Source organism: Ambystoma mexicanum, chromosome 8 (assembly GCF_040938575.1).
Source record: "Ambystoma mexicanum isolate Mex_15411 chromosome 8, UKY_AmexF1_1, whole genome shotgun sequence".
Lineage (NCBI taxonomy): Eukaryota > Metazoa > Chordata > Amphibia > Caudata > Ambystomatidae > Ambystoma > Ambystoma mexicanum.
Genome location: NC_090929.1, coordinates 1,714,534,073 through 1,714,606,161, shown reverse-complemented (window position 1 = coordinate 1,714,606,161; position 72,089 = coordinate 1,714,534,073).

Sequence of the window (72,089 nt, the reverse complement as noted above, 5' to 3'; positions counted from 1 at the left end):
CAGGGGGGTTCCACGCCCACCGTGGCTTGCCTGCCCTATCTTACAACTCCAGCAGCTTTGTGCACATGTTCCAAAAGAACAAATCTATGCCTGCTGGTGACGAATGCAAGCCGTCCCTCTTGTAGTACTCGGGTGACTTTACGTTGATCAGACCATGCCTGACCTGCGTGAAACTCTGCCCCTGCAAAACTTGGCCATTGCCCCATTTAACTTTCTCTTTGACTTTTCCACCGCCGAATGACTTTCTGCTCCCCTCCATTCCTGTCTTGGGATGATCTGGGACCAGATTATCTTGGCATCACTAAACCGAGAGGCCAATTCCTGCAAGGTGCACATGATTTCCCTCATTAATGACCCTCTGCCCAGGCTTGCCAGGTCATTGCCTCCTAGATGGATGATCAATACATTGGGCCTGTGGTGCCTGTGCCCTTGTAACTGCGCCCATCTCAGCCCGGGCACCCTGTACCACCGGATCCGATACTCGCCAGCAGTCATCCTCTCTCTTTCCATTGTCCGATTGGCCCTGGCCCTTGTCACAAAAGAATGACCCACCACCCAAACGGACTGACTCCTCCTTCGAGCTGCTGTGAATTGGAGGCAGATGAGAAAGTGGTACATTCATATTACATTTTGTCCGGCCTTATATACCCCTTAAAACAACCAGACTTCCAACCCCCGATTCTCATAATTGATTCAGGCTCCATGCCCAGCTCAACCGCTGATATAGCCACCCAATTCTAAATGCATGTGTTCCGAACACCCCTCCTGTTACTCCCATGACTTTCAAGGCCATGTCCATCATGCTCTTGAAGTGGAACCTGCTCAAAGCCGACCGTCCCTGTGCAAAAATAGCAGTGACCCAGCCCCCGCCGGCTGCCTCTGTTGAAGGTAAGCTGCCAGTCCGCTGCCAGTCCTGTGACCGGATAAACCGCGCTTCCTTGGATGCTGTAGAGGGTGATCACCCTCCCTTTTCCCTTTTGATCCATTTTAGATCTCCTTATGTAAATATGCACTCTATCTCCAGTCAAGATCTGGTTTTCCCAGACCACCATCCCCATCCAACAAAAGCACGTACTGGAGATCCCTTCTGATACTCCATCAAAGACTGCTCCTTAAAAATCAGGAATCGCTCCCAACACACTTTGTACTTCCTTCCCGTGCCTGGTGCCAAGGCTGTGTCGATCAGTGAGCTCAGATTTTTGCAATCATGTCATGCCCCACCAATGGCCCTTGAATGGGGTCATCCTCTCGCTTGCCTCTGGTCTGCTCCCCCGAAACCTTTACCACTGCAAACAAGAGTGAGAGAGTCAGCTGCCACGTTCTTCACCCCTGGAATGTGCCGTGCTCTTACTTCTGATTTTAATTTGAGCAGGCTTGTTCTCAGCACCCTCAGGTACCTCAGTACCCTCAAACTGCTGGACGTCCCCTGATTTATGATTTGTACAACTGCAGGGTTGTCTGACCAAAGAATCACCCTTCTATTCGCCAATGGCTCCTCCCATAGCCTAAAAGCCACTACAATAGGGAAAAGTTCCATCAAAGTGATGTCTCTGGTAATGCCCTCCTGATGCCATGCCACCGGCCAGGCCTGCCCGCACCACTCGTTCCCTAGAATTGCCCCAAATCCATGGGCGCTTGAAGCGTCTGTGAAAAGTCTACGTTTCTCGCTACTGGCCCACTGCTCCCGCCAAAGTAGTACCGCATTGAAAGCATCCAGGAAGCCATGCCACATCCTCCAGAACAAGGCAGCAGTCCTCTCTCCCAGCCAAAGCTCCGCTCCTGCCGAGGCACTTCAGGTCCTGCCAGCGGCCTCTTGGCAACATCCGTGGCTCTTCTACCTCAGCCGCCGATCCCCTTCCAACGAGCCAACGCAGATCCTAGAGGCGGTCTCCTGACACACGCACCGCACTCCGGCCCCAAAATGGCTCCTGCCTCCTCAGGAAGTGGATCACTGCACGCCGCTCTGCGCCTGGAGTTCCTGGTACGACAGACAAAAACTGAAACACTGCTTGCTACTTCTTTCTGTCAGGCGTCGTCAGGCTGCAAAGATAATGGTTCCAGGCCACCGGCTACATATATGCCCCCAGGCACGCCCCCTCCTGTGTTAATTTTGCATGCATTCCAGCCCGTTTGGCGGGCTTCCAGCCCCTCTTGCTCTTGCCTGGGCCCCCTTTCCTGCTTCCCAGTCTTTGCCCAAAGCTCCTCCCTGGGAGGGGAGGATTGGGGGGGGGACAGAAGAGCTCTGTCCTGTTATCTGGGTGCCTCCCCGAGGTTTAACCCCGTCGACACCTCCACATCACAATGTGGGTTCATCGTTTCAGGTTTTCTTTTTATTTCTGGGGTGTTTTTCCAATGTTCTTAACATTTCTGAATTAAAGTGTATCCCTTTCTTTTCTTTTTTTCATTACAAAGAAGTCACAGACGTCTGTGTTTTTCCAGTGTAAACAAAACATGTTGCAGTTTACGCTGCATGCATAAATGAAAAGCCACACATGCTAGCAAACATGCTAGCAATGCTGAGAATCCCTTGCTCATCACAATCTCTATTAGACTGAAATCAGCACAAAAGGGTCGCTTCTTTCAGAATATAGGCACCATTCTAACCTAAACCGAGGTACAAGGCTTATCCCGGGAGGATAGCTCAGCGGCAATGTGCTCGCCTTGGAAGCAAGACGACAGGAAGCAACACAGGTTCAATCCGCGCTTAGAAACTTCTGGGTACTTAAGCGCATTATAAATGCGCAACTAAAACACACAAAAAAACTATTCCGCAAATAAAAAACAAACAATTCCTGGCTGTGTGAGCGCTTTAAAAATGCAAAAAAAAAAAAAAAAAAAAAACAAGGCAAAATGTGTAACGCATGTTTCTCTCTGTACCAGTTATCAGTGTGGCAAGTGCTTCCATGGGCTGCTGCTGTCATCTAGTGGACATTTGGGGGGATTACATCATTTTGTGTCGAAATCCAGAAAGGCAGTTGCCAATCACCACTGATTAAGTTAAGTTATGTTCAGCCAATTTCAAAAGCGCACGATCGCCCTAATGTATCTTGGTGCTATTAAGCACTTGTGGGAGCAGGGTGTCAATCCTGCCTCTGCCTGTGTATCTTGGTGCTATTAAGCACTTGTGGGAGCAGGGTGTCAATCCTGCCTCTGCCCGTGTATCTTGGTGCTATTAAGTACTTGTGGGAGCAGGGTGTCAATCCTGCCTCTGCCCGTGTATCTTGGTGCTATTAAGCACTTGTGGGAGCAGGGTGTCAATCCTGCCTCTGCCCGTGTATCTTGGTGCTATTAAGCACTTGTGGGAGCAGGGTGTCAATCCTGCCTCTGCCCGTGTATCTTGGTGCTATTAAGCACTTGTGGGAGCAGGGTGTCAATCCTGCCTCTGCCCGTGTATCTTGGTGCTATTAAGCACTTGTGGGAGCAGGGTGTCAATCCTGCCTCTGCCTGCCTCTGCCTGTGTATCTTTGGAATAATTTTTGGTAGAGAACTACAACATTACACTTAACAGACAATGAAAAGACTTTGGGCCTCATCACAAGTTGGGTGGTTTCCCGGTGCTATTTGAGCCGGGATACCGCCCCATGCGATTTGTGCTACCGATACTCGGTCGGGCACATTTTGCGCCCAATCCCAAGCTGTTGGAGGGTGGGGGTGGGGGGCGGTTGGTAAATCCCCATTGCCCTTGGGCCCACTGGAAGAAATGGGGTTGTGGTGACCCTGTGCGTGCCGGTGCAAATTGCGCTGCGCTAATAGCGCCAAAAAAGGGCAGACATTTTTCATTTTTACCTCCAGCAAAATGCTGGAGGTAAAAATCCCATTTCCTGCTCATCTCTTGATTGGGCAGAGTGGTAAATGCGGCGTTAATAGCGTTACTTGTGCATTTTACCGCTGCGCCCAACTTGTGATGACGCCATTTATCTTCAGAATGCGCAACTTTCTCATGCCTTGCTTGGCCGAGGGGAAAAGTACGGCAGGTGTTAATAGTTCACAGTCAACAGAGATAGTCACGGCTTCTAACGAGTTCACTATCCAAACGCCATTTTAGTTTCCTTTTTGAAATACTGTCCTTTTATGAAGGCGAAGCTTCATCCACGAGCAATAGAAATGGGAGCAGAAAAGCGCTGTATTTCTTGCTATTGTAATTGTGTCATTGGCAATAAAGGCGGTGAAGGGGCTGGACGGCGCTATGGGCATCAGGGCCATTAGTAGGGGTAGGAGTGGTGTTACAAGCCCTGGGCAATCCCAGCAGAGTGTGCACGGCGGGTGCAAAGCCTTCTTAAAGGTCTTTTCTCGGTGCTCAAGGAATATTCCGAAGCCGGGAAGAGCAGTGAGGTTGTAGGTCAGGAAATCACCTCGCCCTTTTCAAAGCTCTCCAGACCTTTTTGAACCTGCAGACACGTGTATATGCAAATGCCACCCCCCTCCCACAGGTGGGCAAAGCTGACAATGAGGTGTGTACAGGTGGGGGGTCAAATCGAGGCAGGCCTGTACGGGAAGGCGCCTTGTTCTTTTTCTTTGATTGAGGGGGAATTCTTACAGCGCCTCTTGTGCTCTCTGTTCTCTCCAATGGGGGGGGGGGCAGTGCATTGTGCGCCTTTTCTTTTGATCTGGACATATCTTTTCTGTTTTTTGATGTTATTATAATACTCTGGTCCAGAGGCTAGAGTTACCCTGCTCTTTTCAGTGTTTGTGCTATTTGCGCCATGACTGCCACCAATAACGTGTCCGGCACCAGTCTCGTTCAATGGGGACTTACTGGTGTAGTCCGACCTTTGCAGGACCGGTAAGGCCCCATTGAAAAAGCCATTCCCCATTCTCATTTGAGCCCCCATAGGGCTCAATGGGAAGGCGCTAATAACAGTACCGCAAATTGCGGTACCGTTATTGGCTCTGATTTCCCTTAACGGGTCCTGTCCATAACGCCTGGTCAGACCAGGTGTTAAAGGAGGGACCCGCTAAGGGAACTCATAGTACGGCAGTAAGGGATTACCGGCACCGGTCTCCTTACCGGTGCCCGGTATCCCTTAACGCCCTACTCGTAATGAGGCCCTTGTCTTCCAACTTCTTTCGTATGTTGGTACCAGATGTTGTTTCCCAAATGTGCTGTGCTGTCCACGTAATCGTTTAGTTCACTGTCATCTCCATGTATGCTTCTCTTGATTCTTAAGGTTTTCATGTAGTTTGCTACAACTGCATCCTTGAATGCATCCGTATGGATCCTTCTTGCTGGAGCATTCTCAGGTACCCTGATCCATGATGCAGGTACCTTCATCTGTGCCAGTCGAGTGGAGGAAAGTCTGGCAATTCCTTCTATTTCCTCTTCTTCCTGGCTCTGGCTACTGCCGGCCATATTGATTCTGCTATCAGCTGTGCTCGTGAGATTTTCTTTGAGCTTGTCTTTGTCTCCATCAGTGTAGTATCAGAGGTGTTCATTAATGTTATTTCTGTTGGTTTCCTCTCCAACTCCTTTTGTTTCTTCATGAGATCCGCTTCCTTCCTGTGGCTCTTAACTTTGCCAATCATAGAGCTTCTCATTGTTGGTTGTCCAACCTTCCTTTCTTCTTTGGCCTGTGGTTCTGTAGTTATTGACACTGGGCCTGGCGTGTGTGCATTCCGTGTTTGCATGTGTGTGGTTGTCAGTATCCCTTTTACATTCATACTCTGCCAACCCTGTCTCCGGCTTTTTAATTGGCTTGCTACCATAAGTACATGTGTATTATTGCTGATCACATCCATCTCAAGTTCATTCATTCCACCATCAGATCTCCTAGGGACTGGAATGACTATGTAAGGTCTGGGTACCTTTGTAGGCTCCATGCGTGCATTATTAGGTGGGTGCACTGGAATTGGAACGCTTTGTGCACCAATAAAAAATGCAGTTCTGATCGTCAGCGACAGTAAATCAATGATGAATATAATACATAAGTACATAATACCCTTATAGGTCAATCTACACCATTTACTTCCAGAAAAGTACGAGCGGCTCTCCTCCTGAGGGAGGACTAGGCTGCTGCTTTGGATCCCCGTCTCGATCATCCGTTGAAATATGCTAACTTTTAATACACTCTTAAACAATATTATTTCTGGATTCTGCTGGTTCTGCTTGTGGGTTGCAGGTACAAAAACAATTGTCCCTCCTTGCCCGAACAATGGATTGTCTATTGTCTCTGGATACATTTTCTTTTCTACGTATGAGGAAATGTCAAAATCGAGTAATACTTCAGCAAGTCTCTTTACTGTGCATGTTCAAAGTACAAGAGTTCCCAATCGGTGCCTCTTATTTGCCGCACTCCAGAAGACATACCGTTCTTGACAGTATAACAACCGTGAAGTCTCTGGCAGTAACTTCTCGATCTGTCCCTCGGCAGAAAGTTTAAAATCTTCTCAGATAGTTCTGTTGATGGTTAGAAAGTTTGACTTGCATCACGATACCATGCAAGAGCATGCTTATCTGCGTAGAATTAGCTGGGACTCTGATGAATGTGAGGACATCAACACTGGCAGGCCTCCCCCCAAGTTCTCGGACATCTTTGATTAGGCGAAAAAAGATGTTGCTTGCCAGTCTGCTATCTTCTGATGACAGGGACATTTGTCCTGCCTTTGCTGAAGTTTAGGACTGTTTGGCCCTCACCCAATGTGAACAGTTTCTACAATTTCAATGTGCATGAAGAGCAACTTGGATAACTATTCTATTCCGGATTATGCTTAAACGTTCTGTATTTGCTGGATTTCAAAGAAATGCCAAACGTCTGTAGTTCCGCTGACAAGATCTGGGCAGTCTTCAATGAAACGAAAGAACAGTACGTTGATAAGATTATTAGCTTATTCCTCTGCTTGGGACATTTGGTTTTTCCTCGTTGTATCCCGGAAGCAGGAGGAACTGCTTGGTAATTACAGTAAGCAGCCTCCTTATAGTCTTTTCGTTTTCAGGATCTTGAAGAAAGTCAGTGATACTGGTGAGCCTCCCCACCAGTGACGGGTATGATCTTAGCACTAGATCAAAATATGTTAACACGTCCTTGGTGATGTCGCTACTGTGGGATGCCATAAGTGATTCTGAACAAAGTCTCTGTGTTGAAAGAATCTGGATACTGTATTTTCTTCCAATTTGTGTGTCCTCGATCAAAATTTGGCATATTATTTTCTAATCAAGACTTCAGTGTGCGTCAGTCCAAAGTTCAAAGTCGACAGACTATGTTGTGGCTTATAAGTGCACTTTTCTTCTTCACCCTGCAACTGGAATGCACAGAGTGTCTGTTTTTTATGTCCTTAACCTCTTTTTTGCTCAGAGGAATGTTCAAAATAAGGCCACAACTTTGCACAAAAGTTCTTTGTCTTTGCTTTGCTGCTGGTCATGCGTCCTTCTTCCTCGTCATGGATCGCGTCCGCACATCCTGTGGTTCTTCCCGTCGTCCGTAGTCGCTTTGCGGTGGATTGCAGGCAGGAGGCCTTCTCTAATGTATGGCTTGATGTCACCCAAAAAGATCCAAGCTCTTCTTCATTGTAACTTCACTGCAGAGGGAGTGCAGTCTTCCACTGTAAAGGGACCGTTAACCCTTGGCTCGTCCCACTTTTTTCTCATGTGGTTTTTTACCAGGACGGTGTCTCCAGGGAAGATTGATGGAATACGTAGGCTCTGATTTGTGCCTGCAGTAGTATCTCCTTCTGTGTTCCGTGCTGCCCTGCACCCTTTTCGTCGTCGCTGCAGCTGGCCTGAAATTACAGTAAGACAGGATGTCATGCAATTCAAGTAATTTTGCATTTCAGACCCTAAGATTTCTATTGTCGGTTGGGCATCACATCTAGCTCTGTCTTAGGGTGTCAGGGGAGTGTGCATCCTTCTTCCTGTTGCTATTTTGTGCGGCATAAGATGGTGGCCAGAACCAGGCTGTTGTCTGAGTGCATACAGTGCCAAAGGAAGGCAGTGTAACCATCCCTTTCTTAGAGTAAGCTTCAACTTGGCTATCCCTTCCTTTAACAAGCCATTGAGCTTCTCACATATTCCGTTACCTTGGGGGTGATACGCCGACGAGAACTTGTGCTTTATACCAAGCAACAAGCTAATCTGTTCAAAAACTTCATTGACAAAGTGAGTTCCATTATCTGATCTCATGACTTCACATACTCCCCACCTGGGAAATACCTCTCTCACTAAAAATGTGGCTGCACAGGTAGAGTCTGGGTGTGTACATGGACCTGCTTTTATCCATCTAGAGAATCGTTACATACTTGAATCATATCGCCGTAATCAGCATGCAAGTGCTGAAAAGGTCCTTTGGGCCTTGGGATGACTCATCTAATTTCTTTTAGTGTGTGCCCAGCCGTGAACTGTTGACAAATTATACAGTTCACCATGAAGAATGCAACGTGCACTGCTAAGTTCAGTATGAACCAGTCTTCAGCGAGTGTTGCAGCAAGATTCTCTTTTGTCATTTGCGCTGGATAGTGTAACTGTTCCAAGGCTATTTTTAACAGGGCTATAGGCATTACTGGTCTACTAGTGCTGTCTTGTTGCCACAAGCTTTTGGAGGGGTTTAAACAACACCCTCGCCGCTTCCAAAGATTTTTCTCCTCCTCTGGTGAGTCTCCTTGGAGTTCCATTAACTGCATTTGTCCCATGTTATTGTAGCTTTCAGGTTCACTTCATGTGACAATCATTTTTTCATTTACATTAATGACTTTCAATCCATGATCGTCTCGCTCTTGGATGCCATACGCTTGGCTTCTGTGTCTGCTGCTTGATTTCCACGTAAGATAAAATCTGTTCCCTTTGTGTGGGTGGCGCATTTCACGACTGCTATGCCCACTGGGAGCTGTAGTGCCTTAATCAGCCTATCCAATAGGGCTGTGTGCTGTACTGGTATGCCATCCGATCGGAGGGAGCCCCTCCTTTTCCAGCGCGCTAAGACTGCATGCACTGTTGATGTCACATAGGTGAAGTCACTGTACACCGTTACTTCCTGGTCTGCGTGATTCTCAATCGCAAGTATAAATGTCAATAATTCTGCAGCTTCTGTTGAATAATGAGATGGTAATCATGCACTAAGAAGCACTTGAAGCTCTCCATTTGCTGTGTGCTTCATTACAGCAGCGCCTGTATATCTTTGTCCATTGTTTTGATCAATTCTCGAGGAACCGCCAACAAAGACAGTTTCTCCTTCTGCCAATGCATTTTCTTTTACTCTGGGAATTTCATCATATAATTCTTCATAATTTGCACAGTCATGTATTGGCTCTCCTTCAGTGACAGGTTCTGCTATGAACATGGCTGGGTTCACTATCTTGCAGCTAAACTTTGTTCGCATGGGAAATGACCTCTCATCACTGGGTCAAAATGTCCACTATAATATGCCAGGGGCTTATACCCCAATGTGGTTATCTGTGTGAGCACTGATGTCATAATGCTGCCATTCGTGTGTGAAAACAGGTAGAATTCCTCTGCATAATTGGGAATCCCTAAAACTGGTGCCGTGCAAATGGCTCTCTTGAGTTCAACAAACCCTTCCTCCATGGTCTCAGACCATTCAATCTTTTCTTTCATCACCTGTGCCTTCTTTAGGGCCTGTAGCAAGGGCTTGGTATATGAGCTGTAGTTGAAGACCCATGCCCTGACATAATTGCCAAGACCTAAAAAGCTCTGCATGTGTTTTATCATGTGTGGCTTAGCCGTGTTCAGTATGGCTTCAGCCCTTTCTGGGGTAACCCTTTTCCCCTGATGTGAGATCAGCTGACCTATGTATCGCACTTCTTGTTGACAATATTGTAACTTTTCTTTGTCAACCTTATATCCTCTTTCAGCCAATATAGTCAATAGCTGAACGAATCGTGTCTGCATCTCTCCTCTGTCATACTGAAAATTAAGATGTCATCCACATATTGTAAGACAACACTTTCTAATGCAATATTGTTTAGGTCCATCTGTAGGACTCTGTTAAAAATAGAAGGAGACTCACAGTACCTCTGGTGTAGCCTCATGCTTTTCAGACGCATTTGTCTGAACGTAAATGACGTCAAATCTTGTGAGTCTCGGTGCAATGGGATTGAGGAAAATTCATTTTTTAAGTCAATCACCATGAAATATTTTGTCTCAGCAGGTATATTACATAGGATTGTAGCCAGGTTAGGGACTAAAGGGAACTCAGCCTCAACAATATCATTTATTGGGCGTAAATCCTGAATTAAATGCCAAGACTTCCCTTTGATTTTTTTATCAGGTAAACCGCAGTGTTGCATGACGATTCTGACGTCACTAAGTTGCCCTGCTCCATCATAGCCGAAATTGTCTTAAAAATTCCTTCAACTTCCTCCCTGGACATGGTGTATTGTCATGCTTTTGGGAGAATTGTTCCTGGCTTGAGTTTAATTTTTACTTCTCCGACTCCTTTCAATAAGCCTACGTCATAGGGGCCTGTGGTCCACACTGAGACAGGCAACTGGGCCATGCCGTTCTCGAAATATTCAGGATGGTTCTGTGCCAACATCATTCTCTGAGGCACTTCTCTTTTGATCATTTTCACCCAAAAAGTGAGGTTTACCTCAACTGATGTTTCTCCCCTATCTGCTTGCTCGTCAAACAGATCATCAGCAGTGATGTCAGTCAATCTGTACCCTTCTTCAATGGCGATTACTGTGCAACCATCGATCAAAGCCATTTTCCCTTGTATCGCAGCTGTGTGTATCATCAAGGGAAATACTTGTCCTTTTTCCTCGTGCATAGGTATTCTTGGCCTAAATAGGAATTTGTCTGGGGTGCTCATGGTTTTCTTAGCAAGGCCTGGCAGCCCTGCCATTAGTACGCATACTCCATGCGCAAATATTTCTGGCTCTAATGGTACAGCTCTCATAGCTGTGTGTCCTACGTATGCTCTTATCATTTTGTATACATTCAAATAGTGCCTTCCTGGGGTTGTACACACTATGCCCTCCTCCATGAACGAGATTGTCATGTTTAACTTCGTCATTAGATCTCGACCCAAGATGTTTACTGGGATTTGTTGCGAATATAATAGTGGTACATTCATATCACATTCTCCTATAGAGACTGGAAGTGCGTCTGTAAAAGGAACAGGACTTGTAGCTACTGTGAAACTCTCAGTATTTATAGCATCGCTGGACAAGGAAAACTTGCCTTCACCTATACACGAGTGTGTTGCACCCGTGTCAACTAAGAAGTGTTTGTACCCACCCTGACTCACATGTGTAAAATTAATAAAACAGACACTCCCTGGGCAGGGAATAAGGCACAAAAGCGCAGGCTGCGAGAGTTCAAGGAAAAGTTTATCTGGATCTCTGAGAGCGCTCTGACCACATCAAGGTTACAACACATTTATATAGTACATCTACACTTTTAACATATGATGCTACGTTGGACCAGGATTGGTCAGCCGTGGTGGTGACTTAGGTGTGGGCATCATCTCTTCCTCCGGGTTGGTTGCTTGGTTGGCGGGATGTTTGACGTCAGACATTTGTGCTCCGGATGGGTGAAGGTCAGGTCGCCGTGAAACACGGTGGTCACTATCAAAGCTAAGACATGTATGCACTAAATAACAGTTGATCAAAAGACTCCCAGTAGTGTATCATGTCGTTATACAAATCACTCAAGAGTTTATATTATCTACGCACTTGGGTTATACAGGTCACAGGTTTAGGGCCTTGACCACTATAATACTGTCATTGGACTATAGGGTTAGTCTCACAAGAATCTCAGGTATGTGGCACTTGTTAGTATTGGGCACGATATACTGCACAGGGGTCTAATGTTAGTTGGGGGGTCTGTTGGGTGGGCTTCATAGGGAGGTTGGCAGTCTGGAACATGAAAGGGATGCCTTGCAAGGACACAGGGTTAGAAAGGCATTAAGTTTCAACTGGCGAGGGTAAGAGGGAAGGACACTTTTGTGGAGATGGACAAGCCCTGTGCTTGGCTCATGTTGGTTCACATGCAGGACAGTGATCTCAGAGGAAAAGGGATGTGTTACATTTATTATTTGTTGCAATCAGCTCCGGCCTCAGCGTGAGAATGGAGCTGCAGAGTTTTCCAGTTGAAGTGGGGATGAGGGTGGGGGCCATGTGCTCCTAGCTACAGTGGCGGGCAAAAGGGAGAGATACGTTTTGTACTATCGCAGTGAGGCCTGGCTACCAAGATGGAGATGAAAGGGGGTACAAAAGATGGATGCCCTGTGTCCTGCTCGGTGGTCCCATCTACGCGAATATAACCAAAAGTTAGTATTGCATAAGGGCGAGTGGTGTACCCACCACTAGAGGCACTTTGTCCAAGTTTTGTACTGAGAAGTGATGGTAGAGAGGGGCCCATTCTCCCTTCGGTAGTACTCAACCTCTGCCACCGCCTCGTCCCATGCGGGGGTACCTTTTATGGGCATCCAAGCTCTGGAAACGCTTCTAAGGCTGTTTCCTCTTCTAGCATATTCATCTGGGGTACACATTAAGTAAATACCTCCATCCCCATCTAGATCTACCCATACTTCTTGGTACCATTGCAACTCTCTTGGTTCCTTTATCGTTGTGTAATGCAAATTATCCACTATATCCCCATATTGCCTGTAAATTGCTCTCATTCTGTATTGTGGTGTAGTGTATTCCCCTGTTTGCATTTGTGCATCTATCATAGTAGCTACCGTTGTCAGTTGGCCCATTGTCACCATCATCATAGCTGTGATTGGCATGCTTTTCTCACAACACCGTAGTCCCAGTTGGCACACACTAAAGAACAGGAGCACAAAATGAATGATGGGGATCAGTATTTTCATTACCACATTTACCCATGATGGTATCCAGCTGAACAAATTGTCGAACCATGTGCTTTCTTCTGCTCCTCCTTCCGCTCTCATTCTTTCCCCTAATTTGTGCACTGCGTTTATCACATGGGAGAGCGTCCCGTTATCAGCATCTTCAGTTGGCACGAATGTGCAACATGCCCCCCCAATTTTTCAGCAAACACCACCGTCCATCGCCGTGAGGAGATCGAGGACATATCTGTTTTGCATTGTCATTAGGCGCAACGCGCGGAGCTCTATCTTTATCACATTGAACCCCTCTTCAGTGTCATTGGCCAAATGAATGAGCTCCCAGCGCACTATCTGCAACCATTTGGCGTTTGCTCGTGCTTGCAGCCCAGGGGCAAGAGGTGAGGCAAAGAATGTCTCTGCTGATGAAAAGAGCTTGTATTTCTGCGGGATCTCAGCAAGGAGTTTCGATGATTCGGATGAGATGTAATTGGAGGATCTTTTACTTCGTGTCAATCTTTTCTTTAGTTCATATTCTGACAATAGTTCATATGCTGGACCTTCTGTTAGCGTTAGTTGGGGCGCTGTCGATGGTTCAGCCGATTGCCCTGCTGCCGATATGCCAGCCGATTGCTCTGCTGCCGATATGCCAGCCAATTGCTCTGCTGCCCCTTGGATGTGGCTCTCCGGTATTACCATCAGGGCTGTGTGGAGGGTGGCTAAGGCACAAGTTACTTTCCATAATGCGGGGAGGTGCAGGTAAGCTTGTTTGCCGCAAACCCAGTACATGTCCATTAGTGCAGCTGTGCCTTTCTTCATGTCGGGTATGATTACCGTCTTGTTACATCTCCTTGCTTCCCCCATGTTCACTTTCCCTTCCCCATGGAAACACAGTTCATGTGGCACTTCTTTTTGTATTTTGATAGGTTTTTCTAATGCTGTGACCCATGTTAGCTTTGCGACATGTTGCGACCAGATCGGGTCACATGCCCCTTTTATCCATTGGAAAGTGTCATTTGGTAGGCCTCGAAGTGCTTCCGCTTTGCATTGGATTGTTTCTTCGTGCCATTTATTTTCTGCAAATCGTGTCCCCTTGATGACAAGAAATGGTTCCTCGAGGCAAATTACTCCTTGGCGCCGGCTTGTGCATGTATTCTCATTCTCCAGCTTGACCAATGTGACAGTGTGCACCTGGAATGTGCTCTTTATTCTGCATAAAACCAGATAAATTAAACATTGGGCCTCCAACAAGGGCACATCCTGTGGTACTAACATTTTTGGTGTTCCTGATGCATGCGGGATGAGTGAACAGACGTAGCAGCTCTCATTTGTTGCTTGCTTCGCCGTGGCACTCATGTCAGAATACCATTTATTTGATTGATCGGGGTGGCGGGGATCTTCTATTTCATCTAACCCCAGGTTGTGATAGATGTTTGTTTGTTTGTTTGTTTGTTTTTATTACTTATATTGCCCACCAGAACCAGGGGTAACCGGGCGCATTTTATAAGACAACTCAAAGCTTGGTTACAGGATCACATGGCAGATAAAGCAAACAGGAAACATATAAAGTAATAATATACAGCAAAATATACAGGAATATACAACAGGCGAAAATGCGGATGCATGTATTTACAGTCCTAATCAGAGACTCCTAGGGATTGAATAAGTCCAGGCAGTGGATGTGTGTCTGCATTTTTGATCCACGTTATGAGGTTGTGTCCGAAAGTGAGGTAAGGTTGGTCAGTCTTCAAGGTGGATGGTAGGGAGTTCCAGAGTTGAGCTGCTTTCACCTGAAAGCTGCAGCCCGCAACTTTAGTCAATTTAACTCTAGGTATAGATATGTTGTTGGAGTTAGCAGATTTGGTGAGTCTTGTTGGTTTTAATCTCGTGAATCTCGCAGAGAGGTACTGCAGTGCGGCGCTGTTAAGGCATTTGTAGACCAAAGAGGCGACTTTTAGTTGGATTTTCTCCTGAGTAAAGAGCCAGTTATTGGCTCGTCTGAATTCGGTGATTTGGGCTCACCTGGGAATACTAAGTGCTGCTCTAAGTGCGTTGGTCTGCAAAATTTGAATTCTTTTGATAACTTCCTTATTAGCCCAATATAGAGCGAATTGCAGTAGTCCGGCTTTGATAACACGAGCACTCTCGCGAGTGTGATGCAGCTATTGTTTGATAGGAAGGGTTTGCCTGCTCTTATCAGTTTACAGGTGTAGGCAGTTTCAGAAGCCATCGCATTGACCTGCTTGTTGAAAGAGAGGGTGGAGTCCAGGTAGAAACCCAGAGTTTTTATCGCGTGGGCAGTTGTAATTTGGTTTTTGTCAATATTAAAAGAGGAGTAGTTGGGGCCCAGTTTTTTGAGGGTGGGGGGTGTGCCCAGGATGATGATTTCAGTTTTGTCATCATTCAGGCATAGACCGTGTGTGGCCATCCATGCCTGGAAGATGAGATACACTCTGTTCACCAAGGCCAAATCCTTGTCGTAATCACCAGTAAGTGGTAGGAGAATCTGAGTATCATCTGCATAATTAGTGTAGGTGATACCAAGAAGGTCCAGATCATCGAAAAGGGGCTTAGTGAAGATGTTATAGAGTGTAGGAGAAACACAAGATCCCTGGGGCACACCACATGTGATGGGGATGGAGTCTGCTGACGCAGTGGTGGAGGAGACTCTCATGGTCCTGTTATTGAGGAAGGATTGGATCCAATTTGTGGCTTCTTCTGAGAAATGCGCGGCTATATCCAGGTGCCTACAAAGGACCTTGTGGTCAACAAGGTCAAATGCAGCTGATAAGTCCAGGAGGAGGAGTAAGGCTGGTTTGCCTTGATCCCTTAGCTCATCAATTTGCACCTTTAGGTCTAAGAGGGCAGTTTCGATCCCATGCTGGGGACGGAAGCCAGACTGCCGTACTCCTAGTAAGTTCTTGGTTTCAAGGTGTTTCTGTATTTGTGAGTACGCCACTTTATATATAATTTTTAAAAGGAATGGCACAGTAGTGATTGGGCGGTAGTTCGTGGGTATGGCAGGGTCTAGCGTCTGTTTTTTAAGCAATAGGAGTACCCAAGATTCTTTTAAGTTACTAGTGCGAATGAGGCGTTAATAAGTTTTGAGGGAGCCAGGTCTCTAGCTGCGTCCTTTATCAGTTGGGCTGGACATTGAGCCCCCTGGCAGTTAGATGGTTTGAGTGACAATATGATTTTTTCTGTCTCAATAATAGATACTTTAGAGAACTTGAAGCGAGTATTGTTGATGTTATTTTTAGGAGGGGTGATAGCTGTTTTGGGCTTAGTGTCGAGACTGAGCGAGGATTTTTTCTTGGCAATTTTAGATTGGAGAGTTGTCACTTTGTTAGCTAGGGCTTGCTGAATGTTGGTGCACCATGTTTTATCTTTGACACAGTTGTCAGGCACTGGGATGGGGAATTCTATTTCCTTTAGGATAATGAAGAGTTCCTTCATGCTAGAGTTGGCTTGGGCTATTCTAGTGTTGTAATTTTCCCGTTTAGCCGACAGTATTTCCTTTTTTGTAGAGGGTAGATATATCTCTCAGGGTGCTCTTATTTTCTTCCGATGGTTGTAGTTTCCATGCGACCTCGCATTGTCTTTTTTTGGTACGAAGAGTTTTTAGATGGGGGGTGTACCAGGAGTTGAGGTGGGCTTTGGGTTTGCTGCGTCTCACTTTGAGTGGTGCAATTATGTCCAAGGCAGAGGACATAACCTTGTTGTACTCATTCACTAGAGTTTCAGGGTCCAGGTTATCTGGTAGTGAATTAAGTGTGGGGAGGATGAGCGGGAGTAGGTTGTCTGGGGTGATGTTTTTCTTGTTCCTGGTCGGCATGGATGGTGCTGGCTGGACTGAGGTAGAAGTAGGTCTGACCGTTTCTAGAGCAAATGTTATAAGGTGGTGGTGATCCAAATTAGTGGGGAGATCGATAGGATGGAGGCATTGCAGTTATGGTCTGCCACCCAATCAAGTATTCTATCCTTGTTGTGGGTCGGGTGAAGTACTTTTTGTGAGAAGCCTAGTTCAGAGAGTAAGTTATCCACTCTGCTTGCCTGTGGGTCGTTTTGGTCATTGAAGCCTAGGTTAAGATCCCCAAGCAGGATGCCTTGTGATAATTGGTTTAGGTTATGCGATAGGATGGTGGAGATGTCCTCCTCGAAGGTTCCAATAGGGCCTGGAGGTCTATAGATAAGGTGGATGGTGAGGGTTTGGGAATTGTTAATAGCAAATTTGGCTGTTAGGCTTTCGCATGATTTAGTGTCATTCGAGGGAGCTAGCCTGGTGGATAAGTTGGATTTAACAATAAGGGCTATGCCACCTCCCCGGGCTTCGCCTCTGTCTGCTCTTAGGATGGGTTAGCCATTGGGGATTGCTAACATGATGGCTAGTCCTGCGGCGGCATGTAGCCAGGATTCCGTGATGGCCAGGAAGTCAAGGTTTTCGGTCTGGATGAGATCAGTAATCTCAATGGCATGAGCAATCGAGGACCTAGCATTAATTAGTGCGCCTTTTAGGTGTGGGCTGGTGGATGGAGATGTGCATATCTTTTCTTGGGTTGTGACAGAGGTGTGCATACGTGCATTCTGTGTCTTCAGGTTTAGGCTGTATGGTCTTTCTATACCCCTATTAGGTGTGGGTTTGCTACGGTTAGATGCTGTCAGTGTTCTGGCGCGTGGTTCATAAAGTTTTGCAAGTCTGGCTCGGAGTCTAGTATTTCTAGATATGGTGCTGCATGGTTTAGATTCGAAGGTCGTATATTGTTGAGGTTCTTCAGTTTGGTCATTACGACTCATCAATGGTTGGGGTTGAGTCTGTGTCATGGCAGGGGAGTGGGCTGAGCGTTGAAGGGTAGTCTATTCAATGGTGTGGGTGAGTCTAAGTATGAAGACTAGGAATGTTGTTAATGTGAGAAGGGCGAATGTGGCTTGTAAGGTTTGCATCTTGTGGCCTCACCGTGGAAAGGTGGCAGTTCAATCTAAAATGAAGCTATGTATTCCAGCCTAATCAAGGTTAGAGCATGTGCAAATAAGACAGATAACTCAGGTATAGTAGGCGGCATCTAGGTTTGAGAAGGTGGCAATTGACAAAAATACAATGGGCAGTACATTTGACTCAGAAGCAGTAGGCAGCACATATGTACAAGGTGGCTCAAAGCAATGGGGAAATGACTTAGATGGAACACCTAAATTTGAGATAGTAGCAATTGACTAAAAATAAATGCAGCTATCATGGGCAGGCTAGATTTAACTATCATAAGCAGGCTAAATGCAACTATCATGGGCAAGCTGAATGCAGTTATCATGGGTAGGCTAAGTGCTTATAACAGGTAGGATAAATTCAACTGTCATATCTTTTCCCTCCCGCCCCCCTTTTTCTCCTCCTCCTCCCTTCCTGATCATTGTTTTTCACCCTTTAGTAATGTATTGGAAACATCCCGGCCCATGTTGTGTCATTACTATTCAATATGTCATATGGATCATCATCAGTAGCAGCAATATTGTGTGAGGTAGGGTGTATGGTTGTCTGTGCATTAATACTAACGTTAATTAAATCATTTGTCCAGTAATAATCTCCATCATATTCGTTATATCCATAAGCATTACTCATATTTACATTGAAATGTAACACTGACACACTTGTTGATCCTACAGTGATGTAGTCTGAGGGTTGCATTCCATCTGTTTTGTTAACATTAATTTCATGTGACTCCTGCCATATAGTCTTCACCCCAGTCCATATCATTTGCGATACTTCTCTTATCATGTTAGCCCCGCTCCCCCCCTTTTCATGTCATCAACAAGAGATAAAAGGGTATAGTACCAAGCTGCAAAAAACAACATTACTGACATAAAAATTGCAGCACATTTCAAAACGCACTCAACATCACTAAACCTTTTAGCCCTAATGGCGACCCTATCACTATCCAGCATTAGTTCGCTCTTTCTGATCATAGGTCATTGGGCCATTGTTCACCTGGAGGGGCGATATAAATTCGTTAAGTCATCACAATATATACATATATTTACATTCTTGTTTAACTTCACATTTGCCCAGGGCAGGAGCCCGCAACATCAGCCACGCACTGCTGCGTTCTGCCGGCTCCGATCCATGCTGCAGGAGCAGCTAGGATTCCCAGGAGCGAGCGAGCGTCTGAGCGTGACATCAACACGACCTGAAAGCACCTTTTGTCTATCTGCCGGAGGCGTACTGGGCAATCAGGCACGGTGGCCTCTGCATCCGTTGCCATTTTGCCCCCCAACTTGCTCCAGAACCACGAGATTCAGCCGTTAGCCAGCCCCCTCAAAATGGCGGCCACTGCAATGCGCTCATAGCGTCCTGGCCGGTTGCCTAGCAACGTACCCGAAGCCACCTTCTTCAGCCTTCGTGGTCAACCGGAGGCGGAAGCCGGCCCACTATGACTAAGCGCCACGGAGTATAAGTGCCCTTCCTGTCTGCACCTCAGCCCCACATTTGCCCAGGGCAGGAGCCCGCAACATCAGCCATGCACTGCTGCGTGCTGCCAGCTCCGATCAATGCTGCAGGAGTAGCTAGGATTCCCAGGAGCGAGCGAGCGTCTGAGCGCGACATCAACACGACCTGAAAGCACCTTGTGCCTATCTGCCGGAGGCGTACTGGGCAATCAGGCATGGTGGCCTCTGCATCCGTTGCCATTTTGCCCCCCAACCTGCTCCAGAACCACCAGATTCGGCCGTTAGCCAGCCCCCTCAAAATGGCGGCCACTGCAACGCGCTCATAGCGTCCTGAGCGGTTGCCTAGCAACGTACCCGAAGCCACCTTCTTCAGCCTTCGTGGTCAACCGGAGGCGGAAGCCGGCCCACTACGACTAAGGGCCACGGAGTATAAGGGCCCTTCCTGTCTGCCCCTGTCCGCACCGGTCCGCTACGGCGCTGGACACTGCTCCGCAGCACACTATTCCTCGTTCTGTAAACGAGATCGGCATATTCAATTTGCTTAACAAATGTCTACCCAGCAAGTTCATTGGTGCGTCTTTGTGGTACAGTAAGGGTGCGCGCACGTTTTTTCCCCCCACCGTTATATCAAGATCTTTAGTGTAAGGAACTTTTAAAATAGCCCCAGAGAACCCATGCATCTCTAAATTCCTGCCTGAGAGCAGAAACCGCCCTTCCATAAGACATGATTTCTCTGCTCCAGAGTCTACCATGAAGATAAACTGCTTATTTCCTATCTCTGCCCCCACTAGTGGTTCCTCTTCTGCACATAGGGTGGTGGATAGGACTGGACACGCAAGTGTTCCTGGTGGGCTGTCCTAATCTGAATTTCTTTCTTGCCCTGGCACCGAGAAGACATTATCACGGTCACGCCACGGTACGGTGCGGGTGCACCATTTGCAGATGTTGCATAACAATTATTGGTTGCGCTTCCCACTGCATTTTGTCTTGCCATTGGATGTGGTGGTGGTTGCTGTCCTTGCTGTACCTGGGGTTCATTATAGCAGTAGTCTTGCGCTAGCTGGCGGTCTAATTCTCCAGTGATATGTGCTAAATTCACGGGGGTGTGCTTGTTGGGCCATACAAACCTCCTTTATCATAGGGGGGTGGTGCTGTGGCAACTGCTCTGGTGGTGGGTGTGGGAGTGGGACATGCTGGTACGTAAAGGGGCGCACTATACCCTACTGCCGGTCTTGACATTAAAGGATATATTTTAGTTGTCTCACCTTCAGCTGTAGTGGTTGTGCACTCGCCCTTTGGCGTTCCACTTACCTCTTCCTGCGTTTTCTGTGTTTCATTTGCTTTTTCTTTATTTACCTCTGCTGTAGGCGTAACTTCTTCAAACATTCGCCATAGGTCTAGTGCTTCCCTTCTGTTTTGCAATTGTTTCCCCTTATACCTTGCTAACAAGTGTGTACAGACTAAATCCAATACTCTCTTGTCGAATGACACACCCTCTGGCCAGATTGGCGTCACACTGTCCCCTTTTATCTCCGTCAACCATTGATCATGGTATTTTTGAATTTTCTCACTGTATAACGGAAGGTGCTGACAAATATGTGCTAGTGGTGTTATTCCCCCCATGACGATGTATTTCCTTTCCTCCCTTTGTCTGTACTTACGTTCAACCTCTCTTCCCCTTAATCACTTCTTCACTTGTTGGATAATATACCACAAGTCTTGTCAATTGCTTGCAATTTGTATATACATATATGTATCAAAAACTATATATATATATATATATAGTTTTTGTTTGTAGCTTTTGATTGACTCATATCAACCCCCTTTTCAACGTTAACCTTTTAGTTATTGCATGTTCAAATTCAACAGTTCATTGTTGCAAATTTGCCACTTTAACCATAATTAATCACAATACTTGGATATCCTTGACAAAAAAATGGACAGAACATCATGCACATATAACACTTATCATGCACATGCACTACCTGCGCGCGTTTTCTCCCCGTTGCTCTTTTTTTCCACCCCTTTCCCGTTTCGCCTACTCTTCTCATTCACTCCCCAACTCTTACACCGTCTTACTCTTTTCCAAGAATCCTTTCGTACCCAGAAAAAGAATGTTCTAAATAACTACTTCGAGTCTACTCAATATACGAGACTCCTACTATTTTCTCTGTAACTTCACTTATTTATTCTGCACTGGACGAGACAATGCTATGCGGTGCCGCCTTCTACCCCGTTCGGGCTAGGATACCACATCTTTTTTTCTCTTCACTTCTTACCAAAACCTAATGGCCATATAAAGGAAAGATCAGAAAAGCCTCATCATCACTCACACAGGCCCTACTCTTCCCTACTACCCATTACCACCTGTCCCTCCTCTTTCCCCCTTACCTTTCCTTTGTAACCTTCGCAACCGGCACTCACGTGTTCAGTCAGGTGACCCGAGGGTCGCCGCTCGCTGTCCAACCCCAGTCAGGCTCGCATCCCAACCAAGCCGTGGCCCACCTCGGCGAGCAGCTTTTCAGTCGGGTATTCGTCAACCGGGAACCCTTGACCCTTCTTCGTAGTGTGCACAGGCTGGTCAGCCGCGGAAGCGATGGTTTCACCTCTCCGATCATGTCGCAGGGGGTCACCAAATGTTTGTGCCCACCCTGACTCACACGTGTAAAATGAATAAAACAGACACTCCCTGGGCAGGGAATAAGGCACAAAAGCGCAGGCTGCGAGAGTTCAAGGAAAGGTTTATCTAGATCTCTGAGAGAGCACTGACCACATCAAGGTTACAACACATTTATATAGTACATCTACATTTTTAACATATGATGCTACGTTGGACCAGGATTGGTCAGCCGTGGTGGTGACTTAGGTGTGGGCATCATCTCTTCCTCCGGGTTGGTTGCTTGGTTGGCGGGATGTTTGACGTCAGACATTTGTGCTCCGGATTGGGTGAAGGTCAGGTCGCTGTGAAACACGGTGGTCACTATCTAAGCTAAGACAATACATTCTGAGTAATGCATGCACTAAATAACAGTTGATCAAAAGACTCTCAGTAGTGTATCATGTCGTTATACAAATCACTCAAGAGTTTATATTATCTACGCACTTGGGTTATACAGGTCACAGGTTTAGGGCCTTGACCACTATAATACTGTCATTGGACTATAGGGTCCGTCTCACAAGAATCTCAGGCATGTGGCACTTGTTAGTATTGGGCACGATATACTGCACAGGGGTCTAATGTTAGTTGGGGGGTCTGTTGGGTGGGCTTCATAGCGAGGTTGGCAGTCTGGCACATGAAAGGGATGTCTTGCAAGGACACATGGTTAGAATGGCAATACGTTTCAACTGGCGAGGGTAAGAGGGCAAGGACACTTTTGTGGAGATGGACGAGCCCTGTGCTTGGCTCATGTTGGTTCACATGCAGGACAGTGATCTCAGAGGAAAAGGGATGTGTTACATTTATTATTTGTTGCAGGCAGCTCCGGCCTCAGCGTGAGAATGGAGCTGCAGAGTTTTCCAGTTGGAGTGGGGACGAGGGTGGGGGCCATGTGCTCTGAGTTACAGTGGCGGGCAAAAGGGAGAGATACATTTTGTACTATCGAAGTGAGGCCTGCCTACCAAGATGGAGTCGAAAGGGGGTACAAAAAATGGATGCCCTGTGTCCTGCTCGGTGGTCCCATCTACACGAATATAACCAAAAGTTAGTATCGCATAAGGACGAGGGGCGTACCCACCACTAGAGGCACTTGGTCCAAGTTTTGTACTGAGAAGTGATGGTAGAGAGGGGCTCATTGGCCCCTCGCTCCCACACAGAAGGAATATTTTTTATCCCCTATAACGACATCCACCCTTTGTTCCTGGTGAGGGTCTGGTGTCACTGATAGGATAGAACACATCAGGGTTCCCAGTGAGCTGTCCTAGTCCATATATAATTTTGTCCCACCTTGTTCGAATGGACTTCCCCCATCAACAGTTTTACTCCTCATTCCCTGGTTCACAGCCTGACCTGTACTTACTGTCTGTGACAGTTGCATTGGCGACTGTTGAGACTGTCCTTGTGGAAAACTCATCGAATTCTGAGGTTGCAAGCTTTGCTATACTCCTGGCGTTTGTTGTTGCACTGTGTGATTCTGTGCAACTCCATTTCCTCCCTGTTGTAAAAACACAGGTGGATTCACCATACTTGCTCTGGTTCCTTGGTCATTTTGCATCATGCCTTGACTTTTGCATGTGCGTGCTAGATGTCCTGTCATCCCACACAACCAACATATTTGTGGCGGTCTAATTATTTGCCCATTTGACATATCTTGATTGCCATTTTGCATGTTTTGACAATTTCCTCTGCACTCATTTTGCCTCTTCATCCTTTCGTGCAGCCTCTTTTTGCAATTCTTTTCTTGCAGCAGCCTGCAATAGTGTGCTATGGTCACTGAATTTCAGACCACAGTTTGGCCTCAATTCCTACCAATTTCTTGAGCTGTTTCTGTACCTGCTCTGGCAGCCCTTGGCATAATATATGGTAAAACACGGGTATAGATTTCCCCCAAGATTCACGAGTCTCGAGTACCCACGCGTCTTGGAAATTCTGGATGTAAAGCAAAGGGTCCTCTGACTCCTTCATCTTACATGTCATTATAGCTCCCATGTCGGAGGTTTCCGGATATAGCAATCGTAATGCTTTCCATACTGCTGTTCTGCAATTATTAAATGGAGCTCCGTCATGGCCAGTATTAACTGTGGTCACACCAGGGTAACCTGCCCATGTCCACACATCGTCTGCTCTATCACCGAGTATGGCAATTAAGAGACCTTTGATATCCCCTATAGCTAAAATGCTCCCTCCCGTCATTTTTTCTAGCTCGTGTATCCATTTTCCGGCTCCCCATGTCAGCTTTGGAAGCTTATTTTTCAGGTTTTCCCGATCCATGTGTGGCCATGTAATATACTCTGGTCTCGTTCCACCTTTCTCGAGCAACGGAAATTGGGACGCATAGCCCTCTCTCTCTTCTCTCATTGTTCTTTTGTCTATTGCAGGAGTAATATTCCTGCATCACCGCCTACCTGGCAATGTCCTTAGCCGGCTCACATAAGGTAGTGGAGACACCCCCCTCTGACCGTGAGATACTACTTCGTGTCGGTCTGACTGTGTGGCTGATTCTGATGCCCTCGGTGCAGACCCATTAGAATCTAACCATCTTATCCCTTTCCCTCCTTAGAATCGTTTTTAGCGTCTCCTCTCTTCCTCCTTTTCCTCATGCTCCTCTATTTTGGTGTCTGACATTGTCTGTGCCCAACTCATGGCACTTCTTGCATCCTCCTTATTCTTACTGATTTCCATCCTATCACGGCACAACTCTCTATTTCTACTACTTCGGAAGGCGTTCTCCACGTGGTAAAGCTGAGTGCTCTCCAGGCGCTCGTCTTCCCCCTCCCCTTGAGGTACTTGTTCCAGCCGCATTTCATCATATATTCTGTCGATAGTCTCTCCGATGCTTCTGGTGTCAAAGTCATCCTCAATATTTGCCCTAGATGTGCCTGGTACTGAATCGTACTCAGGAAAGAATTCTTCTATATCGTCCCAATCTACTACTGGATCGGGATTCTAACCTCCCTTTCCAGATATTCAAGATCACATGCTCTTTGTCTTCATTTACGTTCTACATCGTCATCGAATTCTCTACGTTTCCTCGCTTCTTCTCTGACCCTATCTTCTTCCTCTTTCTTCGCGTCTCTACGTTCATTTGCCCTTCAAATTTCCTCATCCCTTCATCTCTTTATTCTTTTCTCCCGTATCCTTTGTTCTTCTTCTATCCTTTGCTTCTCCAGTCTGTCCTGATCATTGGCTGCTCTCTGTATACGATTGCGTTGCCTTTCTTGCTCTTCGCGATATAAATGTTCTCGTCTCTGCCTATCTTTTTTCCTTATTCTTTCGCCTCTCAATCCTTTTTCTTTTTGAATCTCTTTTCTCTGTAAATCATCTAGCTTCTCTTTTTGTTTCACGTCATCTATGCCTTTACCATCGAGTTTCAATAAAATCTGCCCTCCCATCCATTCATTCTGTGTGAATGCCATCTCATCAGTTCTAACCTCACTTCCTTTCCATCTTTTGATTTCTCTCTCTGTGTCGAGAGATGTTCCTGCTTGTGCCTGGTCTTTTCTCTCATTCTCGCGTCTCTCCTTGTCCTTTGGGACTTTGGAGGCAATATCTCTATCTCTGTCTTTGTCAGGGTGTTCGTCACTACTTTGCGTAGATGACTCAGATGCCGGATTGCTATACCCTGTAGCTGCTTTAAGTTCTCTTAGCGGGTATAACACTTTGTCCTTACTGTCCTCAGTTTTCGTTTCAGATGGGGCGGGTGGCGCAGAAGGCATCTCACCCCCCTCTGTGCATACGTTACGTGTCCAGTCTAATGGCGGCTCCTCCTCTTTATCTCGTTTATACATCTTCCAAAGCTCTAGACTAGCTAGGCGTTTGTCTACCTTTTTGCCCGTGTATGTGGCGTTCAAATATGTCATCATGTGCTGTAGGACCGTTTTAGATAGCGATCCTTCCTGGGGCCACGGCATAAACATTTTATTTGCGATTCCTTTAACCGATTCTGCACTGTACTTTTTCAGCTTAGGTGCATGTTTTGGCAACTGTTTGCACAGATGCACTAATGGAGTCATGTCTTCCATATTTAAATCTGTTCACTTTCGCTTTATATAACTTTTGTTAATGTCTTTTGTTTTTTTAAACAACTTCAACAATATGAGCGAGCACCAATCGTCGAAAGCTCCAATCCTGTTTTTTCCACAAAATGTTATATCTTCTGTTTTAGTCAATAAACATCAGGTTGTATTCTACAATATTTCAAGTATCCAATCGCGTAATTTTTATGCTAGTTCCTCGAAGGAAAAAATGTCCTATTACGTCACAACAAATAACACATAAGACAGACGTTAACAGACTAGACGAACTCCAGCTGCCTACACAGACCTCTGCCCCTAATGTTACCCCGACATGGATTGTAAACTCATCCCTTTCAAAAGCGTCTTTAACTGCTGTGGTGACCTTTTTGTTCCTATTTTATTCAGGACTACGGATAGAAGTTTCTTCTAGCCGCTATATTAAAGCGTAGGGATTTAGGAATATCCTCCCTCTTCTCGGGTGTCCCTCCCGGAATCCGCTCACTTCTCGGGTGTCCTCCCCGGTATGTTTTCCCGCCTCCCTCCAATACCTTTCCTTACTTTTTCTAAGGCATGTACTTTTTTGCCAAAGCATTTAGTCTTTTTCACTCACCGTTAGCATGTTTCCTCTCTGGATGCTCAGGATCACCGCCTTTGTCACCGCCTCTCCTGCCTTTCGCCTGCTCAGCTGCCCGTTGGAGTGGGAAGGGGTTACGTGGGGAAAAAAAGGTCCTTTCAGACCTCTGCCTGCAGGTTCTGCTTTTTACTCTAATCACTGTCTACGGTGAGCTTCACGGTCTACTCAGCCGAATGGCAAAGGACTTGTGATATTGCCGAGGACCTAGAGTTACTTTATGTCGCCGGTCAATGGCTGTCTTATCTAATCGATAATCAATAAACCATCCTCTGCTGCCAAGTTTACACCCCCAACCGGCCCATAGAGCTGGGGTTAGCCCAATAGCACTTTAAGATAAGATAGAAGCCGCTGTGAGATGGATGGAGGTGCAGATTAATACTCCTACAACAAATCAATAATGACAACTCAACGATTTGGCAAAGGGAGTCTGTTTAATGACAAGTACAAAAACCGGGGGGTCTCATGAATATCATCGGATGCCTGATCTTCTCTCTCGCTTCACAACTCCAACGAACTTCATAAAAAACACATCTTTTATACTAAAAACTCGTCATCACTGACGTTCAACGCTTAAAAGTTGGCATGCAATTCTATTAGTTCTAGAAGGGTAACTTTAATATAGGTACTATATCTGTATATGGTAACAGAGTAAGGGGATTGGGTAAACACTGTCAGGTGGGACACCTAAGCCCTACCTTCAAAAATGGCTACTGCAGACCCAACTAAAAGTGTGACGTCTCATTGGTTCTACTAACTATAGGACCCTAGATTACTTGGTCCACTATGATTGGGTTGGCATCAACCCCACTCATACTTTTCCACTTTGCCTAGCAGCAAGCAGAATGGTCAGCCAGGTGCAGGGTGCCCCCCAGTCCCCCCGGCCTTCGTCCAATTATTGTTACAATCAGTCATCACTTTAGTGGCCATGTGTCATTTATTACCCTGTGGTTGGCCTTGAGACTGCATCTCCTGTCTGGAAAAGTTCTGATATCTTCGACTGGCCCACTGCCATGCATAGGTGTGAAAGTCTCACTTCTTCTCGCTCGGCTGATCACGTGATTCAGACACAGTGAATTTGCCTCTTCTTCATGTAATTTGTGTATTTGATTTTCGTTTCGCCCACCACCTACCTTCAGTTTCTTATCTTGATCTTTCTGAAGCAGGATATTCTGTTCTTTGCTTCACTTAATTGCAGCTACTGTTCTTCTATTTTAACTGATACGACTTTGGCTTTTTTGGCATGATTTGCCTCTGCTGAGTTTCGTTTCTGCCGTTTATTCTCGATTTGTTAAATATGAAGCTCTCCTCGTGTGGCCTTTAGTAACCTTTGGATGATTCTGTTTCTTATGCATAGTGGAAGTATACTTATATAACGTGCTTCGTTTGAGCTAGATATGTATAAGGGACGCTTGCCGCAATCTGTCTTCTACTAAGCATAGCAAGCCACAGGATTTTCTTAGCTTTCTTGCGGTTCCAAGCATATGTACTTGCATAAACTGGTCGAATATCTTCATCATGCTCATGGCATGAGTTTCTTACATTTGGCACCGTTTTTTCACCTTAAGTTCATGATGTCCCTTGCCCATGGTGTTTCGTCTCTTTACGTCATTCTCTGGTCGTCATCTCTTCTATATGTGAGTCAGTCTGGGTTCTCGTGTCGTCACCATTCGTCTTCCATTGAGACCATTTTGGCTTCTTCAGGGACTGTAGTCAGACGATCTTCATTTCGTTTCATTTGTTGATATGGTTTTCTCAATGGGTACCTCACTGTCCATGTTTACCTTGGTATCGGTACTTCACTAGGTGTTGTTCTTCTGATGGGTACTGGACAGAGCCCCACTGCGGCTCTTTGCTGGTTTATTTGTTCATCATACGTCACATACTTTGGCGTGAATGTTCCTGGTACTTCAGAATGAATGGTTGGAGTGCAGCCTGTACTTGGGCCTCCTCTACAATTACCATCCCTTCGAGGCCTGGAAATCCAGATGTCGCATACAGGTGGCTGACGTCCTATGTGCACTCCCAAAAGGGTTTCTTCAGTACAAGGCGGTCCTCCTTCCTGATGTCCTGAGGGTTTGAGCTCCAATTCTCCCGGCGGCAGCTCATCAACCCTGTCCTTGCATGTTTTAGCCATTCCCATGCACACTTGGCCTCCAGCTTCAGGACATTCCCGGCGGCTTCCTTATGTGGACTAGGCTTCAGAGTTTACCACATCCTGCACCACGTGGCAAGAGATCCACAGCTAGTTTAGGCATCCATTAGGCGGATTCCATGATGAGATCACACACACAGCATGAGGGTACCTTTCGGACTCTCAAAGGATTCCAGAGCTAAATATATAATGACCTCATGCGCCGTCCTGGGTCTCCACACCTGAGAGCCGCGTGAGCAGCCGGCACTGCCTTATCCCTATACATGTCTTCAATGGTCATGTGTAAAGGGCCCCCACTTGCAGCTTCCGGCTTCCTCCAACCACCCTTAGCTGAAAAGCACAGACCCAAGCTGTTGAAGTCAGGCACTTCCATTAGCCTCGCCCCCACGTATGCAAAGGAGCTCTGCTTAAACAATCCTGGACCCTCCCTCAGGTGCCTTGATTTACTCATTTAAGGCAAGTTGCTCACCCTAGCAGAATAACGCAAGCTGTGACACTACTTTACACAGGCAATTGCAAAGGCATTGTTCTCAAACATTAAAGCCTGGGTCTCTCTTTGCCACCATCCTTTGTCTATCGGTCCCCACTTTCTGAAAATTCATTGATATAACGATAGAATAGAAAAGTGGCCAGGACTAATCCTGGGGGAACTTTCCCAAATTTGATCGACAGGCTACCCTCAATCTCCAACTGAGACTCTGTCAGGTTTGCAGTCCCACAGATGTTTCACCCAGACCACACCCGCCCCAAACGTCTTTAAGAGCTATACATCCTCTGGTAGTTTGGGACACATTTGGTCAGGCTTGGCCTGAATCTTGGAAAGAACACACAGAAGCTATTTAAAAGGGTTCAGGAAAGAAGGGAACAGACAGGGGAAAGGGAGGGGTCAGCTGCAGCTGGGTGGGAGGTGCAGAAAGAAGGACAGCACATTAAACTATGCAATAAGGTATGCCAGTATATCAATGCTCAATGTCTAACATACAGGCCCCAGTCCTGAATCTGGGTTAGAAGAACTCAGCCTTTTATCCTTCCAAAGTTCAAGAAAAGGTGGTGAATTGAAAAATGTAATGTCAGACCAGCAGAGTCAGTCACTGGCCAGGCATGCCGGGGTCTGCTTTTCATCATTCAGAGGTAGACACATGGAATATTACTGAGGTTAAATAATATTACAATGTGAACAGAATTCATAACAAACCAGGGGCCTCCTTACAAGCTTGGCAGTGCACTAAAAACGTGGCAATAATTCTGTTACCACAACCTTTTTGGTGGTAATGGATTTACTGCTGTTTTTACCTCATCACCAAAATCTGATTTTGAAAATCCTCCATTTTAAAGTAAACAATTGCCTGCATTACCACAGCGGAATTTCCACTTGCGATAATTCTGCCAAAATCCTCACGGAGTTCTCTGGACTCCAGAAATGGGGATTAACACGGGTCTGCCACCACGCGTAATGCCGTGGTGGACCGCAGGACCGACCGGTGGTTCGGTGAATGAGTCTGGCAGTCATTCTGCGGATTTACGGCTGAATTACAGGCCGGCTCATGATGAAGCCCTTGAATGGTGCTGAAGAAGAGTCTGTCATGCATTAGAGGCACCCGAAGTATCATCCTGCTAAGTCTGCTTCCTCGGGGCCTACCCAGGTAACTTAATAGTATGGAGAGGCCATGGCTGCAGGTCGATTACCACAGAAAGGCCAGCAGGGCTGAGGCAGAGTCAGTCACATGTCAAGCATTCATTATGTGGACTCCGATGTTCCTTAAAGGGATACCGTTTAGGAAGGTAGGGCTGCAGTGTTTTGAGCCCTGGGCCTGGGCAACACGGATGACACATATCTGCAGTAAAAGGCCTATTACCAGAATGTCTGTTGGTGCGAGTGATGCAGTGCACTAGAGCAGCTCATCGCTTGTGCCCAAAAAAGTGCCATTTATTGTATTTAATATAATGTGGTTTTAGTTCCATCAAACTTTTCTACATATAACTTACAAATTATAAATGCATTTCAAATTACATTTCAGCTACAAATATCAACTAAGATGCATGTTCTGTACTTCACAGACCAGCACTTAATACCTCAGTATATGTATCGGCACATTCATAGAAATCCTTCAAACCCTCTCCCCCAGTTCACCTTCTGCCACCTTCCACACATTGTATAATGCTGACATAAGCGACATATTGTTCAAGTTAAGGCAGTCCTTGCATATTGACGAGGTGTTATGCACAAAGCCAACTACTTGAGTTGTATATAACAATACCATCTCTTCACAAGAAGTTAATATGTGCTGTGCAGTCTGCACAATCTTTGGCCTTGCACATAGATGACGTAATTCCCGCGGCATATGGCGGCTAGGGCCCAGTGTAGACATAGGGCCTCATTACACGGATGGCGGTAGGGATTTACCGTTACCGGTAATGGAATACCGGTAACGTTAAATCCCCATGCGGATCACGACCCGGCACACCGCTATTAGCGGCATCGCAAATTACGGTGCCACTAATAGCGGCCAGGCCTTGTGCGCGCGACCCTCCATCCCGTAAATTACGCCATGCCGCTATTAGCACAGCATCACAAGGCCAGTGGACATGCTAATAGCGGCATGGTAAATCCACCCAAACCCCTTACCGCCATGGTGCTAATACCGGCATCGCGGACCACCCGTTAAGAGGAATGAGCAGTGTTCCCACCTGCCACAGGTGGACACAATCAGCACAGGTGGAGGCAATGGAGACTGTGGCAGCTCAAAAGGAGCACACCACACCCCTTCCCACACCCCTTCCCACACAAAGATGGATCCAATACTGGCAGCAGTACATGGCCTGGGGGAGCTCATTGCAGCGCAGCTGCTACTACAACAGGCAGCACAAAGGAGACGCAGGAGGAGGAGGAGGAGGAGGAGGAGGAGGGCAAGACAGGCACAGCAAGCACCACAACGGCACCTATTCATACCACAGAGGCACCCACCAATCCCCAGGATCAGAGCCAGTCCATTCAACCTAACCCCTGAGCAGATACACACCCTGTACCGTCTGGACAGGGTTACCATCACCAGCATCGTGGACATGATCCACGACGACATAGTGAGCCTCATAGACATCAGAACTGCCATCCCCCCGCTACTGAAGGTGGTGAGTGTGCTCCACTTTCTGGCCACAGGCACCTACCAGCATACAGTGGGACAGATGCATGGCATCTCACAACCAGTATTTTCACGCACGCTGAACCAGGTACTCGATGCACTCCTGAAGCATGCACCTGAACACATATCCATGCCACGGACTGCCCAGGAGATTGCAAACACAAAAGCTGGCTTCTATTCACTGGCAGGCATCCCAAGTTGCATTGGGGCCATCGACTGTACACATGTGGAATTGGTGGTCCCACATCACAATGAAGTAGTGTACCGAAACAGGAAGCAATTCCACTCTATCAATGTCCAAATGGTATGTGACGCCAACAAGATAATCACACATTGCTGTGCCAGATTTCCAGGATCAACACATGATTCCATGGTCCTGCGGAACTCAACTATCCCACGCTACATGGAGCGACACCCCGGACAACGTTTGTGGCTACTCGGTGAGTAGCAGGGCAAGCACATGGCAACGTGATTGGGGGGGGGGAGATACATACTGCAACTGGGAGTGATTGGGGGGGAGAGATACATACTGCAACTGGGAGTGATGGGGGGGAGATACATACTGCAACTGGGAGTGATTGGGGGGGGGAGATACATACTGCAACTGGGTGTTGACTGTCGTCCGTAGGAGAAATGGACATACAGATGTACACCAATGTGCATCCGGGAAGGCCACGATGTACTTGGAATGAACCCACATGCAATTTGAAGCTGCACAACATCGACAACAATGCAGGTTGCAAAATATCACACATCCATCCACATTGAACATCCCACCACGCCACATTTCACAAGAATCTGCAACATGGCGTCAAGATAGTAATACACAATCAGCGCAGCACAACATCAATCCAGCAATGCGCACTTGAATGCATGCAAAGGGATCACCCCTAGACATAGCACTGAACCACACACCTATAGCACCACTGAAGTGATGCCTCACAGCATGGCCACATTGGTGTCAGAATGTCAGTACACTCGCAGTGTGGTACCAAATTTGCCTGGGACACGGACACCTAAGACCTGGCCTCACCCAGGACATGTCAAATACTGTTGGAGGCATTAATGTTGCATTACTACTTGCAGGGTCAACCTCCCCCTTGCACGTTGCTGCCACACAGACCATCTGCATGTATGCTGTCAATTCAGTACTTGAATCACAATGCAATGTCAATTAGTGTGATGTGAACAGGCCGCTCTTGAGGTGAACAGTAACAGGACCCTGTTCATTCCCCCATACAGGTGATGCGGGCCATCCCCTGAAGACCTGGCTCCTCACACCTGTACGGAACCCACAGAACAGGCACGAGGAGGAATACAATCGTGCACATACCCGTACCCGCATCGTGATCGAGCAGACTTTTGGACTTTTGAAGTCACGTTTTAGGTGCATTAGCAGGTCTGGTGGTGCTCTCCTGTATGGACATGAGAAGGTGGCCAAGATCACCATGGCATGTGTCATGCTGCACAATATGTGTATCAGACGGAATGTGCCACTGCCCCCTGACGTTGAAATAGAAGCACCTGATGAGGACGATGATGGTGATGAGGACAGAGGTGAAGGGGATGCAGGTCTTGCAAGAGGGGATGGGCAGGAGGGACGTGCTGTGAGACAGCATCTGACCAACCAAATATTCTGAGGAACATGTTTTCGTACTGTCACATGGTAATGGGGAGTAATGCACTGGTGTATGTTTACGAGCACGCAATGGACCCTGTCCCCAATAAAGTACACACACACAATGAAGTTGTCCAAGCCAGTGTTCAGATCAGAAACCAGTGTATTGAGTAACATTAAGGTGTGAAAGTGCAAGTCCAAAAACATCCCACCACCCTTCCCCCCACCCCCACAACAGACCCATAACACCCTTCCCACCACCCCCCACAACAGACCCATAACACCCTTCCCCCCACCCCCACAACAGACCCATAACACCCTTCCCCCCACCCCCACAACAGACCCATAACACCCTTCCCACCACCCCCCACAACAGTCCCTCATGTGTTTGCCAAGTTTGCCCTGGCCTATGCACACATAGGGATCCCTATCGACCCCCTAATTACAATAGTCCTCAGGGGGATTCAGAGGGTTGGCAGATGTGCGCCTGGTGGTGCGTGTTGACCGCCGGAGGGGGCTTGATTGTCTCGACCCAGAAGATGAGGATGGGGCAGACTGGCCTTGTTGGGAAATGTGGCGGTCCATAGTGTCAGCCATGCGTACCAGGACCTCCCTGAGCCTCCCTATCTCATCGCACAGCCTGTTGGTGTTGGCGTCCATCCGCTCTGTGGAGTGCCTCAACGCCTCCATGATGTTCTCACTGCGATTGGCAGCCTCCTCAACATGCTGCCCAACCAGCACAGACAGCTCTTGTTGGCGCTGCAGGATGGTGGTCAATTGGTGGGCAGTGCTGGGTGACTGTGCACTTGAGGCTGTGCCCTCGGATGCATCCACTACAGCAGGTGATGGCAACATGGGGGACATGATTGCAGGGACGGTGTCCTCAACTGTGGAATCAGACGCAGGGGTCTGGAATGGCACTGGCTCTGGTGATCCAGGGGGGCTTGGGGTGTGCATCTCCATGGCCTGGTCTAGGGTGTCCTCCAGATCGGATAGGGGGGCAGTGGCGGCTGCCTCACCAGTGGAGCTTGCCGCAGCTGATGGTGGGCCCTCGGTGGCTGGCATCGGTGCGGGTGGGTTCACCACCGGTGGTGGGGCCGCAGTTGGTGGTGCAGCTAGTACTGCCGTGGCAGTGGCACTCCGACGAAGTTTGGCACTCGTCTGGTGCGGCCTGCCCCCCTTGCCCCTTGATGTTGTTGGGGTATCCGCCGGCTCCTGTGCCCTTGGCCTCTTGCATGTAGCTGTTGCCTGTGTTGCATCAGCGGCATCCTCCCCATCTGTATGTGAGCCTGTCAGGGACGAGACGGGGGATGGCATTGGTTGCGTTTCAATATACTTCATGCAGATTACATTAATGATGCAGTTGTGGCAATTGGGACTTAGTGGTTGTGGATGCAGGTGATGTGCCAGTTCAGTGCCTCATCCATGCATGGTTGTGTTTGGGACTTGTCTGTGGTGTTGTGTGCATGTGTGTGTGTGTGTGGGTCTGACACAGGCATGGTGAGGGATGGATGCATGTGTGGATGTGTGTCCATGCATGAGAGGAGTCTGTGCTCACATATGGGGGGTACCGTACATTCACATCGCATCCTGTCATGTGTACACTCACCTCCATCAGAAGTGGTACCCACGCCGAGCTCCATGCTGCCTACTCCCTCTATTGACTCGACGGCAATCATGTTAGCGCACGTCTCCTCCCATTCCTTCATCAGGATTGGGGATCCATCTCCACCAGCACTGGCAATGCGGTGGTTCTCCGCCAGGATGCCCCTTACCCGCAGCCTGAGGTCGTCCCACCTCTTCCTGCATTCGCGCACAGTGCGCGTGCTGGTGCCCACTGCACTGACTTTGGCTGCGACCTCCTCCCAGATGGCTTTCTTCCTCAACAGGGTTGGCCGGCGCATGTCATTCGCGAAGACCACCTCAGCATTCTCGGCAAGGGTCTGTGTCAACATCACCAATTCCTCATTGGTGTATTTTTCTTTGCGCAGCCTGTCAGTCGATTTCTTGAGTGCCTTGGGCATGATGCAGGTGTCCACAATTGTTTTGCACGGCTCACGAATCAATACAGGTCCAGGGGGCAGAGGATGGCAATGGATTGTGTTTTTAAAGATGGCCGCCGGGCTCTTTCCCGTTCCGGCGCGATGACGCTATTTCCGCTTCCGCTATTTTGCGGTCACCGCTAATAGCGGTGACCGCTAGTAGCGGTGACCGCAATTTGCATGTAGCGTGAGGGCGGAGGTGCTATCTGCACTTTCGTCAAAGCCGGTAAGGGACTTTTTTGGGACTTTTGCGGCATGGCGGTAGGGTCATTACCGGCATGGCGCTATGCTCGTGTCCGCGTACTCGTAATGGTGCGTAATTAGCGCCCTCTTACGAGGGCGGACACGTTAATAGCGCCATGCCGCTAATATGCGGTTTTTAGCGCACAACGTGTAATGAGGCCCATAGTAGCTAGTTGATCTAATTTTACAAACATATAAAACCTTTGAACAGTGCTAGATGGACGTTTCACCAAATATTTCTCTGGGGTTGAAAATGTCTAAGTCAAATGCAATGGCCCCTGTAGCTTTTGATTGACTCAATGCATGTACAATTGGAAAACCAGTGCCAAGGGTTTAGTTTACGCACAAATTCATCCTTCAGATGGAAACAATCAACAGACTGGCTTACACTGGAACCAGTTTGGACAGGATTTCCTATTGTGACATGTCACTTTTAATTGCCAAACCAACGGGAGTATGCACTTACATACAAATACTGGCATGTATTGGAAGAGCCAGCTTTGTGCCCGATGCCAGTAATTTTACTATAGAAAAATGTCTTAAAGCAAGCATGAGTATGGTCTTATATGGGAATACTAGCATATGTTGGTGGGGCCAGCATGGAAATGTATGGGCACAGCCAGCATACACATGTTTTTTTTTTACTGGCATATATTGCAGGGACCAGCAAGATAATGTATGGGAAATGTCATGTGCACTTTTGGTGATCTACACCCTACCAAACCGACTGTTGGCCTTTTATCCAACATGTTCGCCTTTTACCCACATTTTATGGAAAGTGTGCTGTGTAAGGCACCATTTTAACCCATTATTCAAAACATTTTCTCAGGGGAGGGAGAAGAATCCCTCCTGACTCCCCCAAACCATTTTCTTTAGTGCGGGCTCCCTCGCTACGCTCGAAAGCACTTGCATACGTGTGGCAAATATTTACACCCTCCAAAAAAACAACCCACCAGCTACCACTGGTGGCTGGTATATTTGTGGACCAGGCACCGCCCCTTTCTTTCTACACTCCATGAAACATTTAAGCTTTGATCAAAAAACATATTTACTTCTTTCACTTGCAGTAGTGCATGCCCCTGCAGCGGCAGAATCATCATGGACATTGCGCATGCGTGGTGGTCCGGACCGGCCCCGGGTGTGGCATGCCCTGTGCTTTGCTAAGGAACTTGGGGTGCACACACAGCATTGTTCGCAGTGGGGCCCCCAGATTCTGTGCTACACCGTAGTCTGACAAAGGGGTAGTGTGCAGCACGTGCCTTTAAGTCTGCCAGTGAGTCGCTGGGTGAGAAACAACTTGTGGGTGTTTTCATTTTACAATAACTGTGCGGTGCCATGGATATATGTGTGCAGCAATGATGTTAGATCAAATGGTGGAGGAGGGAAGGGGGGTTAGGTCCTCTGGCACCCAGTATCATGCTTAGATAATAAAATCTACGGCGGGTCTTGGGTATATTGAAAGAACCTTTCCCAGGTATTATCCAGCAAAGATAACATTATCAGGTGCACTCCCCTCTGTGCACCCAGACCAGTCTAATCGGTTTCTTCTATCACAGTGGTAGCTGAATCATATATACATTTATAACCAGGGAATTTTGTTGATACTAAATCCTGGTCAATGATTTAATTTTCAGGCCTTGCTTGTGCAGCACTGTGCTCCTGGGTAAACAGCAGCGCACGCCTCCCCAGGTCAGTGCTTTTTTGGCTTGTTTAACACATCAGTGCCACAGGTAACTCGTACTTCTGTGCCCATTTATCTATAGATGTATTATACACTAGCTGCATTATATATGCTTTACATATAGACCTCACGTTGAATCTGGAAAATGACATTACCCAAATGTGTGGTTGTGGACCAATCATGTCTCCCTCTGTGCCTCGGTTCTTATATCTGGCTGAAATGAGAGCGCCTGGTAACACGGGTGCTAGACGCATCTGAAAAATCTGAAGGTTGTTTGCCATCACTTCCCATGATGTCACTTGGGGATGGGTTCAAATGACATCACTTTCTGTTATGCCATCAGTGTGGGTCAAGGGTTGTGTGATGTCACTTCCGCTACTCCTGGCATTTTGGTGAAATGACGTCCCTGAGAGTGGATGGAATGATGCAAGGTTTGTCAAATCGGAAGGACCCAGGCTCTGTGGAGTATGTTTCTAGGTGAATTGTGGTGCACGTCAGGCCTGTGTAGTGAGAAGCGAGCCCATGTGTAGGTGTCCTGCTTAGCTTGTTACTAACATCTGCTCTGAGATTAGGAATGGGTCGCAAGTTCTGCTGAGCTCTGTGTGGCAAGTATGTAGAGCTCAGATGGTGTTAGCGCGTGCAGATGAGAGGGCACTAGCAGGTGTCACCTGGCTATTCAATGTGTACCGTGTAAAGTAGAACATGCAATGGTGAGTAGCTTAGTGAGGGTCGCAAACAATCAAGAAGTCACCTACAGCAAGGCATGACAAGGCATGAACGACAAAGCATGAAATGTGTTGCAAAGTGCTAAAGGGCACAGCAAGGCCGAACAAATGCATTCTCTTCTCTTCCCCGCACTCCTACCACTGGCCTTGGCAGACAGCTCCCATTTCACTTTGCCACTGATTACACCCACCTATCTCTCTTTTTCTCTCTCACTGCCTCTCTTTCCCTGTCTCTATCTCTCTCTTTCTCCCTCTCTCCTTCTCTATTTCTTTCTTTCTCTTTGTCTCTCTCTTTGTCTCTCTCTTTTTCTCTCTTTCTCTCTCTCTCTCTCTCTCTCTCTCTTTCTCTCTCTTTCTCTCTCTCTCTCTCTCTCTCTCTCTCTGTTTCTCTCTCTCCCTCTCTCTTTGTCTCCTCTCTCTCACTGTCGGTCTCCCTATCTCTCTCTGTTTCTCTCTGTCCCTCTCTCTCCCTCACTCTCTGTTTCTCTTTTTCTCCTCCCCTCCCCTTCTCTCTCCGTCAAATATATAACTGCATAGAGTGCAAAGCAAGGATCGAGGAACAGCAAATTAGGGTGCGGGGTGAGTTAGATAGGAAAGTGCCAGGTACTCATTTCACCTTCCTCCATCGGTAGCGAGCAGTGGTCGAAGTGTATGAAAAGAAGTAGTGGAACTATGTTCCCTACTGGCCTGCACTGCTCCCCACAAAGCCCATCGCCACCCCTCCCTCCACGCGCAATACAAACTCCAAAACACATGCACATGCTGTTTAAAGGAACGTTTAGTGTAGTGCACTGAAAGTGCAAGTTTCAACTTCTTCCTACACTTATATTTCAAAAAGAAACTGTTCCGGAACGGTTTTAAAAAAAAATAAAAGTATAGGAACAGTAAAACGTAATTTAAAAACGTAGAGGAGCACCGCTGTCGCCCACTTTGACCACTGGTAGTGAGGCAGGCTAGTAACTGCCCGACCTCCGTGCATTAAATTACTCCTTGACCCGGGTCCTTATAAAGTGCGTGTCATGTACATGTATGGTACTTAAAATAGCAAGATTATATGATGCTTTAAAAAATCTAATTTAAAAAAACAGTGTTTCCAATTGCCTGTGCATTAACGTAATCATTGTAAACATGTTTGCAATTCTCCAAGCATGGGAGTGTAGGTCACGGATTCCCATTTGTGAGTGCATCATGTATTAACAAATGGCATGAGTTCCCAGAGATGAACCAATGCCCCGGGGTTCCCGCCCCCTGCCCCCACCTTTGTAAACAGTGGCACGGAACTGTGCAATGACAGAAGGGTAAGGAACTCCCTTTCTGTGCATTGCCACTCCCTGTGACCTCAGGGGCATGAGCCAGTGAGGGCCACAAACATTTCCAGTGACTGTCTCTTTAATAACCTGGGCATCTGTCTAATTGTTACGTCACTTTGCTCATTCGCATGGGCCACTTCCTTTCCCCTCCAGGAAGGTGCAGGATGAAACATGTTTCCTTTTTGGCATAAAAGGCAGCAGATTTATTTTCACAGATAACAAACACAGCAAACAATAGTGAAAATAGCTCCAAAGGTGCAGCGACTGCTCCATGTCCAAAACCTGCTTCCCCCTTTTTCTCCAAGTCCATAATAGGCACAACTCCCCCAAGCCCTTCGCGTCTGAGCCCCGCCTGCCCCTGCAGGTGTTCCTGGGCTGAGAGAGCGCCGTTTGTTGGGGGGGAAGCTGAGCCCTCATTGCTACCACCAAATGCCCCGCCGTTTTAGGCTCCAGAAGGCACTGGTCTGAAAGAGCAAAGACCCTTCCGGCTTAGCAGTGGCTCATTCAGAGTCTGTCTCTTATCACTGGTCGCCAAAACACCACCTTAGTGCCCTGCAATGTTGAGAGCCAGGCCACGCCATAGCTGTTCCTCATATTTAAACAAAATCCTCCTCTTTGGCGGCGAGCGTCCTGCTGCTGAAACTGCAGGTCCTTTCCTGCAGGACGCCAGCCACTTATATGGGGCTTGCCCCGCCCCTTCCTTTTGTTTTCCCTTCGCAGGCTTTCCGAGCGTTTTGGCGCTCATTTGTGCTAAGACCCCCCCCACCCAGGAGGGGGGAGAGAAGAGGACGGAGGTCCCTGCACCGGTTATCAGGGTGCCTCCTCCATTTTGGTGGTTTTCCCGTCGTCACCTTCAATGCACTCATACTACATTGTCCCCCCATTGTTAGGGCCCCAGCCCTTCACCCACATGGATGGTGGGAGCCACTGGATACATACATGTTGGGGTTCATGGGCTCCGGTAAGCGCAGCCTTGAGCTGTCGCACAAAGTCCCCCAAAATGTGCAGGTGACCTTTGTGAATAAAGGGACAATGAATCGTTTAAATGTGTTTATCTTGCACAGAGTAGTACAGATTGTTAGAATTGGCCGCTCTCAGATGTGCACCCCCTCAACTCCCCCATCAACACAGAAACCCTGTGCTGCCTGAAATCTGGGGAATGTAAATATTTAAATCAATTATTGAAAAGTGTTTAATTCTCCATGTGTTTATTTATGCTTATAAAGTGCTTTGACCGAAGCTGGAATTTTTCAGAGCAATTACTTGAAATCTGACATCCGTTAGCCATGCAGCCATACCCCCCCCCCACCCCTTCCCCCCTCCATGCAGCCTTGAGGCTGCCAGCTACTAGTTACAACGGTTTCTTGTGGTGGAGGCTGGAGAACCGCCCCCCGCCCACCCATCCTTCCTAATCTGAATTCAAGTAGCAGAGCAGAGCTAAACACGTGCAAGGGCTGAGTGAGTTGCTACTGCCAGACTTGGGAACCTTTAGAAGACCAGTGGCTTGTGCAGCACCCAAAGGTGCGGCCCTACACACACTTGTGACTCTTTGCACCTGGCATGAAGGATTTGCGAAGCAGTAGCAATTTGTCTTCCCACAATGTGTAAGATTTATTGCAAAACTTCACAAACTTAACAAAGTTGCAAAGTTTTTTCAGGCAACATTAAAAGCCTGACAATTGGGTTTTGTGTGCCTTTAAGAACACGTATCTGATTATTAGCACGTTACCTTGTATGCATTGAACCGAGGAAGTCACTGTGGAGAAACATTCTCGGAAAAACACTATTTGAATACATTATTTCTGGCAGACCAATGACATGCTCTTCAAAAAGGATAATAGAGATGTGCATTCCAGGCCCAGCAGGCAAGACAGTAGGCCACGTCCACTTCCTGTTTCTCTCTCCGGATTTCTCGGGGAATGTCATGACTGCAAGAATCTGGTTGCACATTTTTTAATACTGGTATTGGGGGATAGATCTCTCTCCTCCGCAGGTGCCTCCCTCTTGAACGGCCTCCCTCCCCCACTCAGACTTGAGCCAGATCTCCTTAAGTTCCGGAAGCTTCTCAAGACCTTCCTTTTCTCTTCTTCCTTCCCTCTCCTCCTCCCCTGCTAATGCCCCCGTCTGCCTCTTGACTGGCTGCCTGGTTCCTTCAGAGTCTTCAGGGCACCAGTTCCCCCCCATGTCCAGTATACCCCGCACTTGGTCTCCCATGACCCCCCACCTCTACCTGCACTTGCCTTTCCAGGCTCCTCCCCCCACACTAGCCTGGCTGGGCCTGCAGCCTTGCAGCCCTTCCAGACCCTTACCTCACACTTAGCTTGTGCACCTTCCTTCCCCTGCACTCTCTGCTTTCCCCTGGCTCTGTCCACTTGGCCTCCCCTGGCACTGCCTTTTGTCACGGGGTCCTTCCGTACTGACCAGCACTTCCCCTCCTTCCTCCCTCAATTCTCTTTACTGCACTTGCACGATACGAATGTCACAAGGTCTAATAGGACTGTTTTGTTTTGTCCTCCATGTTCGACCACCCTATTGTCTTGTTGCGCCTCTAAACTCATTCGGGGTAATTCATGTAATAAATGTGCACCAAAAACGGGCGCTTGTGCACAAAAATGCGCGCAAGTGCCCGTTTTCACGCCCATACGTATTCATGACGCATTGCGCGTGGGTTACCTGAGACCTGCATTGAATCTGCACGGGTCCAACATGTCACTGCAACACCAGGAACGTCTTGCGCGATACGGCCAGCGAAGGCGAACACCATGCAGTGCACACACCTAAAAAGGGGGTGGAACACGTGAAATGGGGAACAACAAGCAAAAATGTGGGCGTTACGGGGAAGCACTGCAGTAAAATCCTCGCAGCACCCACACGTGCGCTAACAACATGTATTCATGGAATCGAACAGGGCTCACCAGTGCGGCAAAAGACGCACAAACCCGGAACCACGTATGCCAGACGAAAGCAGATGGAAGCGCCCCTGTGCACCAATCCGGTGCATAAAAGTGCGCGCAAACAACAAACGCGCATTTACAGCTATGATGAATGTACCATTCGTCGCAGCAGTAATTGTAGGACACCGCAGGAGGAGGAGGATGATAGCCAGGAATCACATTTTTTTACCCAGGACCAGCCTTTTTGGGATGCCTGATGACCAGGTCTATGGCAGGCACAGGTTTCCACCTCATATCATCCTAGACCTGGTCACTGAGTGGGAGGATGACCTCACATCACCCACTCTGTGCTCCCAAGCACTGAGACCCTTGCAAAAGGTGCTCAATGTACTGCATTTTTTAGCCACTGGGTCATTTCAGCAGACAACTGCCATAGTTGGGGGCGACTCACAGCCCACAATGTCACGCTGCTTGCACCAGATGTTGGCGATCATGACTGCACACCCCTCGGTCTGCAGGCACATATACATGCCCAGAACACCCGGAGAAAGACAGGCCATGGTCCAGGACTTTTTTTATGGGATGGCGCACTTCCCCAAAGTGCTTGGTGCCATTGATTGCACACATGTGGCCCTACGTCCCCTAGGGCCAAAGAGCACATCTATTGCAATTGCAAGAACTGGCATTCCATCAACCTGCAGGTTGTATGCGATGCCAAGGGAATCATTACCTCTGTCTATGCCAAGTATCCAGGGTCCACCCAGGATAGTTTCATATTCAGAATGTCACCCCTAAACCGGGACCTGGAAGCTGGGAGGCATGGCAACACATGGCTCATTGGTGAGTACACATGCCTGTGCACATGCATGCATGTCACACACAGACAAATAGACACACCCAACTAATGACACCCATTATCACCTCCCCAGGGGACAGTGCCTACCCTCTGAGTGCCTACATGATGATGCCAATATGGAATCCCACCAAACCACCCCAGGTAAGATACAACGCAGCCCATATTGCTACCAGGGCCATAGTGGAGTGCACATTCAGAGTGCTAAAGTCACGCTTCCGCTCCCTTAACCCCTCTGGTGGACAGCTACTATATGCACCACCAATAGTGTGCAGGATCATTGTGGCACCATGTGTCCTGCACAATGTTGCAACATGGTGGGGCATACCAGTGGACATGGTGGTGCCCCCACATCCCCAACCACACGGATGCCCGCTGCACATGGGAGGGTTAAGGGCACATGTGCGAGGCTGCCCGTACCCAGCTTGTGGCACAATCCCCCCTGCGGAGTGCACACAGGCCTGGCACATTCCAGGTGGCAATCAATGATGAGTCAGAGACAATCAACTGTCACTACCTTACCAACTTGAGAATGTGTCCTTGGAAGTGCAACATTGTGTGCATCCCTAGCTACTTAAACCAACACAATCCCGTGTGACCAAAGGCACACATTCAAGATGCAGTATGCCACTAACCCCATGCAAAACAGCACATCCAAATACTGGTATGTCACCTAAACCCTCCCAAAGCCCATGTTACCGGGCCGACACACCACACCATGGCATGCAAAGTCAAAAGTCAAAAGTAAATGCGCAACACATGACACAACTGTCACAAACTGCACTTTGACAAATGGACATATGTCCGAAACAATTCCCTCTGACACATCAAGATGAAACCGTACACAGGAACATCCATTAACCAGCATAACATATCATAAACACAGGTCCCAACAGTGACCATGTCAGACAGTGACCAATCACAATAGCACAAGTGCCTCAATTTGACAAAGCCACCACATGGACCCCTTCCATCTTGAGTGGGTCTCTGCTAGCTAAAGGGGGCAGAGTAACGCATACAGCATGAAGGGTATCAATGACGGAGACAGGCAAGGTAATACATGAAGATGTAACATTAAACAATGCCCATTTACCAATATCCAAAGCATAATGCATGCTAACCATGTACTGCAAACAATCATGAATCCCCACTAGAGGTGTAACACAGGTTGGACTTCAGACTGGCCACAGAAATGAAGGAAGCCCAATGCCTCTGTGTAAGTTACTGTCACACGCTGCCCTCCTTGCAAGCCCATGGAAAGGGGAAGCAGGAGTGGCATATGTGTCTGGACCCCAAGCCACAAACAAAAATACGAGACAAGCCTGTATGGGCCAACCAGAACACCCAGTGGATGCCTACGGGTGCCACACAAAGCAGCACACTGTTACATGAATGCACAATAGACAAAAAAAATAATTAAAAAACAAAAATGGCCATGGTGGACCGGGGGAACACCCAGGAGGGAGGAGGTGCAGGGTGCACCTCAACACCCACATGCGTGGATGTTGAGAATAAAAAAAAAATCTCCATGGGTTCATGGCCTGCATGAGTAGCCTATAGTGGGAGAGCCCTTGCTGCTGTCGGCACCCTCTGGTGTAACATGAGAAGGTGAGGTGGCAAGGCAGGCTGACCACGCACAGCCCTGGTATGCTCCTCAAAGGCAGCAAGCATGCAGGCCTGAAAGGTCCGATTCAGTGTGATTATGGTACGGAGGTCCCCATGCAGCACCTCACGTGTTGCATGGAGTTCCGCTCGCATGGCCTCACGTGATGCACGGATCTCCTCCTGTGTTGCCTGGAGTTCCGCCTACAAGGCCTCATGTGATGCATGGACCTCCTCCCGGGTTGCATGGAGTTCAGCAGATATGTTGTGTGTCAGCTGCTCCATCTGCTGTTCCGCCCGTCTACTGCGGCCCATCTCAATTGCAGCCAGACTAGTTCTGAGGGAGGTGTCTTCCCTCAGGGCATCCCTGTGGGCCTGTGCCTCTGCAGCCGTGGCTGTGCGCAGAGCCCCCAGTTCAGCCCGTCGGTCCCTGTTGGCAGCCAACATGTCCAGCCTGTGCTAGTGGCATGTGGACCGCACTGCCTGCTGCTGGAGCTCTATATGCCTTTCAGGGGGGAGAATGGAATTGGTCACCCTTTCCACGCCCTGAGCCAGACCCCACACCTGTCGGGCCCAAAGATACCTGGCCCTTGCTGTGCTGGCACTGCCTGTGGCTGCAGGACTGCATTCCTCCCTCGCTGAGTTGCAATAGGAACAGGAGCAAGTAGTGTGGAGCGTGACCCTGCATCCGTAACCACCACAGATGGACTTACCAACACTAACTGGCCCCTTGAGGGGTCTACCCCCACTGCAGGTGTGTCAGACATAACAACATCCACAGCAGAATCACTCACCTGTGACAGCAACAATGGTTCTATGTCCGATTCCGCACTGGAGGCATAGGGTTCTTCAGAGGTGTACTCAGATACACCCCTGGCCAGGATGGTCTGTAGCACCAATGGATTTTCATGGGCTACCACACCACGGCCTCCACTGGTGCCTGTTTGGGGCTCTGAATCCTCCACCCCCTCCGCCATCTCCTCCTCGTCCACTGCTTCCAGTGCCTCATCACCTGCACAAAATCAAAAGAAGACATGAGAACACATGTTAACTGCATAGGCCACACACATAGGAATTACAATGTTGACAGCCAACACATGAAGCAGCCATGTCAAACATGACACAAACTTTGGCATGCACGCAGTGCCAATGTAATGGAACGGGACCCTGAAAGCAGATAGGGATGCGTGTCAAATGGTAAAATAAGACATGTACTGCATGGTGCATAGCACCTGCATCACCCACAATCTTGTGACTGGCATAGTCCTTGCACAAACATAACAGATGCCAACACACAGATGGCATGTAGTATAGCCATGCCCAAACTGTCAAACAGACCCAGATGGAAGCTCAATACTACTGTCCATGAGCCATTTTTATTTATTTTGCATTTGTAGAGCACGCTACAGCCCACAGGCAACGAGGCGCTATAAGGAAATTTAAGAAGGCTTGCTTGAGGGTTACAGTAAGCGGCCCTAAAAGGTATATTTAAATACATTTGCTTAGGTGCATTTGCATGGTTACAGAGAATACACATAGGTCGTTACAGTTGGTTACTAATACTCTAGTATAGGTAACAAGTGGCAAGGCAGATCTTCCCCTATACAGGGTGATACAATAGACATGTATACCTAGAAAGACGGGGGCTTTAGGTGAAGAGGTTGGTTTTTAAGGCCTTGCGGAAGGTCGAGTGTGAGTCGATTGATCTGATCTGAGCTGGGAGACTATTCCATAAGGTTGCCGCCATAGTAGGGAAGCTGGTGCCTCCTGTGCGCACTCTGCGTGTGAGCGGGACAGTGATGTACAATGCAAGTCATTTGACATTTCATTGAAATCACTATGCTAAAACACATGTGTCACAGGCTGCAAAGACACTAGGGTGTTCAAATACAGTGAAGGAAGGCACATGGCTTCATCAATGGCAGGTACCTTGACATCACGCAAGTGAATAGGCATGTGGAAGGGGAGACAGGTTTCAGAAGTGTGTAGGTGCAGTGCACGTGTACAGCCTCAACTATCATTGAGAACACAGAGGCAGTAATGCGAATGACTGGACTGATGGCAGTGTAATGGCACGTGCAGTCATTCTGTGTAAAGTAATGGTAGTGGGTTGTAGGGAGACAGTAATCCCCACCCCCCAAGGGTGGGGGATGGCTCAGAGGCAGTGCATGGCTCAAAATGGTTGCTCAGAGTACCGTATCATAGCAGACAGTGTGGGCAGGTGGCACGTGCATTCTTTCAGTCATCTGGGACTACATCAGGGGAGAGGAGGACAGTAAGCACAACACATGAGGAAGCATCAGAAATGCCCCCAGACCCAGAGAAGCTACAACAGCAGTTGCATAGAGGCAGGGAGGCTGTACCAGAGGGAGGCTTACACTCGACACAGACGAGAACCCCAAACTAATGGCCATGAGGAGCAACTGACCCTGAGTGAGCAGGAACGGGATGATGAAATACCATGAGAAGGAAAGGAAGCAAATATTGGAGATGAAGTTGAATGAATTGCTTGCCCAGGACCCATATGGACTTGCTGGGAATGCACAGGGTCCAGGAATGAACACTCATAGCCACTGTGAGCCTGTGCCATCCGCACAGTCTGAGTGAGATACCCTGCACCAAGGCCAAAGGAGGTTCCACACAGTCCAGGTCAAATACTGGAGATGAAGTTGAATGAATTGCTTGCCCAGGACCCATATGGACTTTCTGGGAATGCACAGGGTCCAGGATTGAACACTTATAGCCACTGTGAGCCTGTGCCATCCGCACAGTCTGAGTGAGATACCCTGCACCAAGGCCAAAGGAGGTTCCACACAGTCCAGGTCAAATATTGGAGATGAAGTTGAATGAATTGCTTGCCCAGGACCCATATGGACTTGCTGGGAATGCACAGGGTCCAGGATTGAACACTCATAGCCACTGTGAGCCTGTGCCATCCGCACAGTCTGAGTGAGATACCCTGCACCAAGGCCAAAGGAGGTTCCACACAGTCCAGGTCAAATACTGGAGATGAAGTTGAATGAATTGCTTGCCCAGGACCCATATGGACTTTCTGGGAATGCACAGGGTCCAGGATTGAACACTTATAGCCACTGTGAGCCTGTGCCATCCGCACAGTCTGAGTGAGATACCCTGCACCAAGGCCAAAGGAGGCTCCACACAGTCCAGGTCAAATACTGGAGATGAAGTTGAATGAATTGCTTGCCCAGGACCCATATGGACTTGCTGGGAATGCACAGGGTCCAGGAATGAACACTCATAGCCACTGTGAGCCTGTGCCATCCGCACAGTCTGAGTGAGATACCCTGCACCAAGGCCAAAGGAGGTTCCACACAGTCCAGGTCAAATACTGGAGATGAAGTTGAATGAATTGCTTGCCCAGGACCCATATGGACTTTCTGGGAATGCACAGGGTCCAGGAATGAACACTCATAGCCACTGTGAGCCTGTGCCATCCGCACAGTCTGAGTGAGATACCCTGCACCAAGGCCAAAGGAGGTTCCACACAGTCCAGGTCAAATACTGGAGATGAAGTTGAATGAATTGCTTGCCCAGGACCCATGTGGACTTTCTGGGAATGCACAGGGTCCAGGATTGAACACTTATAGCCACTGTGAGCCTGTGCCATCCGCACAGTCTGAGTGAGATACCCTGCACCAAGGCCAAAGGAGGTTCCACACAGTCCAGGTCAAATACTGGAGATGGAGTTGAATGAATTGCTTGCCCAGGACCCATATGGACTTGCTGGGAATGCACAGGGTCCAGGAATGAACACTCATAGCCACTGTGAGCCTGTGCCATCCGCACAGTCTGAGTGAGATACCCTGCACCAAGGCCAAAGGAGGTTCCACACAGTCCAGGTCAAATACTGGAGATGAAGTTGAATGAATTGCTTGCCCAGGACCCATATGGACTTTCTGGGAATGCACAGGGTCCAGGAATGAGCACTCATAGCCACTGTGAGCCTGTGCCATCCGCACAGTCTGAGTGAGATACCCTGCACCAAGGCCAAAGGAGGTTCCACACAGTCCAGGTCAAATACTGGAGATGGAGTTGAATGAATTGCTTGCCCAGGACCCATATGGACTTGCTGGGAATGCACAGGGTCCAGGAATGAACACTCATAGCCACTGTGAGCCTGTGCCATCCGCACAGTCTGAGTGAGATACCCTGCACCAAGGCCAAAGGAGGTTCCACACAGTCCAGGTCAAATACTGGAGATGGAGTTGAATGAATTGCTGGCCCAGGACCCATATGGACTTTCTGGGAATGCACAGGATCCAGGAATGAACACTTATAGCCACTGTGAGCCTGTGCCATCCGCACAGTCTGAGTGAGATACCCTGCACCAAGGCCAATGGACTTTCCAAACAGTCCAGGTCTGGCAGAGTTGCAGAGGGAAGAGTGCATGTTCACAGAAAATCGGGTACTGCCCCTTGTAGTAGTCCGCCATCGGAATCACCATGGAGACAGTGAGCTGGTGGGGGATGGAGAGGTAAGGAAGAATGCCTCTGAAGAGGAACAGCTCGCACGGTGAACACACAGAGACATCAGTCATGTGACGATAGAAGGTGAGTGTTGTGTGGAAGATCATCACAGGCTATCCGCGACCATAGGTTGGAGCAAGAATAGGGCCAAGAGAGGCTTCACAAAGATAGTGATGGAAGGAGGAGCAAATGTGGTGATGAAGATTGCCTCTGTGTGCAGGGCATGGTTTGTATGCAGTCTGCATGACAACAAGCACTATCAGTCCAACATCACATGAGTCACACATGGCAGTCATGTCAATGTAGCCTGAACTGGCGGACAATCATAACACATGCCCCAGGCAACATACACATGGCCTGGACACACACACATCACCACTCGCCGGACATTGCCTCATAATCTGGCAGGTCTCCCACGCCTTGGACCTGCTCCACTGCGATGAAATCAGCAGCGATCTCGTCATGTGGAGTGTGGTTTTCGTCCTCTGATGGTGTTTCACTGCCAGTCACCAGAGTAGAGGTGTACTTAGCAGCCAGCTTGCCTTTTGCTCAGCGTCAGAGGTCATTCCAACGCTTCTGGCAATCATCTGCTGTGCGCCTCTCATGTCCCAAGGCACTAATATCATCCGCGATGCACTGCCAGTGGGCCCTATGCTGAGCAGGTGTATGTTTGCTCCCTGATGGCACCAGCATGTCGCTGCCATGTTCAAACACGTAGTCCACAAGGGCGTCCAGTTCTGTATTACAGAAACTTTGCTTTCTTGACGTGTTTGAGGGCTGAGCCGTGTCTGGGGTCCCAGCCTGTTCTGCTGGAGCACGCTTCTTCCTCTTGGGAGCTGCTGCGGACCCTGAGTGACTTGTGCCACTCTGGTCAGTAGGGGCTGAGGCGCAGGTAGACTGGCCAATGGAAGCAGGCAATGACACGGCGACCGAAGGTCGGCCTGCAGGTATCAGCGGCCGGGTGCTGTTGCCAGGACACAGCCCCGCAACTGCCTCAGTCTCAAGGGCCGGGACCAATCCAATCCAGGCTGGGTGACTCAGAGCCGGGTTGGTGTCAGCTTTAGCTGCCCCTGCACCTTCTACACCCTGGCTGCTCGGGGCAGCAGATGACACTACTGCCCCAGATCCACGTGGCCTGGTGACAGCAACCTTCACTACACATGCCTTGGCCTTCCCGACACGGAAATCGGCCTGTGAGTCGTCCTATGCCTGTTCCAGGACCAATCCAGTCCGGGCTGGCTGACCCTGAGCCTGGGTGGTGTCAGCTGTGTGCCTTGAGAGGAGCATGATGGAGTCCCGGCGAGACCTCGAGGGTTATTTAGTGGTAGGTTTTCTTTTTGTTTTCTGATTTGGAGTTCATGGACTTTGCTCCACATTTTGTAAATAGTTATTTTTTTATAGGGTTTTTTAGTGTGTACATATCTTTTTTGGGATCATGGACCCTCGAACACTGTACATTTTATGGATTTTTTTTCACCATGGAGTAATGTTTTTTTTTTAAATGTATGGTTGCAATTGGAGGACATTCATTGGACATGGACCAGTTTTTGTAGTTTTGCCCTTTTCTATCATCACATTTATTTTTGTGTGAAAATTCATTTTGATTTGCATTACATTGTTTTTTCTTTTTCATGGTTATCTTTGTGTGGATTTTAGTATTTAATACATTTTAATTACTAATAATCAAAGTGGTGTCTGCTCTCAATGGTTTGGTGCATGTGTCACTCTTCATTGTTTGTTTGTTTGTTTTATTATTTATAATGCGCGAGCGTACCCGAGGGTATCAGGGCGCAGCCTTTACAAGAATTTGCGAAGCTTGGTTACAGTAGTCATAAAATATGCATAGAGACACATAGAGGTACACTGATATAAATACACATCAACAATAAGGTACATAGATATTATATACATATGAACAATTGGGCACACGTGGTTACAGTGTGTGCAGGTAGCACGAAAGGGGACAGTCTGGCACTTGAGTATCTCTGACGGCCTACGTTTTCAGCCATGTAACTACCTTGGATCGGAAGTTCTGGAAGGGAAGGTCCACTCTGAGATTTGGCAGTAAGGAGTTCCACAGTTTGGCTGCTTTCACTGGGAAGCTGTTGCCCCCTATGGTGGCACGTTTGAAGTTGGGGACAGAAAGGCAGTTTTTATAAACAGTTCTGGTGGGTCTCAGGGAGGACTGTCTATGGAATCTATTGCTCAGGTAGGTAGGGGCAGCGTTATTGAGGGATTTGTGAGTGAGTGATGCAGTTTTTAAGAGAATTTTGTCTTCAACGGAGAACCAGTTGTTCTGTTGACTAAATCCTGAGATATGCTCTCTTCTGGAGATGCCCAAAGTCGCTCTGAGAGCGGTATTCTGAAGAGTTTGTAATTTGCTAGTGGTAGCCTTGGAGGATCCCAGATAGAGGGCGTTACAATAGTCCAGGCGGGACAGTTTAAGGGTTCTAGCGAGGGTAAGGCAACTAGTGTCAGACAGAAATGGTTTAGCTGTATGGATTAATTTACACGTATATGCCGTGGAGGAAACCAGGAAGCTCACTTGTCTTCTGAAGGAGAAATTAGAGTCCAGGTAAAAACCCAAAGTTTTTACCTCTTGTCCAACCTTGATGTTGTTACCATCGATCATGAAAGAGTTGTAGGGAGGACCAAGGTTCTTTAAACTGGACGTAATGCCTAGTATGATAAATTCAGTTTTGTCATCATTCAGGCATAGTCCATGTATGGCCATCCATGCCTGGATGATGATGTACACCCTATTTAGCAAGGCCTAATCCTTTCCATAATCTCCAGAAAGCAGATCTGGGCATCATCTGCATAGTTGGTGTAGGTGATACCGAGATGATCCAAATCATCGAAAAGGGGCTTGGTAAATATGTTGTACAATGTGGGGGAGACAGAGGAGCCCTGCGGCATGCCAAAAGTGATGGGTATGGGGTCTGCTGCTGCAGTAGGTGAGAAGACCCTCATGGTTCTGCTGTTAAGAAAAGAGGTAATCCAAGTGATGGCCTCAGCAGAGAAGTGAGCTGATGTGTGGAGGTGTGTGCATAGGACAGAGTGATCAACCAGGTCGAAAGCTGCAGACAGATCAAGGAGGAGGAGTAGGGCAACTTGGCCGTTGTCTCTGAGTGTATCGATCTGAGCTTTCAAGTCAATGAGGGCGGTTTCAGTCCCGTGTTGAGGACAGAACCCTGATTGTCTGGAACCTAATAGATGATGTTCTTCCAAGTACTTCTGTATTTGTACGTAGGTGACCATGTCCAGGATTTTTAGTAGGAAGGGAACGGTCGTTATAGGTCTGTAGTTAGTGGGCATGGCTGGGTCAAGTGTGTTTTTTTTAAATAATGGAAGTACCCAGGATTGTTTCAGATTGGTGGGGTTGGAGCCAGTGGCGAAGGAGGCATTAATCAGTTTCGTGATGAAGGGGGAGAAGTACCGGGCGGCATCTTTAATGCACAGGTCTCCCTGAAAATTGGAAGGTTTTAGAGATAGGATGATTTTTTCTACTTCAAGAATTGTGACTTTAGAGAAGTTGAAGCGAGTGAGATCTGTAAGCATGGTCTTATCTGGGGTTTTTGAGGGGAGAGTGTCATTGAGGGAACCTTTTTTACAGGAGATTTTACTTTGGAGGGTCGTAATTTTGTTTGCTAGGGCGCTTTGGATTTCTGAGCACCAGTTTTTGTCTTTAGTACAGGTGTCTGGAGGTACTATGGGGGTTTCTACTTCTTTGAGGATGGAGAATAGTTCCTTCATATTTTATTTCGCTTGGGATATGCGAGAGCCAAAGGAGGTTTGTTTAGTCAGGTAGATTTCTTTTTTGTAGAGTACGGCTAGTTTGGAAAGTTTGAGTTTATTTGCGGCTGAGGGTGATTTTTTCCAAGTGGCCTCACAATTCCTTTTTGCTGCCTTAAGTTTTTAAGGAATGGTGTGTACCATTTGTTTAGGTGCGTCTTCGGTTTACTTGGTCTCAGTTTGAGGGGGGCAATTAGGTCTAGCGAGGTGGCCATGATCTTGTTATATTCTTCAACTAGGGTCTCTGGGTCCAAGTTGTCGGGGAGTGTGTTGAGTGTGGAGAGTAGGTTAGGGATGGGCCCTGATAATAGGTGGGGGTGGAGGTCTGTCTGTGGAGAGCAGGAACGAGACCAGGTGGTGGTCGGTCCAGGCTAGTGGTGAGATATTTGTAATGTTCGCTAGACAGTTGTAATCGGCCACCTAGTCGAGTATTCTGCCTTTGGAGTGTGTAGGTACCATACTTCTTTGTGCAAAACCTAGTTCCGAGAGAGTGTTGACTATAGTGCTGGCAGAATGGTCTTCAGGATCATTGTAGCCCATATTAAAGTCCCCCAGGGTGAGAACTTGGGTAGAGCTTGTAAGGTTACTGGAGAGGATAGTGTTAATATCTTCGTCAAAGGTGCCAATGGGGCCTGGCGGGTGGTAAATCAAATGGATGTTGAGAGTTTGGCCGTTGGTGAGTGGGACTTTGACTAAGAGTGTTTTGCAAGATAGGACGTTGGTAGATGTTGCTAGTCTCATGGTAAGACTACATGAGTTTTTAGCGGTAGTGTGGTACTTGTCCTATATTGATTCAGGGGTGGCTTGAATGGGGGAGCTGAATGAAGGTCTAGGGTTAGCATTTTGGGCAAGTTGGATTTTTTAGTAGAAGACCTAGGTATAACTTTAGAGTTCTGTATGGTTGGCAATGAGCGGGCGAGGGGCTCATAAAGTTTAGCTAATCTGGCTCTAAGTCCTAGGCTCCTATCAATAGTGGAGCGGGGGAGACTGGTAAGTTGCGGTGGTTGAGGGTCATTTATATCTAAATATAAGGACTTGGTATTAGGCATGGTTGAATATAGCGTGTTGGGTAGAAGAGGAGCCATGCTAAGCCGTATTGGAGTGTTGAAAAGGATCAAGATGCAGGCAAGCAAGTTAGTGGTTAAAGGACACATGCTCAGTGGTAGTAGCAAGAGTGTTGGGTGACCGGGGAGTTGGCTTGGATAACACCAGTTAGACTGATGTGCGTTAGTGTGACACCTAGGTTAAAATAACACAATTAGGCTGAGATGCATTAAGGTAGCACCTAAGAAGAGCTAGACGAATTAGCTAAGAGGCATAGAGAAGCACCTCAATTCGACATCAGACAATGTGGCTAAAATGCACTGGTAATACCTAGATTAGAGATAAGACAATTTGGCTGAAAAACGTTGAGTACACCTAGAATTGAGATAGGGCAGTTTGTCTAGAGTGCACATGACTAATGGCTGCAATTGAATATGGCAATTTACTAGAATACTCGGATGTGACATCTTAGAATGAGATAACATGACACAAATACAATAATGCAGCGTCTTGATGTAATAAGGCATATGGCATAGAACTGATAAGTAGCTAGACAGCCAGGTTTGATGTATTTGACTTGACCCAAAGCATTTTGATGTACTCAGTGTTAAGGAGAAAGTTGGCTCTGTTACATGTCCCTGCTGTTGATCAATGTTGGTCATGTGTTTGCAAACATGCATGTGAGAATTAGTGATTTCCATGCCATGGGGCATGTACTGGGGAGTAGCACCAATGGATGGGGGTTGAGTTGCACTGTGGGGGGGGCGGGGAGGCAGCGTGTGGTGGCATTTTAGTGGACATTTGCTACATGATTGTATGTTGGGACATTGTGTTTGGGGGGGAGATGGGTCGGGACCTGCCTGCAGGTTGCCGTCACTGGTGGGGGTGGGGGGACATGAGTCGGGGCCTGCCTGCAGGTTTCCGCCAATGGTGTGGGTGGAGGGACATGAGTCAGGGCCTGCCTGCAGGTTGCCATCACTGGTGGGGGGACATGAGTCAGATCCTGCCTGAAGGTTGCCGTTACTGGGCGGGGGGGCATGGGTTGAGGCCTGCCTGCGATGTATGGTGCCATGTGGGCTGCCTTTCGGGTATGGTCACGGTTGATGGGGGGTCCTTTGTGGTGTGGGCTGCCTGCGGGGACCATGCCGTGCAGGCAGCCCACATAGGACCATATCCCACAGGCAGCCCACAACACATGGGAACCACCAACACCCGTGACCATACCCCGCAGGCAGTCCACACCACATGGGACCCCCAACACCCGTGACCATACCCCGCAGGCAGCCCACATGGGACCATACACAGCAGGCAGCCCACACCACATGGGAACCCCCAGCACCCATGACCATAACCCGTAGGCAGCCCACACCACATGGGACCCCCCATCACCTGTGACCATACCCCGCAGGCAGCCCACACCACATGGGAACCCCCCAACAACCGTGACCATACCCCGCAGGCAGCCCACATGGGACCATACACAGCAGGCAGCCCACACCACATGGGACTCCCCCATCACCCGTGACCATACCCCGCAGGCAGCCCTCATCACATGGGGCCCTCCCAACACCCGTGACCATACCCCGCAGGCAGCCCAGATGGGACCATACCCCGCAGGCAGGCCACCCCACATGGGACCCCCCCAACACCCGTCACCATACCCGCAGACAGCCCATGTTTGTGGCTGATGGCAGCACGCGTTGCCCTTTCCACACGATTTGGCTGGCGTGAGCGGGGTACACGATTTCGCAGGGGGAACACAAGACTCTTTTCATGCGATTTGACTGGCGTGAGCGTGGTACGTGATTTCGTGGGGGTACACAAGGCACTTTTCACGCGCTTTGACTGGCATGAGCGGGGTACTCGTGGCCCTTTTCATGCGATTTCACTGGCGGGAGCGGGGTACGCGATTCCGCAGGGGTATGCAAGGCACTTTTCATGCGTTTTGGCTGGTGCAAGCAGGGTACGTGAATTCGCAGGGGTTCACAAGGCCCTTTTCACACGATTTAATTGGCGGGAGCGGGGTACGCTCTGATTTTTGGTGGGCTGTGTGCTGGACCATGGATGGCGCGGGGCCTTGTGCCGTATTGGACATTTCACAGGCTTTTTCCTGCGCAATGGGTGGTGTTGGGGGCGTTACTGGCGCAGATGAATGGTACTGCGCCACGGCTGGTAATGGCTTGGGAAATCCATGAATACATGTTGCATGTGGATGCTGCTTTGCGACCCGGCTGGCGCCTGCGTGGCGGACACTCCTTCTCTGCATGCAGCACTTGCGCTGCTTCTGCACTGGATTCTATGAATTGGGCCCATTGTGTGTAGGAGCATTATAAATACTTAATAAATAAAACAAAAATACTAAAGCACAGGTAATTACTAATTAAAGTTATGACAATTAGTTACATTTTTGTTGAGTTTGTTTATATTTGTTAGAGGATGAAAATGTGTAAATGAGATGCAAATATGTTATGCATATTTTCTCTTCTGCTAAACGTACTTCAGATACTGGTGGGGGTATGCTTATCTGAACAACTGTATGTTTGTGGACTTCACACATCAACTTCAATCATAGACATTTTTTAATTTAATTTTAGCATCAATGAGAATTAACTGGAAATGTCATCCATAAATGATTAGTGCAGGGAAAATATTTAGCTGTCCTTTTAGTCACGTATTGGTTTGAAGTTGTGATATTTGAACAATTACGGCGGCAGCAAAAAACTTTGCACACTCCCACCCATGAAAGGAAGCTAAACCGTATCTTAAATACATAGGGCCTGATTCATGGAATAATCTCCACTGAAAATCGGGTACTTGCGTGCAAAATCACGTGCTTGCGTGATACTCCAAGAGAAGGGCCGGCCGGGTCAGCGCACCCACCTAAAAACGGGGTGGAACACGTGGAATGAGGAAGAACAAGCGAAAATGTGGGTGTTACGACGGACGTTCCACCGTCAAACAATATCACCGGCCATACTCGCGCAAAACAAACATATTCATGGAATTGAACTGGGAACGCCGGCTCGCGAAAAAGCACGTGCAAATCCAGAAACACCTATGCCACGTGATAGCAGGCGTAAAAGTCAACGCGCACACTAACAAATGCATAAAAAGCATGCACGCTCAACAAACGCACGGATACAGCCACAAGGAATGCACCATTTGTTGCAGCAGTCATCCAGGGACATCGCTGAGGAGGAGGATGGCCATGGCCCGGATCTTCCACCCAAGGACCAGCCTTATTGGGATGCCTGATGGCCAGGTCGAAGGCAGGTTTAGGTTCCCGGTTCAGATAAATGTGAGAAAAAAGATGTTTCCTCTTTTTTGTGTCGGGGGCTGTGGTGGATGAGGAAGTTCATACATAACAAAAAGGAACAATCCCACCACTAGCGACCCTGTTTCCTACTACACATGTTGTAGATGGACAACGCTACACAATATAGCACATGGCTATTTACATCCCATGTGCATAAGCCAAAGACCAGATCCATGAAAGAACATATTTTAATTAATGTATAACAACATATTATTGGAAAAGTCTTATCACAAAGGATAATACAAAGTAAAAATAATTTGCAAAGTTAATTCTCAATTGCATATGACGAAGAAGAGAAAGACACGGTGGAACCACCCCTTTAGAGTTTCTGGATGGAATTCAACTTTCCCTGAAACCAGTGTCATGCTAGTAACAGAGGTGACTTCTTTTAAACCATGTGTAGAAGGATACTCTAACATGGGGCGTCAACGCTGTAATGTGTTTCTGGGAAACTGCACCCACACCAGAGATGGACAGTTCTTAAAGTCAGTGTGTTGCCGAACCCCGTCTTCAGGACGCTCTAGATACTTGAGCACAAGGAGAATGCAGTACCATGCACAGGGCCCTGTGCACCATACATAAAACCTATGGCTATAAAAATAAAATGCTTGTTTTAGGGATCTGGTCAATCTAAAAAAGGCTTGTATTTTGTAGAAAAATATGTCCTATAAACCTTCCACTTGATTTCACTTAGTGTGGGGGACAAGTTTATTTGTGGATTATTAGGCTCATCGTTAATGTGGCATCGTTAGGAACTTTTCCATCACTGTAAAATAAAATAAAAGGAGCAAACACAGTTTTAGCTCCTTGGTATCACCCAGAATGCCTACGCATCTTTTTCAGGAGCAGGCAGCATTTCATATATTTGGCAAATTACCTGTATGGAATCATGGATGCTTGTAAACCCTGCGTGATGTGGTGACCAATTCGATGTTACTTGGCATTCCACTCCGAGTGCACCATCCTAGCAAAATCAACGTGGGAACAATGGTCTGTCATTGTAGATGTTCATGCAGCCAAAAACTGTTTGCCCGTAAATTATCAGACGAACAGTCAAGAAGTCTTACCTACTGAATCGGACGTACTCGAACCGACAACAGTGGTATAGAGGCGCACCGTCAACCAAAACGTGTTGCGTACTGCTGTATGCAGTCATCGTCTCGTTGGGTTGAGAGACTGTAGATGGTGATCGTTTGAACTGGCAAAAAGCGCGCACGACCAAAGGGAGCCAGATGTGCTTCCTAAGTGCCGTACGAATATGATTGTCATGTGATCTCAGTCACATGTATGCATCTCCCATATCAATATGTAATCGTTTGATACAGCGGATGCACACAGATGCATTCACTGCATTGTGAGGGAGTGTAAACATAGTCGCCATGTTGAATGGTGAAAATAGAGGCTGCCAACTGGAGACAGCGTCTAAAGAATATGTTAGCTCCTGTAGAGGCAAATGTTGAGACCTAATACCATAAGACAAAAATCATTAACATGGGCTATTATGAAAGATGAAATCAGAGATCTGAGGCTGACAGGTCCATATAAGTCTAGCCCACCCTCTGATTGACTACCAGGGTCACATTTAGTCAAAGTCGATCTGTGTGAGGTCTAGTGACAATTTTGAATTATTGATGCTGTATACCTCCAAACTTGGGTTCTGCACAGAACCATATACGTGTACGTGCTGATAGATTTTTTTGTGCAAGATTCTGACAGATTAAAATTAAGGTATGTTTTCCTGTGTTCAAATGGCTCCAAGCAGTGGAGTACCAAGCGGGAGAGGCAGGGGAGGGGGCAAGCTGCCCCCCGTGGCTCTTTTAAGAGCCAGATTGGGACATTTTTCATTGGGAAAACTATCCCATTGGGCACATCAAAGAGGACGACCAACGCCAAAGGTGTCCCGCTGGAAGGACAATGAGTAATGAGCAATTCCTGCCCAGCACGCTCATTGTCCTGGCCGCAGGATACCTTACCCGTTCCGAATGGTAGAGGTGTCCCGATGCCAGGACAATGTCCCAAGGTGCTCCGGGCAGCAGAGGGTCCTCACGTTGCTCTGTATCAACAGAGCATTACAATGTGAGCGTTTAGGCACTGATGGGAGGGAGGGGGGTACTATTAGCAGGGACTTTTGTCCCTTTAGAAATGGGAATGGGAGGGAGTGATTAGAAGTGAGAAGGGTGCATAATGTTGCATGCTTCATGAAATAATGTCTATGGCTTTAAAACCCAAGGGGGATTTGTTACGCTCATATTAATATAAATGATGCTATTGTGACTTTGCATGCAGAATGGGGAGAATAAAACTAAAGCCATACTCCCATTGCTCAACATATTTCTATGACAATGTATATAGTGTGTGGTTAGTTTACTATAAAAGGCTAGTTTATTATGTAATGTGGTTTGCTTCCAAGGCTTTGCTATAAATAATTATTTAAGCACATGAAATGCAAAGCAAAACCTTAATACATATCTATGTCCACTAAACCTGGAAAGCTGTGCGCGGTCGCTTATGTTGTTCACATCCCACTTTCACTATTTAACCAAGTGTGTGATCCTGAGCAAATCATTTAATCACATTGTGCCTTATCTGCAGCTCTGCAAGTGACTCTGATTCACTTCAAAGCTTATATTAATGTATCATGGTATTATAATGGAAAAGCCTAGTGAGTATAGAGTGCTCCACATATAACAATAGTGCAATTTAGGTATTTTGCACCCCAAAGTTATTTGTCACTTGGCTTATTTATGTTAACTTATTCTAAAGTCACTTCCATGGTGCCTCCAAGTATCAAGGACTGTTGATGCGCCTTGCAATGTCCTTTTCTGTGATGTCATTTCTGTTGGTGAAATCCATATAACAATGAGGAAGTTTGCATGTATTTTGCCCCAGAGGGCTTGAATAGAGCTCTAATAGATGAGTATTCTGCATCTGGAATGATCCTGAAGTTTTATTTTTGTTGTTGTGTGTTAAAATGCCATCTTCCACCAATGTTACAAAAAAAGTAGATTGGGGCAGGGTTGGGCGGTTTGCGGGTGCCAATGAGACCATGCGGTTTCGACACACTGCATTTCGTTGCCCCCTCTACCACCCCCACTCTTACACTGCTGGATACTCCCCTGCTTAGTTTTGGAAGTGAAGCAATTTTTGGTGGCTTTTAACCTGAACCATAACACCCATGTACTAATTTGCACCAAACCGTCCTGAAAAAGTGTCTGCAAAACTCAAAATACTTTTTGCCAGTATGGTGAAGATAATTTTGGCAGCAGGGGGAAAAGTTATACATATCATACGGTTCCTTCTGCACACCTGGAGCAAAAACTGCTTAACAAATGTTCACCATGTTTGGAAGGCGTATAGCACTCGGCTTCATTTCGCAGAATTTGCTGAGTACGACAGTTTTGGGTCACAGGTTTTCTCAGCTTGACTCTTTCCACTCTACTTGGGGAGGGCACACCTTCCGCTAACTTCATTGTGAAATTAGGATGGTGGTGCTTTAGTAGCATCTGAAAAGTGGCAAGACTAACTAGAGTGGCAATCAATTTTCATCATGGAATTGATGGAATCAGCACTATGCAAAAACTATTTTGAGTTCAATGGGAACTTCTTCTTACAGACAAGAGGCACCGCGATGGGTGCTGCTTTTGCACCAAGTTTGGCTATTTTATTTATGGCCAATTTTGAAACTGAACACATTCTTTGTGAATCCAACCCCTTCCATGAATCGATTTTGTATTGGAAGCATTACATAGACGATATTATTTTCATATGGGAAGAACCAGAAAATGAACTCCTTGAGTTCTTTTCTTGGCTCAACCGGATAGATATGAACATCCAATTCACACTTGAATACTCTAAGAATCAAGTCATCTTCTTGGACCACATCATCAAACATCAAGATGGTGAGCTTAAATGTTGCCTACATAGAAAATCCAGTGCAAGGAACACATTGCTGCACTACACGAGTGATCATCCCCGGCACCTTAAGGACAATCTCCCATACGGGCAATATTTGCGTATTAGAAGAAACTGTACTGACATTCATGACTTTAATCAACAAGTGGACGAGTTAGATACCAGACTCCGAGAGAGAGGTTATCCAAAAACACTCATCAAAAGGTCTCATAAACGGGCACGCTTTACGGACCGGGCTTCTTTACTCACTACCAAAACCCAACAATCACAGAACAACAAGATGACGTGTGTTCTTACACATGGTACCAAAGCTTTTCAGATTAAGAAAATTATCCAGAAACATTGGGACATTATCAGATTTGATCTACCTGAAGAGCCCTTACCTCGTTTTGCCTTCAAAAGGGCTCCCAACATTCGAGACAAACTGATACATTCAAGTTTCTGAAAAAATGATCACAGCACCCCTGGTTAATCACTACATGACTTTGAAACACTCACCAAACAACATGCTATGGTGGGTATTGGAAACAGTTAAAAACTGTTAACACACACAAATGTCTGTTGGACAAAGAAGCACGGTGGATTTTCCGATTAGGTACCCACATAAATGGATTGAATGAGGAATTTATTCCACCTCTCTAACTCTGTTATACCCTCAAATCACACTCCCCTTGTTGGGAACACAGTACATAGTCTAATAAGGAGCAGCATTTGTGTTAACATATTACTAATTTTGTTGCACAAACCATGACATCACCTCCCCCCTTCTCCTACTCTTTCTTGTTTCTACCATCCTGTTTATGGATAGCAACCAGTTTGGCATTTATTCTTAGCCAGCTTTACTGCTATTCCCGATTGCTAGCAGTATCCTCTTAGGCACCAATTTGCGTGTCAGTTTCCGCCTTTTTCAATCTACATTTTACGAGCACTCATACCGAGTGCCTACACAAGAGGTCGGGTACATCAGCTGATGTTTTCCCCTCCTACTGTTTTCATACCGCCGTTTCTGTGCAAGTTCAGCTGTCCTTTTGGGCGGGCTGTATCTCCCGGCTTTCTTGTTGCCCCTTTTACGCGACCGAAATGTCCGGGCATCGGACACTCCTCTTCTCTAAGGGTGTGTTACCGACAGCTCCTCTAGTATTGGCTATGCTCACCGAGCCAATCCACAGGGAGGTGTGTCAGTCTCGCATCGAGGCGTCACAGCCCTGCAACATCAGGATTCCCACAAGGAATGCGGCTTCCGGATAGTACGTCACTACGTCGTCCGTTATACACCAATAGGGAGACCTGCAGGACACCTTTGATTGCCAGACCTTCGCAGGCACTTGAACTGACTGCAGCATTTTTCGCATCGCTCCGACGACTCTAAGGCTTATGGTAAGTATATCTGCTTCGTAGACCAGTCCTTCACCAACCACGTGCACTTCAACCGGCTTAGCATACATCTTAGCTCGCGCACCTACACTCGCTATACTTAATTCACGAGCTCTACTAGTTTTAATAATGATGGTTTATTAACTTTCATTAACTCTGATTGACTTTCTAGAAGCCTGTCTGAATTCTAAACGTGGCTGTGATGCACACTTGCCAGCGCATTTCTCTTCATCACGTATACACCTACTTCCTATTCAAAAAGGAAATTCTTTTTAAAAAATGACTTTTTTTGTTTTTGTTGGCAAGTTTTTATTACCGCCTAAGGAACCAACTAGTGTTCGTATATGGGACATCTTCTGTTACTTCAACTAACAACTCGTGGCATCCATCCTTTCCTTTGAAGATGTTCAAGATCTTTCAAAACATTGCCACTACTAGATGACTCAGGTCTCGATTATTTCAGGACTTCTGCTGCGTTCGGAGTTGAATGCAAACTTTTATACTCAGGTATATTTTATCTTCCTTTCTTTTTGTTGTCACCACATTCCCTGTAGACTTAACACTCATGAACACTAATTGATCCTTACGTTTTTTGACTTTAGTGTGTGTCTTTGATCCCCCTCTAGATACCGCTGCCCATACTTTTCACCGAGGTGAAATTGACGTCTCGAAACCCTGCCCTGAAGAATTCCCCCCACATTTATTTTGGGTAAGGTTCCCCTTCTAGGCAACACCATTGAGTAGTCCTTATCAAATAAAACTTTTGGCTGAAATAGTAATGGTCGTGATAACTTGGTAACCCAAGATTCTTACTTGAGAAGTATATAGCAAGTCACATTTTATCTTTATGTATACACTCATTTTGTGATGGATTGTTCTGTCTGCTTCCTTGCAGGGATTATTACTACTCACTCTGCCCCGAGGAAGGCGGTTCTTTAACATCAGTGGCCCTACAGGTGGCCCGCCGAAACGTAAATGTGGTCTCTCTTTTTTTGCTGGAACTCATTTTGTTCCCAACTACATTACCTCTCTCTGAGACGCCTCCTTTTCAACCTGAATAATGTGAAAATCTTACGTTGGCAGACCTGTATAAACATATTTATTTTCGTACAACTAACTGAATAGTTCTCTTTGTTTTACACAATTTTCTTGTTTTCATTTAAAAGGCAAACCAGGACAAATTTATCATTGGATATTTTGGTTCACTTGTACTGAAAAGATCTCATTGATGTGTTGTCTTTTCGCATAATCTGTTGTTCATCAAAGAAATTGAATTTTGTTGTTTTCATGTATTTGTTAAAAGCACTTCATTCCATGTATTTGTTAAATGCACCCATCTTTGTGAAATAAAAGTTTGTGAAAAAAACTTTGGGAAATTGACGTTTTTAGTGTGGCTCCACACTGCGCTATACTTCTCATGGTTACCTTGGGTTGCTTAAAGTAAGAATAATTAGGATATCCCGCGTTGGATACCATGTTAATTAAAATTATAGTTCATTAAATGTATTTTCTTACAGCTTTTGAAACTTTGTGTGTGACTAGTTGAGACCCACTCAGTAGCTGTACCACGTTTGGGGCAATCCCCTATTAAATATAAGACTAATTTTAGAGGCGTTGCAGAGAATGCACCATTTGCTATTGTTAGTGTGTCTTCATACCTGAGGCCTTAATGTGTACTGTGAGCTCTGCTCACATTGTCCAAATGTGAAACGTGCCCTCACTAGGGTCAGCCAACAGCCCAGCCCCCCAACAAACATACACAAACACAATTAAAAATGATTTAAATAAAATAAAAAAGTACCTCTGCTCTGCTTTCAACTGCCGCCCGGGCCACGTCTCATGTTACACCGACCTAACCTATTCGCACTCATGCACCTCCAGACAGAAACCAGCAAGCTGAATGAGCTTCCTATTTCCTGCCTTTGTGTCGCACAAACACAAAGCCGGAAAGTGATTCTCTGCGCTGCGGCCCCTGGAAGTGCTGCTGCTAGTGTGGCAGCACAGGCACCAGGCCCTGCAACACCCAGTTCAACACCCTGGCTGCTGACTTTGAGTCAGGCCAGCCTGGGTGAGGGACTGAGCTATGCAGGGCATCCCAGCCCAGAATGTGTTGCAGTGCGGCTGCCAGGCATCTCTGCATTATGTAATGAGACAGTGCAAGCCTGGCTTAGCTCCCCAGCCAGGCTTGCGCTGTCCAATTACATAATTGATGATTGCGGTCCCCTGCCCTCCCTCCAAAATTTGGGAGGGACAAAAAGGCATGTCACAGAAGTTGGGGGGGGACAAAACCCCCTGCGCCCCCCATAATTACGCCCATGGCAGCGGCACAGGAAGACAGGTGCAGCGGCACAGGAAGACCGGTGCAGTGCCAGAGGACGACCGGTGCAGTGGCAGAAGAAGGCCGGTGCAGCGGCACAGGAAGGCCGGTGCAATGGCACAGGAAGACCAGTGCAGCGGCACAGGAAGACCGGTGCAACAGCACAGTAAGACCAGTGGAGCGGCACAGGAAGACGGTGCAATGGCACATGAAGACCGGTGCAACGGCAAAGGAAGACCGGTGCAACAGCACAGTAAGACCCGTGCAGTGGCACAGGAAGGCCGGTGCAACGGCACAGGAAGGCCGGTGCACCGGCACAGGAAAACCGATGCAGCGGCACAGTAAAACTGGTGCAGTGGCACAGGAAGGCTGGTGCAAAGGCACAGGAAGACCGGTGCAGCAGCTCAGGAAGACCGGTGTAGCGCCAGAGGACAACCGGTGCAGCAGCAGAAGAAGACAGGTGCAGCGGCAAAGGAAGACCAGTGCGGCGGCAGAGGAAGACCGGTGAAGGTGCATTGTCATGATTGCAGCACATGCTGGATTCAGGCCCCTTGCTTTCAAATGAAGTATCCAAGAAGATGCAGAGCAGGTAAATGTGTATTCTGGGATCAGGCCCCGCCTTGGCTCTGCCAGTACCCGAGGCGAGACAACAAAATGTGGAGCCCCTCACCCCCGCCCTCCACCCCTGCACAAAATGTGTAGTTGGTCTGCAAAATAGGGCGCCACTGCAAAACCAGGAGCAGCGCTATATTTAATGAAGTGATCAAAGCCGGGCCCATGCTGGTTTAGCATCGGCGCCCTATTGTATTAAAAAGCACCTCGCTCTCCTGCTGGCGCGCCCAGCGGCAGAGGAGAGCGGGCGCATTTCATTCCATTAGGGCGCCTGCTGTGTCTTCACTGACCACACCAACTCGTGGGAGCCCTTGAAAGACTCCCCCAAGCTGGCGTGGCTGTCGGGCTAATGTGGCGCCCCGGGAGGTCGTCTGGACGGCCCTGCCCTTAAGCGGCCCAGTCTGGCATCAAGTTCTTTTAAAGTACTAAGTGCATCCATACTGTAAGGCACACATGCAATGAACCGCTGCAAACACCCAGACTTCTGGCTTTGCCAATGCTTGTTTTATAGTGGATGTGTCCATGTAGCCGTGCACCTCATGCGTGATGCGATGTCCTTCTTCCCTCCTGACCCTAGGTGTGGAAGGTGGAATAGCCAATGGGACTGTGTGCTGACACGCGATGTGTGATGCTGAGCCAGGGGGTTGTGTGCTGAGTTTCCCCTGCTCAGCCCCACCATTCCACCTATGGGATGCGCCTGCCCTCCTCGGTTCATAAGCAGTAAGCAGAGTCCTTCTGGGGGGCTTTTTAGTGAGTGCTGGCGAGAATAGTTATAAAAGTACTGGCAGACTCACCGTCCCTTAAGGAGATCCCTGTCTGAGAAAACGTGTAACTGTACCCACAATAGTGAACATGTTGTAGGAGTCTGCGCCGCCATCTTGCTTTGCCAGAGCCCCAGTGTTCCAAGGAGGCAGCAGGCAGATGGGGGAATCGAGCACAGCAAGGCTCGGGTGCGCGAGGGCAGTGTGAGGGCTGCCTGCCAGATCCAAGATGGCGGATGAGCATCTTGTAGGCTTGGTTCATGGGTCAAGGTGACCTCACATGGTGAGATAGAGCAGGAGTGGGAAGGAGGCAATCTGAAGAGAGTGACAGGAGGCGGGGGAGGGGGGGCGCAGAGAGGCGGTTAGGAAATAAGAGGAAAGACAAGGCCTACAGGGGAGGCTAGGAGGGGATGAAAGGAAATGAGGAGCAGGGGGAGGCTGGAGAGACCATCAGCAAAAGTGAAGAAGGGACGCAGGAGTCGAGATTTGTGAGAAGGAGATCCAATTAGGTAGGAAGATGGGACATCAGTGGAAGTGCGGGGGTGGGGGAGAAGTGATATAGCGGTTCAAAGGAGCAAATGTTAATGTTAATGTGAGAGGTATTTGTAAAGCGCACTGTCATCAGGCGCTCAGGCGGATCTGTAAACGAGAAGGCGGGGTGGGTTAGTGAGGTGACGAGGGAGTAGGATAGTGAGAGAAGTGGTGTCCTGTTAGCGGCTCCAGTTCGGTATACACTGTGCACTGAGCTTTGGTGCGAGTATCGGCTCGATGCCAGGCTTCGTGTGCTGTTGGTGCATCTTATGTGTTGTTTGTTTGTTGTTGCGGTTGATAGGCAGAATCTTGTGCAGTGCCCTTAGGGACCACTACACACAATTAAGACTACAAGTGGCAATACAAGTTCAGCTTTGGTACAAGCCTGTACTGCTATGTTAAAGTGGTAGCAGTGGCAGAGCAGCCAGGCTTATCTCAAGAGTATATGAGCAGTTGCAGAGATTATGATATGATATGGCATTTGTAACGCGCCTATACACAAGTGTTTCACAAGTGTTACACAAAGGGACCACAATTACTGTGACTCAAGCAAGCACTGACTCAAGGTTTTTGGTTAAAAAGTGAAAGTACATTTATTTCTCGACCATCTGTTCACAAAACACTTCACTTCTATTAATTTAAAACCACACGTAAAATACACTACACACAACCAATTCACTTTGTGCAGCACAATTCAAGGTAAGCACCTCTGGTTTTGACAGACCGGTGTTGTGAAACAAAAGACGTTACCAGGAATACGTATGCGATCACTTTTTGACAGTTCGGTCTTCCTAAAGATACGCGTATCCGTGGCAAGAAATGTTACCGGGCAAAACACACTTAGCACCTGGGTTAACCAGAGAGAGTTGGGGGTAAAAATCATAGGCAATACTTTTGTCAAGGCAGACAGAATCAGAGAAAACTCGCTGACAGAAATACAAAAGCCAATAGGCCGCAGCCAGTGTCAAGTGGAACCGGGTTCCTGTTGTGTTGTCAAGGATCACACAGTCGGACAGTTCAAGATTCAATGTTGTCAGGAGTACTTGGATATTGTCAACAAAGGAAGCAAATGTTATAAGAGGGAAGGAAGACAAGGGCAAGCCTTGGATGAGGAGGAAAGGGATTCACCCTAGTTCCTCGAAGTAGGACACAGTACCTTATTCAATGAAGAAGCTGGTGCCACGGCAGTTGTTCCTGGTAGTTTCCTGCAGAACCACAGTTCCTGGAGCTTTGGTCATGGACATGAGAAGAGGGCGTCTTGTGGGGTCTGCACTACTCAGGGAGGAGCCCAGCAGCAGTGATGGTGAATAAAAGGTGCACTCCTTTAAAACAGGAGAGGCTCTTCAGATGGCTATCCGGACCACTACAGCAGGGTGCAGTGATTTGGACCACAAAGAGGATCCTCTGGCTGTGGAAGATGAGCGGGTTGACCCCACCAGGCTCAAGGGAAGAAGACTCCGGACTGGATCTTCTCTGGTCGTCGAAGGGTAGATAGCTCAGGACTGCAGCAGGGCTTCACTGGGACGGGGTGGTTGCAGCAGCCGTCTTCTTCTCCACTTCTCTTCGGTTCCTTGTACTTCCAGTGGCGACTCTGACTTCCAGCCCAAGAGTCCTGCCTTTTATGCGAAAATCCCCCATTCAAACAGCCTGGCTGTCAATCACGCAGCAGGGGGGTTGTCCATCCCGGACAACCACCTCAGCCAATCATGGCAAAGTGCGACTTGGGTTTCCTAGGATACCCTCTGCAGGGGTGACTACACCCCTCCCTCACATTCAGCCCACCTAGACACCCAGGCGCCCAGAGGAGGGCTTCTTGGCAGAAGCCCGCCAAAAGACGGTGAACAAAGAAGGCAAAACTGGTTTGCCACGCAAAGTAAAACAGAAGAAGGACTTTAACAAAAAGAAATGGTGACTAAACCCGACCGGAGCAAAAAGAAAGAGTATTTGGTTAAGCGGGTTTATGTTCGAGGCTACTATAATAGCCTAAAACAATACCACGTTTATATAGTATAATCGCGGTACAAATGTTAGGGTAGATACCACTGCCACGAGCCAAGTCTAAATGTTAAAAGAGCAAAACAAAGCTCAGAGAGGCACAGACAACAAGGGGTTGGGTTTAACCCTTTCCAGTACCCATGTAAGATGGGTTGTACTGAGTCTGTAGTTTTAAAGTGACTATGTAAAGTTAATGGCAACTTTACCTGTTTCTGGGGGACAGTAGTCAGCCCCAGAAAAAGGAGTCATTGGGAAGTCTTAGAGACAACCCTGTGTTACCGCACTGAAGGTGCTGTGTAACACACACAACAAGTTGGGCTCATGGAGTGGTGTGCTCCAGAGTCCAAGATCACACAACAAGTAGAAATGCACATGACAAAACACAGGTAAGAGTTGGAAAAAGAGGCACACTCTTACCAAGTGGAAAAAATAAACCCCAGAAATCCAGCAAAGCTGCTGGGGGACTCACTAGGTGTGGGAAATTAGCCATAGAATGAGAATTTTCCCTAACAGCGGTGTGGTGAAGTGCGTGCACCATGCTGTGCGAGAGGTGGTTGTGTAGGTTTTTGTATGAGTTAGGTAAGCAGAGTTTTGAGCTTTTTGGTTAGTGGGTTATATGTTTCAAAGCTGACCTTTGCAGTTTGGCTAATTGCCTAGGGTTAAAAGAGGCCCAGGTCTCACAATACACTATGTTTCACCATACAATAGACAAAGATAGAGGCTATACCTAGAATTGAGAGTTCTGTAAAGTGGGCAAAGGCACCGGTTCCACAGTAAGTGGGTTTCCACATATAATAGACAGTGATGGAGGCTACACCTGGATTCAAGGACTTTGCAGAGTGGGGGAGAGGCCCAGGCCTCACACTACGTTACACCATAAAGTAGATATCGATGGGCGCTATCCTGGATTGAGTGTTCTGTATAGCAGGAGAAAGGCCCAGGTTCCGCAGTGAGTGGGTTTTAGCATATAATAGACAGAGATGGTGGAGGCTACACTTGGATTTGATGATTCTGTAGAGTGGGGGAGAGGCCTAGGTTTCACAATATGTTACCATACAGTAGACATCGATGGGCGCTGTGTCTGGATTGAGTGTCCTGTATAGCGGGAGAAAAGCCCAGGTTCCGCAGGGAGTGGGTTTTAACATATAATAGACAGAAATGGAGGCTACACCTGAATTTGAGAATCCTGCAGAGTGAATGCGACACAGGCTAATGTTCACAATTCCATCCAGGTGTGTCGCTTGCTAAAAATCACAAATCTATGTAGATGCGACGCAGGCCAATGTTCACAGCTCCCTCCAAGTGTGGCATGTGCTAACATTCACAAAACTATCGAGATGCGATGCTGACTGATATTCACATTAGTCAGACAGTGAGCACAAAAGCAAGGCTTGGTTCACGGTGGATCTCAGAATTAAAAAATCTGAGGTCAGCAAAGCCTACCTTGCATGGAAAAAGGAATACCATCCAGTACTATTAGCAAAGTATAAGTACACAGTATGTGAGTACAAAAAGTCTGTTTTGGACGCAAAAAGAGACTTTCATAATGGTCGCATTAACAAGGCTAAATCCAATACAAGGGAAATCTTTAAGATACTAAAGGAGGAGGAAACTACTCCTGCCCCACTTCATTCACTAGTAAAAACTGATGTGGAATGGTGTCAACTCATTCAAAATGGTCTGCACAACAAACTTCACAAAATCAGGACAACAATGCTTGAAAAAAGGGTGTCACCCACTGACGTCAGTAAGGAAGCAAATGAACGGTTCATCCGTGACCCGTTAATTCCTCAGTTCAGCTTTCATCCGGTTACAGAAAGTGAACTGATAAAAATTATCGAGCATATGAAACCATCACAGTGTAGAAGAGACGCTTGCTCTTCTACGATAATAAAAACATGTCCACCGCGGCTCATCAAAGCAGTTGGTATTTTTATTAACGCTTCTTTGAAGGAAGGTAGTGTACCAGATGAGTTAAAAGCAACTATGGTCACCCCCATCCTAAAAAGAACGGGATTGGCAATGGACAATCCACTTAATTTCCGACCCATTTTCAACACGTCTTTCCTACTCAAGATTTTGGATAGAGTGGCTTATGGTCAACCTGCAGAGCATTTGGATCTTTATCCCATCCTCCATCCAAATCAGTCGGGCTTTAGGAAGAAATATGGGACGGAAACCTCTCTTCTGGAGTTGAAAACTAAATTAATGGGGGAAATGGATAGAAGTGGTTTGTCCCTGATCATCTCATTAGATCAATCAGCGGCTTTTGATTTAATTGAACACTCAATCCTTATTCCTAGGCTACAGGAGGTGGCTAATCTCTCCGACTCAGCAGCTACGTGGATCGCTTCATTTTTAGAACATAGAACAAGTAGAGTTTGCTCAGCTACTGCCGAAGCTACCCCACTTTCAGTTCTTTATGGGGTACCACAAGAGGCAAGCTTGTCCCCATGTCTGTACAATTTGTTCATGGCCCCTTTCTTCTTTATGTTACAGGAGGAGGGGGTTGTGTTTTCCAATTATGCAGACGACACCCAATGTTTCATTAATTTATCGGGACATCATAAAAATGATGAGTCGGAGGTTAACAGAGTATTTGTTATGATTGACAGCTTCCTAGCTCTGAATCGCAGTAAGACAGAGCTGCTAATAGTAGGCAGCTCTAAGGCGATTAATAACTTAAATCAAGCCTGTAGCGCATTTAAACTGGGAGATGACATTATTGCTTCTTTATCAAAAACTAAAATACTAGGAGTAATACTGGATCCGACACTAAGCATGAAAGCTCATGTTTCATCTGTGGGGCGGGGGTAGTTTATTACATCAAATTGTTGGCACACTTGAGGCCCATGATCTTGCAAGAAAGCGCTGAGACAATAGCTAGGGCAATAATCGGCGCTAAATTGGATTATTGTTGCAGTCTCCTGCTGGGCATCAGTCAACGGGAATTGCACAGACTACAGGTTGCCCAGAATTGGGCGGTCAGAGTAGTACTCAGACTCCCCAGGCATAGTCACGTAACTGAGGCCAGACGTTCTTTGCACTGGCTTCCTATTGAAGCCAGGATTAACTTTAGAGTGCTAGTTATAGTCTTTAAATGCCGGCTCCAAATAATGCCAGCGTATTTACAACAGCACATAAAAGAAAAGTGTAATCCAAGATCTCTGAGATCAGGTTCTCTAAATCTGATCACACAGCCAAGAT